At 42.8% G+C, this 72,089-nt stretch overlaps 1 protein-coding gene across 1 annotated transcript; it reads right to left on the reverse strand.

Annotated features, from left to right (window-relative positions):
- Nucleotides 1-16,380: 16,380 nt before the first annotated feature.
- Nucleotides 16,381-59,906, reverse strand: LOC125518825. Its single transcript, XM_048683693.1, has 3 exons — nucleotides 59,632-59,906; nucleotides 17,529-17,559; nucleotides 16,381-17,473 (listed from the first exon to the last, which is right to left on the reverse strand). The coding sequence occupies exons 1-3, from the start codon at nucleotides 59,904-59,906 to the stop codon at nucleotides 16,634-16,636; spliced, it is 1,146 nt and encodes a 381-aa protein (XP_048539650.1). The 3' UTR covers nucleotides 16,381-16,633.
- Nucleotides 59,907-72,089: the final 12,183 nt, after the last annotated feature.

The raw sequence follows: 72,089 nt of genomic DNA on the forward strand, positions 1-72,089 counted from the left end.
TGTTGGGAAAAGGATGAACAAAGCTCACGTAAAAAAGAGAGTGGAAGAACATAGATTCCCGACGACCGAGAAGGAGCAAGGAACCTCGCGGTGGAGCATCTGCACTCATAATATTTTATACTCCCTCAGTTCCAAAATAGATGAATCAAATTTGTACTAACTTTAGAACGGAGGGTCATCTATTTTGGAACGGAGAGAGTATTATTCAGGGATACAAAATCAACCAAATCTCTCGTCTAGCTGGTTCACGCGTTTTCCCCTATTTTTTGCCGCCTGCCCACCTATAGAACCGCCTCGCGATGGCCAATTCCTCTCCAATCACCTAGGGAGGCAGTTGAACCGAACAAGTCTAACTTGTTTATAGTGGGTACATTGACGTGGCATTGAAAGGGTGTGATAGCTGACTCTGGCAAAATAATTGACTACCACGTTGGCATACATGAGCATGGGGCCCACTTGTCAGCGTGCTGGACGAAGGAAGGAATGCAAGGCAAAATGGAGCGCGGAAGGGTGCGAATCGATTGGCTCACGTGTGATGACCACTGGAGCAATCCACCTATATTGTAGTACTACGTTAATAAGTTCGTGCAAACACGGCCGATTATACTGTGAGTAGGTGACCGTGTGCTTGGCTCTTTGCCTCTTCTAGAAGTCAAACAATGATGATGGTACTACAGTATAGATACTTCTAGCAATTTGACACCGAATGAATTGCTGCACATCCACCACCTATATTAGGCGCACTATCGTAAAGCAAAAGCTTCTCCTCGTCCGGTGAGACACCGCGCGTGCGTGAGCGAGGGAGAGGTCGTAGTAGTAGACTAGCCACAGTGGGAGTAACTTCAGCATTAACATCGAGTCCAACTCAGCAAATTTGCTTATGTGGCAGTGAGTTAATGAGGAGAGAGGTAGTTTGTGTAACTTAGCTAGTTACTGTAACATCACATGTACCAATGCAATATGAGTCTATAACCTAATAAATGCAGCTTTGCTTATGTTACTACCCACTATGAAGGTAGTAACATAATCTAGGAATATGTGTATGTTACTAGTGTATGTTACTCTCCATGTGGCTAGTCGTAGTAAGCAAAGCTTCTCCTCATTTGCGAGTTCATGGGACACATCAAAAGTAGCGTGTTAGTCTCCAAAAAGGGATGACCATGTCCATGGCTACCATCCCGTGCTCCATCATTCAGTGCGTGCACGATTCACGATCCATTGAGAAAATAATGTTGCGTACGTGCCATCGAATAGAATAACTTAATTTATAAAAAACACGCCACCGCCCCATGATCGAACTTTGATTCGTCCACGCATGGTTCCCATGAACAACTACTACACTCGCCAAATCATCTGGTGAGCTGCCTCTTCATACAGAAATGAGCTCACCGTGTACCCGCGCGTGAGTATTAGGGAAAGAGGCAAAGAGTACCTGCGTCGGTGCCTGCACCTCTTCTCTTCGTGCTCATATTCCTTTTTTCCGAGTGATTCGTGCACGTACTACACCCACGTTCGTGACCGTTGGTGAGTCTCTCCTACTATACTTAACTCCATTTTCTTGCATGACACGTGGACCTGGATGCTGGATGTCCCACATGTCGGCAAAACTTAGAAGAACGCTTTCCGACGATCGAGAAGGAGCAAGAAACCTCGCGATGGAGCGTCTGGACTCTTTAATATTTTTATTCGGCGATATAAAATCTACCCAATCTTCTCCACAGTAGACCGGAAGAGTGCGAAACACGACAGCCCGGTGTAGTTACATCATACATGGCCAACCCATGCTATCACCATATTTCTTGGCCTTCGTGCGACACCTAGCTCTAGTAATCCATGATATGTCTCCAACATATCTATAATTTTTGATTGTTCCATGCTATTATATTATCTATCTTGGATGTTTTATATGCATTTATATGCTATTTTATATGATTTTTGGGACTAACCTATTAACCTAGAGCCCAGTGCCAATTTCTGTTTTTTCTTGTTTTTGAGTTTCATAGAAAAGGAATATCAAACGGAGTCCAATTGACCTGAAAATTTACGGAGAATATTTTTGGAAAATACAAAAAATACAGGAACAAAAAGATATCAAAGAAGAGTCTCGAGGCCACCACAACGGTGGAGGGCGCCCCCTAGGGCGCACCCCCGTCCTTGTCGTCGCCTCGTAGGCCCCCTTGACTTGTCCCCGATGCCAACACTTCCTATAAATCCCAAAACCTCAAGAACAGAGCCGAGATCGGGAGTTCCGCCGCCGCAAGCCTCTATAGCCACGAAAAACCAACCGGGAGCCCGTTCCGGCACCCTACCGGAGGGGGAAACCATCACCGGTGGCCATCTTCATCATCCGGACGCTCTCCATGATGAGGAGGCAGTAGTTCACCCTCAGGGATGAGGGTATGTACCAGTAGCTATGTGTTTGATCTCTCTCTCTCTCTCTCTCTCTCTCTCTCGTATTCTTGATTTGGCACGATCTTGATGTACCACGAGCTTTGTTACTATAGTTGAATCATATGTTGTTTCTCCCCCTCTACCTTCTTGTGATGAATTGAGTTTTACCTTTGAGGTTTTACCATTATCGGATTGAATACTATTATGGATTTGAGAACACTTGATGTATGCCTTGCATGGGATACCCGTGGTGATAATGGGGTATTCTATTGATTCACTTGATATATGTTTTGGCACTCAACTCACAGATTATCGAAGTGACATTGGGGTAATTTATGCATAGGGGCTGATGCACGTTTTCGTCCTTGTTTCTCCAGTAGAAATCTCGGGGCACTCTTTAAGGTTCTTTGTGTTGGATTAAATATTATGAATCTGAAGTTGTTTGATGCATATCGTATAATTGACCCACGAATACTTGTGGTGACATTGGAGTATCTAGGTGACATTAGGGTTGATTGATGTGTGTCATATGGTGTTATTTTTCTACGTACTCTAGGGCTGTTTGCGACACTTATAGGAATAGCCCAATAGATTGATCGGAAAGAATAACTTTGAGGTGGTTTCGTACCCTACAAGCAATTTTGTCTTATGTTCTCCGTGATAGGAACTTTAGAGTGACTTTTGTCGCATGTTGAGGGATTGCCATATGATCTAATTGTGTTATCATTGTTGAGAGAACTTGCACTAGTGAAAGTATGAACCCTCGGCCTTGTTTTCAAGCATTGCAATGCCGTTTTCGCTCACTTTTGCCACTAGTTACCTTACTGTTTTTATATTTTCAGATTACAAAAACCTATATCTACTATCCATATTACACTTGTATCACCATCTCTTTGCCGAACTAGTGCACCTATACAATTTACCATTGTATTGGGTGTGTTGGGGACACAAGAGAATCTTTGTTATTCGGTTGCAGGGTTGTTTGAGAGGGACCATCTTCATCCTACGCCTCATATGGATCGATAAACCTTAGGTCATCCACTTGAGGGAAATTTGCTAGTGTCCTACAAAACTCTGCACTTGGAGGCCCGACAACGTCTACCAGGATAAAGTTGCATAGTAGACATCAAGCTCTTTTCTGGCGCTGTTGCCAGGGACGTTAGTGCTTGAAGGTATATCTTTAGATCTTGCAATCGAATCTTTTAGTTTCTTGTTTTATCACTAGTTTAGTCTATAAAAGAAAGCTACAAAAAATGGAATTGAGGTTGCCTCACATGGTTCATCTTTTTAATGTATTTCTTGAAAATGATGGTAAGGAAAATTGTGCTCAAGTGTTAGAAGAAGAAGTTCATAAAATGTTTGGCACTAAATCTTTGAATGATGAGCATGACTGCAATGTTGTTAGTATGAATTCTTTGAATATCCATGATGCTAATGATATGCAAAAACATAAGCTTGGGGATGCTATGTTTGATGAAGATGATATTTTTTGTCCCCCAAGTTTTGATGAGCAAATTTATTATGATCATAGCATGCCTCCTATTTATTATGATTATGTTGATGAAAGTGGGTTTGAAAGAGTGTCAAATTTAGGAAGTAATGATCCCACTATTTTGGAGGGTGTTGAATCTTTTCATAATATTGATAAAAGTGGATTTGGAGAGGTCATGACTTTATTTAGTGATGAATCCACTATTTCGGAAGAGGTTCCAATTGATTATGAGAACAAAGTTGCTATCTATGATGATTATTGTGATGGCATGTATGCTGTAAAGAATAATGATAACCATGAAACTTGTCATCATGATTTTAAATTTTTATTGGATTATGCCTCACACGATAGTTATTTTGTTGAGTTTGCTCCCGCTATTCCGAATGAGAAGAATTTTGCTTATGTGGACAGTAGTAAATTTTTTATGCTTATGAATCATGAAAAGAATGCTTTGTATGATGGTTATATTGTTGAATTCATTCATGATGCTACTGAAAATTATTAGGAGAGAGGAACATATGCTTCTACATATCTCAATAGTATAAAGTTTCCTCTCTACATGTTGAAAATCTTGAAGTTTTGCTTGCTTTACCCTCCTATGCAAGTTGATTCTTGTTCCCATAAGTTGTTTTCTCACAAAATCCCAATGCATAGGAAGTGGGTTAGACTTAAATGTGCTAGTCATATTCTTCATGATGCTCCCCTTATGTTTCAATTCTTATCTTTTTGTGAGCATCATTGTAATCATCATGCCTAGCCAAAAAGGCATTAAAGAAAAACGCTTATTGGGAGACAACCAAAAATTCAACCCTACTATTTTTATGTGTTCACATGTGTAGCGACCCAACCCGAATGGATCAAGTCTCTGTGCTTAAGTGTCATCCCTGGATCGGTATGCTAACACACACAGTACTCGAGGATTTATAACAGAGGTAAATCACATGTATAAGTAACGCAAGATACTATTACCTCAATCCAAAATAGCGGAAGTAACAAGGTTGTGGATTCCCATCAAGACCAACGGCAAAGTTGAGTGTAGAAATCGTAACCCTAACGTGTCACTTACTCGTCATAAGATTCCTGCAACATGAGACGTTGTAGCCACAAAGGGTCAGTACATTGAATGTACTGGCAAATTCACACCATAGAGAGAAATGATGAACAATGGCTACCACTACATGCATATTTGGCTGGTGGAAAAGCTCTATGGTTATAGGGTTTTGCATAAAGCCAATTTTTCCTACTGCAAAGGAATAAATTTTATTTAACTATCATGGTGGTTGTTAAACATTGAGAATGGTTGACAACATTCTCAAACCCAATTAAGCATCAAAATTAAAACCCAACAATATTAATTAAAGTAACATGATGAGATTCACATGATAATCCAAGTACTAGATACTCAAGATGTCCATAACCGGGGACACGGCTAATCATGATTAGTTTATACACTCTGCAGAGGTTTGCGCACTTTTCCCCACAAGACTCGATCTCTTCCCTTGGATTTCTCGCACTACATGGTGTTTGAGAAACGGATGACCGAGACATAGTCTTTCAGAAGCGTTTGCACCTTACAATGGATAGACCGTACCACCTACAACCCCTACATCTACTAGTCTACCACTTTAAGAGTTCACACGACTTAGTCAACTATGCTAGAGCCCATAATAGCTTGTGGCTGCACACGGAAGTTTCTAGCATGAATAATCTCATGATCCCTTTGAGCCTGGGTGGCGGTCCAAAAGAAAACAGGCAATCCTGGTCTACCCAGGTGCCTAGACAGGCAATCCTAGAATAACCAGGTGCCTCAATCCACCCAGATGTGTGTTTAAGTTGCCACCTTAAGTAAACCATTAATTAACAGTCTCACATCTGTCAAGAATACTCTCAAAACCCAATCCACGTCTACGAGCATAGCATGGCATCGTAAGCATAACGTAATAGTAACTCCCAAGGTTGGAATGCAGGGCAATAGGTTCCTACCTCATCAACTACTTCCCAATACCCACAATTTAATTAGATCCTAATCATGCAATGTTTGAGGTTGATCTAATGCAATAAAAACTGGGTATGAAAGAGGTATGATCAAGGTGTGAACTTGCCTGCAATGTTCATGAAGATGATTCGCACTCAAAACTCTTGATAGATCTACTCGTCTCACTCTGGTCAATCTATCGTAAGCAAACAATAGTAGCCACACATAAGCAATCACTCAAAAGATCAGAAAGAACGAAGAAGACAATTCGGAAACATCGAAACCAAGCAAATAACTCTTGCAACATAAAACAATTTCTAACAGTACCAAAATTATGTGAATTTGGCCTTATTAGAATGTTTAGGTCAAGAGCTTCAATTTGCAAAAAGAATCAACTCAAACGGAGCTACGAAACTCAAGTTATGAACAAATGAAGTTTGAATTCAAATCAGATCTAATTCAAATTTTAAACTTTTCAAAAACATGTTTGAGTTGGATTAATGGATAGAGGGGATCATAACGAAGATGTGAGCGTTGGTTTCGTTGGATTTGGACTAACGAGTAAAAAGTTACGGTGTTTTGAAGATCAGGGGCTATTCCGCAAATAAGTTATTCACAAACGGGTCCCTGGCCGAAAATAACTGAAAAAAACAAAAAGACTAAAAAGCGAACGTTCGCTCTAGAAGCTTATAAGACAAAAACCGTTCGCTGCAAACACTAAACAATGAACGTTCACTACTTAAAGAAAACGGTTGGAGAGAAAAAAACAACAACGCGATCTAATCCTATCCGTTGACCCTAGATCTAACGGGCGAGGGAGGAGGTGGTGGTGGCGTGGGAAAGGGGCAAAGCGAGGCGGCGGCGGAGTCCTGGCGGCGTACGGCGCCGGTGATGGCGTGCGGCTGTGGGAGTCCCTCCCGAGCTCGGGGACGACGAGGAGGTGGGCTGGGCCGCGGCCTGGCCTGGGAGCTGGGCCGGCCCAGTCGGCGAAGAGGGTTTTTTTAATAAACATTTTTTCAGAGAACTAAAATAATAAAACAAAATAACTAAAAAATATTATATAGGCATATAATATATCAAAATTTTCAGAAAAAGATTCTCTACGACATGAACATTTTTATAACTTCAAATAAAATACACACAAATTCAGATAAATCAAAGAGTGCTACTGGTCTATTAAAATCCAACAAAAATCATTTTTAAAATACCAAAATGATTTCAAATTAATTTTTCTCCAATTTTCTATTGTAGGGAATCATGTTACCCTAATTTCCATATATTTTATTTTTGGAGAAAAATAATTTGATTAAAACTCAAATAACTCCAAATTGAAAATAAATTCAAAAGAACTTTGAATTTAATTCTTTGAAACTCCCAACTCATATTTCATATAATTTGAAGAAGTCATTTTATCTTCTCTCGTGAAAATCATTGAGTTGCATAAAGTTTCTGAATTGGAAATATTTTCCAAATGAAATTCAAATGTTTTCAACACCCCATGTTATTTAAACAAATGGAAGAAGTTATGTCATCTTCTCTTCAGGGTTTTTGTGATGAAAAGAATTTGAATTCTCGGGGATCAAAAGAAAAAAGGTGAAAGTTTGGGAAAGTCCTTTTATTCCCTCTTATTTAACTTTCAAAAAGTTTTGAATTTCACTCACTTTCAGACAATCAATCAAACAATCAATCAAATCTATCTATTTATTATAACATTCCAAAATTTAGAATTTTGGGATGTTACAACATGATTAAGATACTGTAGTAATCATGTTTTATAGCTTTTGTTTCAACAAAGTGCCAAGTAGAGCCTTTGGGATAGTATGGATAATAGTTGACTTGATTCTGTGTAAAAACAGAAACTTTTGCTCCCAGTCCAGGACTTTTGTAAATTCACCGGAACGTGCTTTTGATCTGAAGTTTTTTACACACGATTGATATACAAATGTCCTAGGTTGTCCTAATTATTCAAAAAAAATTGGAGTTACAGAAGTATGGAAAGTTTCCAGATTACTACGGTCTGTTCTGTTTTTGGCAGATTCTTTTTTTATCATGTTGTTTGCTTATTTTGATGAATCTATGCGTAGTATCGGAGGGTATGAACCCTGGGGTAGTTGGAATACAGTAGAGATAACACCAAAATAAAATTAGATGAGTTCATAATAGTACCTAAGTGGTGATTTGCTTTGTTATACTAACGGAGCTTATGAGTTTTCTGTTGAGTTTTGTGTTGTGAAGTTTTCAAGTTTTGGGTGAAGTTTCAATGGACTATGGAATAAGGAGTGGCAAGAGCCTAAGCTTGGGGATGCCCAAGGAACCCCAAGGTAATATTCAAGGAGAACCAAGCATCTAAGCTTGGGGATGCCCCGGATGGCATCCCCTGTTTCATCTTCGTTCATCGGTAACCTTACTTGGAGCTATATTTTGATTCACGACATGATATGTGTTTTGCTTGGAGCGTCATTATTTTATTTTTCTTGCTGTTTGAATGAAGTACTTAATATCTGAAATTTTATTTATGTTAGAGAGTCTTCACATAGTCACATAATTATTCGACTACTCATTGATCTTCACTTATAGCTTTTGGAGTAGTTTGTCAGTTGCTCTAGTGCTTCACTTATATCTTTTTAGAGCATGACAGTAGTTTTATTTTGAAGAAATTGATGAACTCTCATGCTTCACTTATATTATTTCGAGAGTCTCTAAACAGCATGGTAATTTGCTTTGGTGATAAATTTAGTCCTAATATGATAGACATCCAAGAGGGGTATAATAAAAACTTTCATATTAAGTGCATTGAATACTATGAGAAGTTTGATTCCTTATGATTGTTTTGAGATATAAAGATGGTGACATTAGAGTCATGCTAGTGAGTAATTGTGGATTGTAGAAATTCTTGTGTTAAAATTTGTGATTCCCGAAGCATGCATGTATGGTGAACCGTTATGTGATGAAAACGGAGCATGATTTATTTATTGATTGTCTTCCTTATGAGTGGCGGTCGGGACGAGCGATGGTCTTTTCCTAACAATCTATCCCCCCTAGGAGCATGCTTGTAGTACTTTGTTTCGATAGCTAATAAACTTTTGCAATAAGTATGTGATTTCTTTATGACTAATGTTGAGTCCATGGATTATACACACTCTCACACTTCAACCATTGCTAGCCTCTCTAGTACCACGCAACTTTCACCGGTACCATACACCTACCATATACCTTCCTCAAAATAGCCACCATACCTACCTATTATGGCATTTCCATAGCCATCCCGAGATATATTGCCATGCAACTTCCACCGTTCTGTTTATTATGACACGCTTCATCATTGTCATATTCCTTTGCATGATCATGTAGTTGACATCGTATTTGTGGCAAAGCTACCATACATAATTTTTATACATGTCACTCTTGAGTCATTGCACATCCCGGTACACCGCCGGAGGCATTCATATAGAGTCATATATTTGTTCTAGTATTGAGTTGTAATCCTTGAGTTGTAAGTAAATAAAAGTGTGATGATCATCATTGTTAGAGCATTGTCCGAGTAAGGAAAGGATGATGGAGACTATGATTTCCCCCACAAGTCGCGATGAGACTCCGGACGAAAAATAAAAAAAAAGAAAAAGAAAAAAGAGGCAAAAAAAGAGAGCCCAAAAAACAAACAAAAAAGTGAGAGAAAAAGAGAGAAGGGACAATGTTACTATCCTTTTACTACACTTGTGCTTCAAAGTAGCACCATGGTCTTCATGATAGGGAGTCTCCTATTTTGTCACTTTCACATACTAGTGGGAATTTTTCACTATAAAACTTGGCTTGTATATCCCAATTATGGGATTCCTCAAATTGCCCTAGGACTTTGCGAGCAAGCGAGTTGGATGCATAGCCACTCAGTTTCCCTTTGATCTTTCATAAACTTATAGCTCTAGTGCATCTGTTGCATGGCAATCCCTACTCATTCACATTGATATCTATCGATGGGCATCTCCATAGCCCGTTGATATGCCTAGTTGATGGGAGACTATCTCCTTCTTTTTAATCCACAACCACCATATTCTATTGCACCTATAGTGCTATATCCATGGCTCATGCTCATGTATTGCGTGAAAGTTGAAAATGTTTGAGAACATCAACAGTATAAAACAATTGCTTGGCTTGCCATCGGGGTTGTGCATGATTTTAATATTTTATGTGATGAATATGGAGCATAGCCAGATTATATGACTTTGTAGGGATAAGCTTTCTTTGGCCATGTTATTTTGAGAAGACATAATTTCCTTGTTAGTATGCTTGTAGTATTATCATTTTTATGTCAATATTAAACTTTTGTTTTGAATCTTATGGATATGAATATTCTTGCCACAATAGAGAAGATTACATGGATGAATTTGTTAGGTAGCATTCCACATCAAAAATTCTATTTTTATCATTTACCTACTCAAGGACGAGCAGGAATTAAGCTTGGGGATGCTTGATACGTCTCCAACGTATCTATAATTTTTGATTGATCCATGCTATTATATTATCTATCTTGGATGTTTTATATGCTATTTTATATGATTTTTGGGACTAACCTGTTAACCTAGAGCCCAGTGCCAGTTTCTGTTTTCTTCTTCTCATTTTTGTGTTTTATAGAAAAGGAATATCAAACGAAGTCCAATTGACCTAAAAATTTACGGATAATATTTTTGGAAAACATAAAAAATACTGGAATGAAAAGATATCGGAGAAGAGTCCCGAGGCCACCACAAGGGTGTAGGGCGCCCCCTAGGCCCCCCCCGTACTTGTCGTCGCCTCGTGGGCCCCCTTGACTTGTCCCCGATGCCAACACTTCCTATAAATCCCAAAATCTCCAGAATAGAACCGAGATCGGGAGTTCCGCCACTGCAAGCCTCTGTAGCCACGAAAAACCAATCGGGAGCCCGTTCCAGCACCCTGCCGGAGGGGAAAACCATCACTGGTGGCCATCTTCATCATCCCGGCGTTCTCCATGATGAGGAGGGAGTAGTTCACCCTCGGGGATGAGGGTATGTACCAGTAGCCATGTGTTTGATCTGTCTCTCTCTCTCGTATTCTTGATTTGGCACGATCTTGATGTACCACGAGCTTTGTTACTATAGCTGAATAATATGGTGTTTCTCCCCCTCTACCTTCTTGTGATGAATTGAGTTTTACCTTTGAGGTTTTACTATTATCGGATTGAATACTATTATGGATTTGAGAACACTTGATGTATGTCTTGCGTGGGATACCCGTGGTGACAATGGGGTATTCTATTGATTCACTTGATGTATGTTTTGGCACTCAACTCATGGATTCCCCGGGGTTGATGCATGTTTTCGTCCTTGTTTCTCCGGTAGAAATCTCATGGCACTCTTTGAGGTTCTTTGTGTTGGATTGAATATTATGAATCTGAAGTTGTTTGATGCATATCATATAATTGACCCACGGATACTTGTGGTGACATTGGAGTATCTAGGTGACATTAGGTTTGATTGATGTGTGTCTTATGGTGTTATTTTACTACGAACTCTAGGGCTGTTTGTGACATTATAGGAATAGCCCAATGTATTGATCGAAAAGAATAACTTTGAGGTGGTTTCGTACCCGACAAGAAATTTCGTCTTATGTTCTCCGCAATAGGAACTTTGGAGTGACTTTTGTCGCATGTTGAGGGGTTGCCATATGATCTAATTATGTTATCATTGTTGAGAGAACTTGCACTAGTGAAAGTATGAACCCTAGGCCTTGTTTTCAAGCATTGCAATGCCGTTTTCGCTCACTTTTGCCACTAGTTACCTTGCTGTTCTTATTTTTTCAGATTACAAAAACCTATATATACTATCCATATTACACCTATATCACCATCTCTTCACCGAAGTAGTGCACCTATACAATTTACCATTGTATTGGGTGTGTTGGGGACACAAGAGACTCTTTGTTATTTGGTTGCAGGGTTGTTTGAGAGAGACCATCTTCATCTTACGCCTGCCACAGATTGATAAACCTTAGGTCATCCACTTGACGTAAATTTGCTACTGTCCTACAAAACTCTGTACTTGGAGGCCCAACAACATCTACCAAGATAAAGTTGCGTAGTAGACATCAATCCACCAGCCTGTATCGCTTCTCGCTCCTCGTCTCTCTCAATGTGCAGCGGGCTGGCGATTTTGCCGTAATTGAGGGCTATTTGAGCCCCAACTAGCTCAAACTAACTCTAAACCATGGATCCAAACATGGCCAAAGTTAGTGTCAGAAAACGCATTAAGCCCTATATACATGGATAGATAGAGTACATGATACTAGCAAACACTCACCATTAGTAGTAGTACATTGGTTGGTTTCGATTTTTGATTCAGTTGCTGTGTTGCTACCATCCAAAATTCGCGTGTGGTTGTTTCTAGAATAAAAAAGAGGGTAGTACTTACTATGGGAAAGGTGAAGTGATGGTTGCTTCGCCCGAGCAACTTATTACTCTAGGAATATTGGAGTACCAGCAGATTCAACAAAGAGAGAAATGATGGTTGCTTCGTCCGAGCAACTTACGGTGGCGAAGGTGGGGCTCTGTGATTTGACTGCTCACTAGTCATTATTACTGCAGCACAATGACCGGGGTGAATCTTTCCCTGCAGTTGTGATCCTAATGAAGGATGTCCCACATGTCGGTGAAACAAAGTTGAATTGTTTCTGGCATTGCTGTCAATCCTTCAGGATTTGTTTATATGTTCGCATAATTTTCCAGCATAATGAAATTGTACTGTGATGCTATCAAGGTTTCAACTTTGGTTCCTGCAGGAAAAAAAGGATTCAACTTAGGATTCATGTGTCATCTTGCCTCAAGATTGTCTTGTTACAACATTCCATCAAATACAAATGAAACTACCATGGCTGCTAATGCATCTCAATGTGTCACAGATCAGCGCCATTATTCACATCACAACTAAAGACAAAGTAGTGAAAAGGTGTACAAATAAAGAAAAATATATAATTGATCAATGCTGTTCGTAGGCATGGCTCCATTTCCTAGGCACAGTGTTCATTGGTTGGCAGCTAGTTTCACCCAGCTCTGTAGCCAAAAAAGAGGTGTATGGAGGACATCACAATCCGATCATTTTGTGCAGCTCCACTAAAATCGAGTTGATCATCCCTTGCAAAGATATTCAGTCAGTGTGACTACAATAATAGTGGAACTAGATGATGAAACATAACACACACAAATAGAAGCCGACCACCTCTATGATCTCTCTTAGGACTAACTACTTGTTGGAGAAGATTAGGCACAGAGTTGGATGAGGAGGATAGCAAAACTAATCTCCCTTTCTGCAGTCCGACAGAAATGTAAAAACGTTGCCCGTGTGACATTTTGATGGAACTGCACAAAACACTCTTAAGAAAAAAGTGATTTGTGCAGTTCACCAAAAGGTCGCAATAGCAACGAGGTGAAATGGATAGCCCTGTTTGCAAAAGGAGGTAGAAAGGAAACAATTACTGCCCAATAACACGAGTTGAAGACACATACGCCGACAAAAAAGAAGCATATTCCATGTAATAAGGGAAAGATAGCCGGACGGTGGTTTATCAAAAACGGTTTGAGGACGAGATTGCAAGATGGAAAGTAGGCCGGCCGAGATAAATTTTAAGCAAACAACTAAAGAAGATCCACATGCAGGATTTTCCACATGCAACAACGTGGGAAGATGGGCAGTGGAGCAAGGCCGGAGGAAGCTGTACCTGAGGGTTGTCGGGATGTAACTAGGAGGGCGCCCGGTCGGGATCTTCCCATACCGCGGTAGCGAGCAAGCGGCGAAGGCCCTACCGCGCCGGAGCTTGGTCAGAGAGAATGGTGGGTACCGCAGATCGGGACGTGCTGCCTCTTCGCTGTCGAATAGAGAAATGATGCACATCCTCCCTTTTCGTCAGCAGACGGGATGCGGCCAGATCAGTGACCAACGGTGAGAGAGAGAGGCCACCGTCGCCTTGTGTGAGATAGTGTGACGAGAGACAAACCCCAGCAGGCAGGCTCCATTGTATATAGTGGAGCAGATTTTTCTTTTGCCCCGATGACAATCGTTTTATATTCTGTACGTGCCATTGAGGAATATAACTTCATTTAATACTAACGCGTCAAGTCGAACTTTGTTCCGTCTACGCGTGGTACATGACCCTCCTTCGAGTAAACAACCACTACACGCGTCAAATTATCACGTGGGCTGCCTTTTCGTACAGAAACGAACTCCACTGTGTACCCACACGAGTGTGGCCGGGAACAAGATGTGAGTACGTGTGTCGTGCGTGCACCTATTCTTTAGGTGCAGGTACGTATGTGGGTGGGTGTGAGAGAGATGGTTTGTGCGAAACAGAGGTAATGCCTCGATGATATCTCAAACAAAAAAAATGTAACATATGCAATGTGTGTGAAACAGAGTCATGGATATATCATATATAGAGGGAGCGATCCACGAGAAGAGAGTGGAGGGATCATTGGCGTGAGATATCGATAGAATCGAAAACAGGGATGAAGTGTGTGGGTGTGCGATCGATGAAGAGTGCCATCGAATTTGTGTTTGCCCACGTCAAAGATATAGGGTGGCTGGCCTACTGGAATGTGAGAGGGCAGAGGTGCAATTATCTCTGTGGCATGGATACCTACCTACAACATTCGACTATCGGTGTGTGTGTGGGGGGGGAGGGGGCAGAGACCTAACTATAGAGAGGTAGATTGACTAGTATATCTATGGAGAAGGAGAGAGACCTACCTATGTATTGAGGGAGATCGATCGGCATCCATGCATATGTCTAGCAGAGGAATAAGGTTGGGAGAAAGATAAAGGTAGAGTGTCGGAGGGTTGGTGGTGGAGTTGCTTCTCACAAATGGTGGGAGAGGCCTACTAGACAAAAGGAGGGTACGAGTGCAATATCAATAAGAGAGGGGATGTCTGCCTGTCTATGCACGTGTGTGTGAGAATGGGTCAGGAGGTATGTGATACGTCTCCAATGTATCCATAATTTATGAAGTATTCATGCTAATATATTATCATTCTTGGATGTTTTACAATCATTTTATAGCAACTTTATATCATTTTTTGGGACTAACCTATTGACCCAGTGCCTAGTGCCAGTTGCTATTTTTGCTTGTTTTTTACATCGCAGGAAATAAATATCAAACGGAGCCCAAACACCGCGAAACTTTTTGTGGATTTTTTATGGACCAGAAGACATCCAGTGGGCTAGAGCAGCACCTGGGGGGTGCCCCGAGGGGGAACAACCCACCACGGCGCGCCTGGGGGCCCAGGCGCGCACAGGTGGGTTATGCCCACCTCAGCAGTTGAACCTTCTGGTCTTGCCCTATTTCTCACATACCTCTTTAAAGTATACAACCTCCTTTCAACTGGGTACATCCACCCATATTGTACGGGACCTCGGAGTAATGCCTCTTCGGGTAAATGTATGGCAAGGTGCACCATCACATCAAAGAAAGCAGGAGGGAAAATTTTCTCAAGCTTGCACAAAATTACATGGATTTCTTTCTTCATTTCAGCCAACACATCCCTGTTAAGAGTTTTGCTGCACAGTTCCATGAAAAACTTGCCCAACTCAGCTATTGCTTCATATATATCACTATCCAGAAATCCTCTCATGCCAGCAGGTAAGATTCTTTGCAAAAGAATGTGACAATCATGTGTTTTTAGGCCTTGGACCTTGGTTCCATCAGCACTTGTACATCTGGATATGTTGGAAGCAAACCCATCTGGAAACTTTAACTCCCGTAAAAATTGAAAAAATGCAACCACTTGTTCTTTAGACAAGGTATACCGGGCCCGAGGCATCTCATATGAGTTTCCATCCTTCCTCAAATGCAACTCCTCTTTAATTTTCAAATCTTGGAGATCAAGCCTAGCATTAAGTGTGTCCTTCGTCTTCCCCTCCATGTTGAGAATTGTCCCAATGAGGTTTTCACAAATGTTTTTCTCGATATGCATGACATCAAGATTATGTCTCAGCTTCAATTTATCCCAATAATCCAAATCCCACAAACAAACCCTCCGACTCCAAATTGGCACATGAGCCTTCGTGCTGCCCAAGTCAGAACGCTTTCTTTTCGTGCTTTCTTCTTGTCGCCCAGGTCTAACCTTCTCCAATTCTTCTTGTAGCTCTTCCTTTGAGAATTTAACTGGCTCATCATTGCGTTCATGAAGACCAACAAATTCATTGTTTCTTCGCAAACGATGTCCCTTTGGAAGGAAACGATAATGCCCAATATACCCAATTTTGTGCCTTAGGCCCTAGGAAAGAGGGTGTTTGTCACAATGAATACATGCAGCATAGCCTCTTGTGGTACGCCATGAAAGAGTGCTCAGAGCTGGGTAATCATGAATGCACCATAGAATTGCAGCATGAAGATCAAACATTTTTCCTTCACGAGCATCATATGTACGCACACCCTTCCAAAGCTCAAGTAAATCTTCTACAAGTGGTTGTAGGAAGACATCAAAGTGCTTGCCAGGTGATTTAGGACCTGGAATTAACAGAGCCATCATGAAATTTGACTGATCCATGCATGCCCAAGGTGGAAGGTTGTATGGCACAACAAATACAGGGCACATACTATAGGTTGTGTTAAAGTTTCCAAAAGGATTGAACCCATCAGTGGCAATGCCAAGCCTCATGTTTTTGGCATCTTCTGCAAATTTTGGATATTTTTCATCAAAATCTTGCCACGCATCACCGTTAGCTGGATGGCTCATTCCCTTCTCACTGGCTTGCCTCTTTAGCTTGTGCCACTATGCTTCTTCTGATGCTTTTTTGGAAAGAAACATCCTCTTCAGCCTAGGCACCAATGGAAAATGCCTTAGAACTTTCTGTGGCATCTTCTTTCTAGCAGGGTCTTTCCACCTTGACATGCCACAAACTGGGCAGTTTTCATGCTTGGCATATTGCTTTCTGAACAAAACACAATTATTGATGCACACATGTATAGACTCATGCCCAAGGCCTAATTCCTTTAGAAGATTCTTTACTTCTTCATAAGATTTTGGGAGTGTATTGGGTTGAGGGAATGCTTTAGCCAGTAGCTTCAAAATGTCAGTAAATGCACTATTTGTGATCCTATGGCATGACTTCAAATGAAGAAGATTCACCACAAATGAGAACCTTGAAAACTTGGTACAACCATGATAAAGGTGCCGCTTTGCCTCTTTCCCCACGTTCTTCAGAAAGGACTCAGTCTCAGAAGGATTTGCATCATTGTTACCGTCTTCATTTTCAGTTTCCTTCTGATCTTGTTCTACTGCTGTGCATAGGTCACCAAACATCTCTTCAAATCGGTCAGCACCATTGTTACCATCCTCGGAGTCATGCACATCAACAGGATGCTCAATAACATCTGCATTGAAGTCTTCTCCATGATATATCCAGCGAGTATATGTACTTTCCATGCCATGCGTCAATATGTGCTTGTTCACAACAGCTTGATGCCAGTATTTGCGATTAAGGCATTCTCTACATGGGCATAGTATTTCTTCATCCTCGCTGAATTTTGCTTGAATTAAGTTCATAAACTCTTTGACACCATTGACGTACTCTCGAGAGAACAGTGTGCCACGAATCCAAGATCTATCCATCTGCATTATAGAAAAAAGACCAACTTAATAAAAGGTAAATAATCAATGAGGAAACATGTTTACTAGCAGTTCCCAGGAAACATGCTCTGCAAAACATCAATTCACAGTAAGATACATGACCTACAAAAACAACTTGCACAGAGGAGGACAAGCAAGTTCACTTATTGTTACATAATGTACAAAATCACAACACAAATGTATAGCAAAATTTACATGTTTATGAGTCTAGTACCAGGTGCATCACTTGCATAAAGTTATATAAAAGCGCATACTCCAGTAGGCAGCAGCTCGGAAGAACATGGACTGATGCAAAAATGTCAAGCCACTATGGAGGGAGATGCAATTGGAGCAAAATAAGAATTCAGCTTCTGGATGAGCAGGGGCCGAAGGAGCTAGTTACCAAAATTCTAGCGCTACCTGATGAAAAGAAAATTAAGTGCATCACGATGCTTTGGGTGTGGTGTGACATGAGAAATAAAAGGAACGCAGGCGAGCCGCTGAGAAATACCACAACTGTAATCAAGCGAGTCAAGAGTGTAGTATAGGATATTATGTTGGTTGAGGAAAAGAAGGATACTACTACGCTGCTACAGGACAGATGGATTCCTCTAGGATATGATGTACTGAAGGTTAATATTGATTTGGCAATAAATAGGATCCTATTCAAGGAGATTAAATATTTTGCTTGTTTAAAATTTAATTTCTTTCGCATTTCATATTGCCCGAGGGTATGTAATAAAGTCGCAGATGCTCTTGTGATGTATGGTGCAGTGTCAGGTTAATGGAATGAATATGGCTAAAAAAGAACAAACTGTAGGTGTATTTCTGAGGCATACTCCAGTAGGTGTATTTCTGAAACTTCACAATCTCTCCATCTTACATGTAGATACAACTAACTGACTGGTAGTATTATTATGAGCTACGACACAGTCGCTCCATCTTACATGTAGATTAGTTCAAACCGATAAACTTTAATACGAATTGGCTAGTCTGTACTAACACACAATATTGGTGATCTGTGAGAAACTGAGAACATGGTGACTGCAAAGTACTTTTCCTATTGTACAGTCTATCAACACCACTGGAATCAGCAAGAGGAATTTGTTTTTGAACGGCACCACTTGAATTTGCACTACCCAAAAAGACATTCGGCTCAATAAATCAACTAGTACAATGGAATAACAATACCAAGGAGTAAACCATCTTATTTCTCTTTGTACGCTCAAGCGTTCAGAAACAGATCAAATTCATATTTTAATCTGAGACGTACCTAACTTGGCCGATGTTGAGGCAGGGCAACGAGGAGTGACCGTTGCAGAAAGGGCGACCGGTGGCTGACTCCTACGTAGAGACAATTGGTGGGCGGCAGTTGGCGATTGGCTCGTCAGCGCTGGCGGCGACTTGGACAGGATCTGGAAGATGGCGCCCACACTCCCAACTCGCCGGATCTAAGAACCCTCGCCCGGGCAGTCGGCGGCGGCACTGGCGACACCGACAGCCGAGGGGGCAGTCGGCGGTGGTGCTGGCGACACCGAGGGCCGAGGGGATTGAGCGGTGGTTTTCTTTTCGTTCTTCTGGTCTCAGGCTAATCGAGGAATATACACGAACTGTTTTTTAATCCTCTTGTATTATCCAACTGACATGTGGGCGACACAAGGCGATGGACGCCACGTCAGCGTAAGTGGTAATCCATGACGGTCTGACTTATATATATATATAAAATAAAAACTAAGCCCGATCAGGCCCAATTGTTCAATCCCTGACGATTTGCGTGATAGTTTCGGTAGGGCCGTCATTACTGGGATGCCCAACGCGGGCCCGTCCACGGCTCACTGATCGGTGACAGTTTCCGTGACGGCAAAGTGAGGACCGTCATAGACTGTGACAGATTACAGGACCGTCACCCAGAAACCATCACAGATAAGCAGGTTTCTTGTAGTGTATGTGCTTTAATGATTGCTCTATGAGGGCTCAGTTGGATAAGCATATTTTGCAAGCTATGAAAGGAAATTGTTTCCATGTTTGTGGTATCATGTTGCTCCATGATGTGTAGGTGGGGTGCAATTTCTGAAAATGCACAACAGTTCAATACAGGGCAGACTACAAAGGGATGGTACTTGCTACTTCACATTAATCAGATATTATGTGTTAATGAATAACAACAGGACATGGAACATGCTGAATTGGGATGTCAGGGGCATTAATGCTTCAAATAAATGGTTAGCAATCAGGCAAAAAATTGAAGGAAGTGCAGCTGGCATTGTTTGTTTTCAGGAAACTAAAAGAGAGACCTTTGATCTGGCATATATTCATAAATTCTGTCCACAAAGATTTAGCAAGTTTGAATTTCTCCCCTCAATTGGGGCTTCTGGAGGTATACTGACGGCATGGAATGGAACTCTTTTCAATGGGGAAATGATATTTCAGAATAAATATTCTCTATCAGTCTAGTTCACTTGTAACACCACCAACCACTCTTGGATTCTCACAAATATTTATGGACCTTGTAATCCTGAGAAAAAAATAGAGGTCCATAGATTGGTTTAGTTCTATTCAAATGCCTAATGAGATAGAATGGATAATCATGGGGGACTTTAACTTTATCACCTAAGGACAGAAATAAACCTAGAGGAGATGTCAATCAAATCCTTCTTCTTAATGAGGCAATTAGCAATTTGGGTTTGGTGGAGCTACCCCTAAAAGGTAGGCAATACAGTCGGAGCAATATGCAGGAAAACCCACTTCTGGAGAAACTTGATTGGTTTTTTACTTCTGCTGCTTGGATGACATCTTTTCCTGACACAACCGCTCTTCCTTTGGCAAAACCAATCTCTGACCACCTCTCGTGCATTATCAAAATTGGAACAAAAATTCCAAGGTCACAAGTTTTCAGGTTTGAAAACTATTGGTTGAAACATAGCTCTTTCAAAGACATTGTGCAGGCAGCCTGGAACATACCTGTGGGGTTCACAGACCCTACTAAGAAGGTTAATGCTAAATTTAAAAATTTAAGGAGAGCACTGAAATTGTGGGCCAAGAGTCTCTCTTGTCTTAAGAAGAAGATTGCAGAGTTGAATACTTGTATTTACCTTTGGGATACGATTGAGGAATATAGGAATCTCACAATGTTTGAAGCAAACTGCAGGTCACTATTAAAAGAATTTTTGTTGGTGGTACTAAATAATCAGAAGATTTATTGGAAACAAAGAGGGAAAATTAAAGGTGTCATGTTTGGTGATGAGAATACCAAGTTCTTCCACACTAAAGCTTCCATCAATCATAGACACAACAAGATTGCAATGTTGCTAAATAAAGATCAGGTGGAAATTACTGACCAGGAAGGAAAGTCTGCTATTTTGTGGGAGGCTTTTAAGCATAGACTAGGGCAATCAAATGGCCACACAATGCATTTTGAATTGCATGAGCTCTATGAGCACATAGTTGATCCCTAGATATTCCAAGACTTTGAGCAACCTTTTACACAAGAGGAAATTGATGAAGTAGTGAAAAATCTCCCAAATGACAAATCTCCATGCCCAGATGATTTTAATAATGAATTTATCAAAGCTTGTTGGGGGATTATTAAAGGAGATATTACTGAACTCATCTTGGCTTTCCATGCTGGTAATGTTAATCTTGAGAGCATTAATACATCTTTCATAACCTTGGTGCCCAAAAAGGAAGTGCCTCTCACTCCAAATGATTTTAGACCAATCTCACAACTTAATGGAGTACTTAAAATCATCAGCAAGTTATTAGCAAACAGACTTCAAAGTGTGATCCTTCAGATGGTCCATATTAACCAATATGGTTTTCTCAAAAATAGAATGATCCATGATTTTCTTGGTTGGGCCTATGAATATATCCATCAGTGTCACAGATCAAGAGAGGAGATGTTGGTGACACAATTGAACATCAGGCAATAATTGATATACTCAGGGCAAAATGATTTGGGGAAAAATGGATCTCCTGGACTACTAACATATTCACTTCTGCCTCATATGCAGTTATGCTCAATGGTGTCCCTGGGAAAAAATCTACTGCAAAAGAGGAGTAAGACAGGGTGACCCTTACTCACCTTTGATTTTTGTACTGGCTACTAATCTACTTCAATCCATTCTTAACAGAGCCATGAGACTGGGGATTGTGACCCCTCCATTGCAAGTAAATTCATGCCCTGATTTCCCAATAATCTAATATGCAGATGACACTTTGGTCCTTAGGAAAGCAAATGCCATGCAGCTCATTTGTCTCAAATCCCTGTTAAACACTTGCTTCAGCAATAGGGTTAAAAGCGAATTGTGGGAAATCTAGCATGGTACCCATTAACATTGCAGAGGACATAATTAGTATTTTCACAAACACTTTGCAATGTACCAGAGGTCAATTCCCTTTCACCTACTTGGGGCTGCCTCTAGAAATTTACAAGCCAACTGTGGAGCAATGTTTGCCACTGGTCCAAAGAATTGCTAAAAGACTGGCTGAGATTTCTACCTTCATGACTCAAGCAGGAAGATTACTTCTGGTAAAATCAGTACTGGCATCCCTCCCAATTTTGTTCATGTGTTGTCTGGATGTACCCATCACCATTAAGCAACAAATAATCAAATATTTGAGACACTGCTTGTGGAGAAGTCCTGATTTAGAAGACCATAGGCCAGCTCTCGTAGCATGGCAGGTAGTTTGCAGACCAAAAAGCCGGAGGACTGGGTGTTATGGATATCTTCACACAAAACAAGACCCTGCTTATGAAAAACCATCACAAATTTTTTAACAGACATGATATACCCCGGGTAAACTTTATTTGGGAGACTTACTACAATAATGGGCAATTACCAGGGGATAATAGAGTTGAATCTTTTTGGTGGAAATCAAATCTAGCACTCATTGACCAGTACAAAGCTATTCCTAGATGCAATGTAGGAGATGGAAAAAGTGCTCTCTTCTGGGATGATTGTTGGCATGATTTTGTTCTGAAACACAAGTTTGATCACCTGCATTCTTTTTCTAGAGATACAACTATAAATGTCAATCAAGTTATCCACACTGAATACCTACAAGATCTTTTTCATCTACCATTCACACCTCAAGCTTATGAGGAATTTCTGGAAATGGAGAATATTTGCATCACACTGAGAAATTCAGAACACTTAGAGCCGAGGGATACATGGAGTTATATATGGGGTAATGAATTCTACTCTTCAATTAAAGCATACAAGGTGTTAATTGGCTACAAGCAAACACCCCCCATTTCAGTTGGATTTGGAAGAGCTCATGTCAACCAAAACATAAGGTGTTCGTCTGGATGTTACTACATGGCAGAGTCAACACAAGAAACCTACTGAGAAGGAAGAATTTTGAGCTGGAAGAATATAACTATGCTGTTAGAAACTGCCAATAGGAGGAAACACCACATCATCTTTTCCGGAGTTGCCCCTTTGCAGCACAATGCTGGGATTTTGTATGCTCCAATAGAACACACAACTTGTCAGTCTTGGAAGCCTTACAAGATCTCAAAGATAAACTTAACAAACCATTCTTCATGGAGATCATTATACTAGGGTCTTGGGCCATCTGGATATCCAGAAATAATAAAATCTTTGAGCACATTAATCCCCCATTTCAGGGTTGAAAATTCATTTACTTGGAAGAGTTGAAGCTCCTAAGATACATGATGAAGAAAAAGTATGCTCAACAGTTCTCAGCTTGGCTAGAGTCTATCTTGTAATCTAGTTTTTTAGGACTAGGTTAGGGTAGCATAGCTTTATCTTTTTCCTTCTTTCTTTCCTTTCTTCCCCTATTTTTTGTTTTTTTTGTTTTCTTTTCTCTTTTCCTCTTTTTGGGCTTACCTCAAGCCCTGTGTGACAGACCGTTATGCCTTTTGTTTTAATTAATAAAAGTTGCGGTGGGGTTTTTACCCTACTGTTTATCGTAAAAAAACCACGAGATGGACAATGGTGGTGTAGGCACAAATTCTTGGTGTTCGGTTCGTGGTATGAAACTTTCGTGGTAATGGTAGAACTCAAACTGCTGGAGTTTTTTGAATTCAGGGGATGTCAGCCAAGCATCCACCATGTAGGGCATGGACATCACGTAGCATGACGAGATGCAGAGGCGTTGAACAGGGCCCTACTGGTGAGAGGAGACAATGGCTTTGAGGAGATCAAATTCAGGAAGGACAGATATCTGACGACAGTCGAGATTGAGGGGCGCGGTGCACCATAGAGGGCGCCACCGAGTTGCGAGGACTTGTGTGCGGCACAAATACTTGGTGGGGAGAAGCGAGATGATCTCCCAAGAATGTCGTCCGGGAGATCGCTGATGCGGTCCACCGGAGATTCTATGGGTTCCTCAGATCCGGGTGGGGGTGGGCTCGCCACTTCTCCCCGCGCTGCCATGTGCGGGATCTACAACTGGCGTCGTCGCTGGCGGGAGCCTCATCTTCTTGGCACTGGGTCCAGCCGACTCCATTTTCCTTGCGGGCATCGCGCCGAGCTCACGGGTTTGAGCAAAGTAGCCAGAGATGAGCCTAGTGGAAGTGCGGGTGTGGAAGAAGGAGGGCTGGGGTTTTCTGTAGGAGTGGAAAAAGAGGAGTAGGCGTTTTCTGTACGAGTGAGGAAGAAGGTGAGCGGGGGTTTTCTGTATGAGTGAGGAAGATGGGGAGCAGGGGGAATTGGGGGCAACGGAAGCGACAGATTCCAGTGAGCTGTAGTATAAGTGGAAGCGAGGAGGAAGGAGGGTTTTTCTGGGATCGCCCCCTCTTCAAGAAATATGGGCTTCTCCTCACAAAAAACAAAAACAAATGGGCTTTAATATGGATAGGCTTTTGTATCGGCCCAGTCGGCTGCCCGTGTTTCGTACTAGAGGTCCTTAACACTAGAGGCAGCCCATTAGAGACACTCTCCATCTCTCCAGCTTATTGCCCATTCAAAAGAAAATAAGAGACGCCTCCAGCTTAATTATGACTCCTCATTGGTCAACGTACCAATAAGCTTATTTCATCTTGCATTGGTCATTCTACCTACTAAAATTGAGTAGCTAAGAATGTAGGAATACCTGGAGCACCGTAAGGTCAGCTGACAGCAGGTTCCACTAAAATTGAGGTTTGTGCTTCCGTTTGCACAAATAGACACCATATGGAGATAGACAACCCTATTTGCACAAATATGTAACAGGGTTATTTAAAAGTGTCATTTTTTGCAGTGGCATATGATTAACAGCAGCATCTCATATGTTATCAATGGCATTATAGTGACAATATGAAAAAGTGCCATTATCTAAGAAGTGCCATCACATCAAATCAGCACTGGCACTAGATTAACGAGGGCTTACATTAACATGCATAACAATTGCATTATGACGATGTGATAACAAGGGCATGGGCGGTTCAAGGGGTTTTAATGGGGATTAATAGGGATTGTGGGGGATTAAATTGTGTACAAGCCAAATTCCCCTCCATTCCTCTCCAAAACCCTTCGGAGGAGGTTGAACTGAACAAGGCCTAAGACTAACCATAGTTGGAGTAACTTAATTCCACAACCCTCTCTTTCATCATTTAATTCTATGCCACTTCATCAAATTTGCCTAGTTGGCATGCATGATACTACATATGATACTCCCATTACAACCATCCCGGTAGAATTAATATACCTAATCTAAATGGTCACCGCCCGATCTCTTTGTCCTCCTTCGGCATCCGGCTGAAGAAGAATCGTGCAAGACACCGGCTGTTTTCACCGGCGTCGCCTCAACGATGGCCTTCATGGGATACAATCGCCGACAGCCTCCCGTGTTCTACTTCTCCTTGATGATGGCAACGGACGAGGACGTGCTGGCCGTTACCTTATCGACATCCGCGTAGCCGCATCATCTTGTCGACATCTGCAACGACTTCTTTCTCTGCCTACATGGCGCGGCTACACGCGCGTCAAGGGCGGATGGTGCAGTCGTAGGCACTGGAGGCACTGTATGATGCGGCGGTGTCGAGGGCAGCGACAACGCCCGTGCCGCCATGCTCACTGACAAGCCGGCGTGGAGCAAGTCGGCACTCTTCCTCGAGCTGTATTGGAGCAGCCAGCTGCGGAACCACGCACTGGCTTAGTGTGGCAACTGCCTCCGATGGGCTAGGCGAGGTAGGTGGAGAAGGGTGCTGCCTCGCTCGTAACTGTTGGGCTCGGTGGGCCACCCAGACGACTTTTATGTCGCAGAACTACTCTTCTTGCTCATCGGATGTCGCCGAAAGAGTGGAGAAAATGGTGGAAGGAGGAGCTTGGCCGGCGTCCTGCTCCTGAACGGATATGTGTGGCCAGAATAGGTTTCTCGCATTCCACGTGGGTTTCTCTATCTCTACTCTTATAAAAAACAAAGTTGGTGATGATGGTGTGCCTGCCATCCTGCAATATAGGCCGTCCGATTTATATCTGACGGATAGGAAGGAAACTATGGCAATTTTGCAAAAAGATTCCCACACCCCTCTCCACATTTTCAAATAAGTCATTCCCTCATTCATCCTTTTCTCCCACAAGATAAACTACTCATACAAATGCATCTTGATGTTCCATGCAACGCATGGGCATCTTGCTAGTAAATGTAGGTTTTTGAATGCGACGAGGAGGCGGGTACAGCTGGGAATGCAGTGGGCAGCGCCCTCGGCCAGCATGCCGCTTCAAATGGCGGACGCAGTGAGAGGTCGCGTCCGCCCTTACCCCCTTGACCGTGTACGTCCAGCTTTGAGGACAACATTATCCTTGACGGTCTACGTCACCTTGTGTTCAGATCTGAGATGCCATGTGTACCAGATGAATGACTCCAAGTTCGACCACCGTGATGCTAGGTGCGACCGAGGAACACTGTTGGAGAGACCCCCTCATAATTTTCCTACATTGGTTGTTTGATTCATAGGATAGAATGCTATAGGATTTTTTCCTATGTAATCATGTGTTAATTGGCAATCTAGCATCCACTCCAACTTTTTTTCACTTCCTTTGTTTTTCCTGTGTCAAACACTCTGTTTTTTTGAGGGGAACACTGTGTTAATGCTATGGGATTCAAGTGGACATGCCACTCCAATCATTTATTTTTCCTATTCCTAAGTTTTAAGTTCCTACGAAGAGAGTACTTGCTCTAAATGATGTGCCGCTGCAAGAGCCGCCTATATTAATTAACCATGCTCTAAAAAGGTGGACCATATTTGGCTATAGTATACGGCTAGTAACAGTGGGAGTAACTTAGGTAGTAACATAACACAGTCCAAGGCAAATTTGCTTATGTGGCATGGAGTTACTGAGAAGAGAGATTCTTCTGGTAACATAATATGTTACCGCAACATAACACACCCCGAGGTAAAATGAGTCTATATCTCAATTAGTGAAGGCTTGCATGTTACCATCCATATGTTACTACCCATTATGAAGGTAGTAACATAGCCTAGTAACATATGCATGTTACTAGTCTAAGTTACTCTCCACTATGACCAGCCTACTACTGGTTAATAGGTGACCTTGCACTTGGCTCTTGTCCTCTTCTGGAAGTCGAACAATAATGATGGTGCTACAGTAGTACTTCTAGCAATCTGACACCAAATGAACTGCTTCACATCCACCACTTGTAAGCAAAAGTTTCTCCTCGTGCTGCGAGCCACCACGCATGCGTTGGCGAGGGAGAAGGAGTAGTAAGAAAGCTTCTCGTCGTTCTGCGAGTTGACAGGACACATCAAGATTTAGTACTCTCTCCAAAAAGGGCCGACCATGTCCATGGCTACCATCCCGTGCTCCGTCATTGAGTACATGCACTATTCACGTGCCATCGAGGAGAAAATATATTGTGTTGTACTAGGTGCCATCGAAGTGCACGACTCACTTACACACTGCTTATCTCCATTTTCTTGCATGACATGTGCACCTTGATGCTAGATGTCCCCGCGTGTTGGGAAAAGGATGAAAAAAGCTCACGTAAAAAAGAGAGTGGAAGAACATAGATTCCCGACGACCGAGAAGGAGCAAGGAACCTCGCGGTGGAGCATTTGCACTCATAATATTTTATACTCCCTTAGTTCCAAAATAGATGAATCAACTTTGTACTAACTTTAGAACGGAGGGTCATCTATTTTGGAACGGAGAGATTATTGTTCAGCGATACAAAATCAACCAAATCTCTTGTCTAGCTGGTTCGCGCGTTTTCCCCTATTTTTTGCCGCCTGCCCACCTATAGAACCGCCTCGCGACGGCCAATTCCTCTCCAAACACCTAGGGAGGCAGTTGAACCGAACAAGTCTAACTTGTTTTTAGTGGGTACATTGACGTGGCATTGAAAGGGTGTGATAGCTGACTCTGGCAAAATAATTGACTACCACGTTGGCATACATGAGCATGGGGCCCACTTGTCAGCATGCTGGACGAAGGAAGGAATGCAAGGCAAAATGGAGCGCGGAAGGGTGCGAATCGATTGGCTCACGTGTGATGACCACTGGAGCAATCCACCTAGATTGTAGTACTACGTTAATAAGTTCGTGCAAACACGGCTAATTATACTGTGAGTAGGTGACTGTGTGCTTGGCTCTTCGCCTCTTCCAAAAGTCAAACAATGATGATGGTACTACAGTATAAATACTTCTAGCAATCTGACACCGAATGAATTGCTGCACGTCCACCACCTGTATTAAGCGCACTATCGTAAAGCGAAAGCTTCTCCTCGTCCTGCGAGACACCGCGCGCGCGTGAGCGAGGGAGAGGCCGTAGTAGTAGACTAGCCATAGTGGGAGTAACTTCAGCATTAACATCGAGTCCAACTCAGCAAATTTGCTTATGTGGCAGTGAGTTAATGAGGAGAGAGGTAGTTTGTGTAACTTAGCTAGTTACTGTAACATCACATGTACCAATGCAATATGAGTCTATAACCTAATAAATGCAGCTTTGCTTATGTTACCACCCACTATGAAGGTAGTAACATAATCTAGGAATATGTGTATGTTACTAGTGTATGTTACTCTCCACTGTGGCTAGTCATAGTAAGCAAAGCTTCTCCTCATTTGCGAGTTGATGGGACACATCAAAAGTAGTGTGTTAGTCTCCAAAAAGGGATGACCATGTCCATGGCTACCATCCCGTGCTCCATCATTCAGTGCATGCACGATTCACGTTCCATTGAGAAAATAATGTTGCGTACGTGCCATTGAATAGAATAACTTAATTTATAAAAAACGCGCCACCGCCCCATGATCGAACTTTGATTCGTCCACGCATGGTTCCCATGAACAACTACTACACTCGCCAAATCATCTGGTGAGCTGCCTCTTCGTACAGAAATGAGCTCACCGTGTACCCGTGCATGAGTAGTAGGGAAAGAGGCAAAGAGTACCTGCGTCGGTGCCTGCACCTCTTCTCTTCGTGCTCATATTCCTTTTTTCCGAGTGATTCGTGCACGTACTACACCCACGTTCGTGACCATTGGTGAGTCTCTCCTACTATACTTAACTCCATTTTCTTGCATGACACGTGGACCTGGATGCTGGATGTCCCACATGTCGGCAAAACTTAGAAGAACGCTTTCCGACGATCGAGAAGGAGCAAGAAACCTCGCGGTGGAGCGTCTGGACTCTTTAATATTTTTATTCGGTGATATAAAATCTACCCAATCTTCTCCACAGTAGACCGGAAGAGTGCGAAACACGACAGCCCAGTGTAGTTACATCATACATGGCCAACCCACGCTATCACCATATTTCTTGGCCTCCGTGCGACACCTAGCTCTAGTAATCCATGATATGTCTCCAACATATCTATAATTTTTGATTGTTCCATGCTATTATATTATCTATCTTGGATGTTTTATATGCATTTATATGCTATTTTATATGATTTTTGGGACTAACCTATTAACCTAGAGCCCAGTGCCAATTTCTGTTTTTTTTCTTGTTTTTGAGTTTCATAGAAAAGGAATATCAAACAGAGTCCAACTGACCTGAAAATTTACGGAGAATATTTTTGGAAAATACAAAAATACAGGAACGAAAAGATATCGAAGAAGAGTCTCGAGGCCACCACAAGGGTGGAGGGCGCCCCCTAGGGCACGCCCCCCGTCCTTGTCGTCGCCTCGTAGGCCCCCTTGACTTGTCCCCGACGCCAACACTTCCTATAAATCCCAAAACCTCTAGAACAGAGCCGAGATCGGGAGTTCCGCCGCCGCAAGCCTCTATAGCCACGAAAAACCAACCGGGAGCCCATTCCGACACCCTACCGGAGGGGGAAACCATCATAGGTGGCCATCTTCATCATCCCGACGCTCTCCATGATGAGGAGGAAGTAGTTCACCCTCAGGGATGAGGGTATGTACAAGTAGCTATGTGTTTGATCTCTCTCTCTCTCTCTCTCTCTCCTATTCTTGATTTGGCACGATCTTGATGTACCACGAGCTTTGTTACTATAGTTGAATCATATGGTGTTTCTCCCCCTCTACCTTCTTGTGATGAATTGAGTTTTACCTTTGAGGTTTTACCATTATCGGATTGAATACTATTATGGATTTGGGAACACTTGATGTATGCCTTGCATGGGATACCCGTGGTGATAATGGGGTATTCTATTGATTCACTTGATGTATGTTTTGGCACCCAACTCATGGATTACCGAAGTGACATTGGGGTAATTTATGCATAGGAACTGATGCACGTTTTCGTCCTTGTTTCTCCGGTAGAAATCTCGGGGCACTCTTTAAGGTTCTTTGTGTTGGATTAAATATTATGAATCTGAAGTTGTTTGATGCATATCGTATAATTGACCCACAAATACTTGTGGTGACATTGGAGTATCTAGGTGACATTAGGGTTGATTTATGTGTGTCATATGGTGTTATTTTACTACGTACTCTAGGGCTGTTTGCGACACTTATAGGAATAGCCCAATGAATTGATCGGAAAGAATAACTTTGAGGTGGTTTCGTACCCTACAAGCAATTTCGTCTTATGTTCTCCGTGATAGGAACTTTAGAGTGACTTTTGTCGCATGTTGAGGGATTGCCATATGATCTAATTATGTTATCATTGTTGAGAGAACTTGCACTAGTGAAAGTATGAACCCTAGGCCTTGTTTTCAAGCATTGCAATGCCGTTTTCGCTCACTTTTGCCACTAGTTACCTTACTGTTTTTATATTTTCAGATTACAAAAACCTATATCTACTATCCATATTACACTTGTATCACCATCTCTTCGCCGAACTAGTGCACCTATACAATTTACCATTGTATTGGGTGTGTTGGGGACACAAGAGAATCTTTTTTATTCGGTTGCAGGGTTGTTTGAGAGGGACCATCTTCATCCTACGCCTCCCATGGATCGATAAACCTTAGGTCATCCACTTGAGGGAAATTTGCTACTGTCCTACAAAACTCTGCACTTGGAGGCCCGGCAACGTCTACCAGGATAAAGTTGCATAGTAGACATCAAGCTCTTTTCTGGCGCCGTTGCCAGGTACGTTAGTGCTTGAAGGTATATCTTTAGATCTTGCAATCGAATCTTTTAGTTTCTTGTTTTATCACTAGTTTAGTCTATAAAAGAAAGCTACAAAAAATGGAATTGAGGTTGCCTCACATGGTTCATCTTTTTAATGTCTTTCTTGAAAATGATGGTAAGGAAAATTGTGCTCAAGTGTTAGAAGAAGAAGTTTATAAAATGTTTGGCACTAAATCTTTGAATGATGAGCATGACTGCAATGTTGTTAGTATGAATTCTTTGAATATCCATGATGCTAATGATATGCAAAACCATAAGCTTGGGGATGCTATGTTTGATGAAGACGATATTTTTTGTCCCCCAAGTTTTGATGAGCAAATTTATTATGATCATAGCATGCCTCCTATTTATTATGATTATGTTGATGAAAGTGGGTTTGAAAGAGTGTCAACTTTAGGAAGTAAGGATCCCACTATTTTGGAGGGTGTTGAATCTTTTCATAATATTGATAAAAGTGGATTTGGAGAGGTCATGACTTTATTTAGTGATGAATCCACTATTTCGGAAGAGGTTCCAATTGATTATGAGAACAAAGTTGCTATCTATGATGATTATTGTGATGGCATGTATGCTGTAAAGAATAATGATAACCATGAAACTTGTCATCATGATTTTAATTTTTCATTGGATTATGCCTCACACGATAGTTATTTTGTTGAGTTTTCTCCCGCTATTCTGAATGAGAAGAATTTTGCTTATGTGGACAGTAGTAAATTTTTTATGCTTATGAATCATGAAAAGAATGCTTTGTGTGATGGTTATATTGTTGAATTCATTCATGATGCTACTGAAAATTATTAGGAGAGAGGAACATATGCTTCTACATATCTCAATAGTATAAAGTTTCCTCTCTACATGTTGAAAATCTTGAAGTTTTGCTCGCTTTACCCTCCTATGCAAGTTGATTCTTGTTCCCATAAGTTGTTTGCTCACAAAATCCCAATGCATAGGAAGTGGGTTAGACTTAAATGTGCTAATCATATTCTTCATGATGCTCCCCTTATGTTTCAATTCTTATCTTTTTGTGAGCATCATTGTAATCGTCATGCCTAGCCAAAAAGGCATTAAAGAAAAACGCTTATTGGGAGACAACCAAAAATTTACCCCTACTACTTTTATGTGTTCACATGATTAAGATACTGTAGTAATCATGTTTTATAGCTTTTGTTTCAATAAAGTGCCAAGTAGAGCCTTTGGGATAGTATGGATAATAGTTGACTTGATTCTGTGCAAAAACAGAAACTTTAGCTCCCAGTCCAGGACTTTTGTAAATTCACCGGAACGTGCTTTTGATCTGAAGTTTTTTACAAACGATTGATATACAAATGTCCTAGGTTGTCCTAATTATTCAAAAAAATTGTAGTTACAGAAGTATGGAAAGTTTCCAGATTACTACGGTCTGTTCTGTTTTTGACAGATTCTTTTTTTATCATGTTGTTTGCTTATTTTGATGAATCTATGGGTAGTATCAGAGGGTATGAACCCTGGGGTAGTTGGAATACAGTAGAGATAACACCAAAATAAAATTAGATGAGTTCATAATAGTACCTAAGTGGTGATTTGCTTTGTTATACTAACGGAGCTTACGAGTTTTCTGTTGAGCTTTGTGTTGTGAAGTTTTCAAGTTTTGGGTGAAGTTTCAATGGACTATGGAATAAGGAGTGGCAAGAGCCTAAGCTTGGGGATGCCCAAGGCACCCCAAGGTAATATTCAAGGAGAACCAAGCATCTAAGCTTGGGGATGCCCCGGATGGCATCCTCTCTTTCGTCTTCGTTCATCGGTAACCTTACTTGGAGCTATATTTTTATTCACCACATGATATGTGTTTTGCTTGGAGCGTCTTTATTTTATTTTTCTTGCTGTTTGAATGATGTACTTAATATCTGAAATTTTATTTATGTTAGAGAGTCTTCACATAGTCACATAATTATTCGACTACTCATTGATCTTCACTTATAGCTTTTGGAGTAGTTTGTCAGTTGCTCTAGTGCTTCACTTATATCTTTTTAGAGCATGACAGTAGTTTTATTTTGAAGAAATTGATGAACTCTCATGCTTCACTTATATTATTTCGAGAGTCTCTAAACAGCATGGTAATTTGCTTTGGTGATAAATTTAGTCCTAATATGATAGACATCCAAGAGGGGTATAATAAAAACTTTCATATTAAGTGCATTGAATACTATGAGAAGTTTGATTCCTTATGATTGTTTTGAGATATAAAGATGGTGACATTGGAGTCATGCTAGTGAGTAATTGTGGATTGTAGAAATACTTGTGTTAAAATTTGTGATTCCCGCAGCATGCACGTATGGTGAACCGTTATGTGATGAAATCAGAGCATGATTTATTTATTGATTGTCTTCCTTATGAGTGGCGGTTGGGATGAGAGATGGTCTTTTCCTAACAATCTATCCCCCTAGGAGCATGCTTGTAGTACTTTGTTTCGATAGCTAATAAACTTTTGCAATAAGTATGTGAGTTCTTTATGACTAATGTTGAGTCCAAGAATTATACACACTCTGACACTTCCACCATTGCTAGCCTCTCTAGTACCGCGCAACTTTCACCGGTACCATACACCTACCATATACCTTCCTCAAAATAGCCACCATACCTACTTATTATGGCATTTCCATAGCCATCCCGAGATATATTGCCATGCAACTTCCACCGTTTCGTTTATTATGACATGCTTCATCATTGTCATATTCCTTTGTATGATCATGTAGTTGACATCGTATTTGTGGAAAAGCTGCCATACATAATTTTTATACATGTCACTCTTGAGTCATTGCACATCCCGGTACACCGCCGGAGGCATTCATATAGTGTCATATATTTGTTCTAGTATCGAGTTGTAATCCTTGATTGTAAGTAAATAAAAGTGTGATGATCATCATTGTTAGAGCATTGTCTGAGTAAGGAAAGGATGATGGAGACTATTATTTCCCCCACAAGTCGCGATGAGACTCCGACGAAGAAAAGAGGCAAAAAAAGAGAGCCCAAAAAAAACAAAAAAGTGAGAGAAAAAGAGAGAAGGGGCAATGTTACTATCCTTTTACTACACTTGTGCTTCAAAGTAGCACCATGGTCTTCATGATAGGGAGTCTCCTATTTTGTCACTTTCACATACTAGTGGGAATTTTTCATTATATAACTTGGCTTGTATATCCCAATGATGGGATTCCTCAAATTGCCCTAGGACTTTGTGAGCAAGCGAGTTGGATGCATAGCCACTCAGTTTCCCTTTGAGCTTTCATAAACTTATATCTCTAGTGCATCTGTTGCATGGCAATCCCTACTCACTCACATTGATATCTATCATGGGCATCTCCATAGCCCGTTGATATGCCTAGTTGATGGGAGACTATCTCCTTCTTTTTTCTCCACAACCACCATATTCTATTCCACCTATAGTGCTATATCCATGGCTCATGCTCATGTATTGCGTGAAAGTTGAAAAAGTTTGAGAACATCAAAAGTATAAAACAATTGCTTGGCTTGTCATCGGGGTTGTGCATGATTTGAATATTTTATGTGATGAAGATGGAGCATAGTCAGACTATATGACTTTGTAGGGATAAGCTTTCTTTGGCCATTTTATTTTGAGAAGACATAATTGCCTTGTTAGTATGCTTGTAGTATTATCGTTTTTATGTCAATATTAAACTTTTGTTTTGAATCTTATGGATATGAATATTCTTGCCATAATAGATAAGATTACATGGATGAATTTGTTAGGTAGCATTCCACATCAAAAATTCTGTTTTTATCATTTACCTACTCAAGGACGAGCAGGAATTAAGCTTGAGGATGCTTGATACGTCTCCAACGTATCTATAATTTTTGATTGATCCATGCTATTATATTATCTATCTTGAATGTTTTATATGCTATTTTATATGATTTTTAGGACTAACCTGTTAACCTAGAGCCCAGTGCCAGTTTCTGTTTTTTCTTCTCATTTTTGTGTTTTACAGAAAAGGAATATCAAACGAAGTCCAATTGACCAAAACATTTACGGAGAATATTTTTGGAAAACATAAAAAATACTGGAATGAAAAGATATCGGAGAAGAGTCCCGAGGCCACCACAAGGGTGGAGGGCGCCCCCTAGGGCCCCCCCGTACTTGTCGTCGCCTCGTGGGTCCCCTTGACTTGTCCCCGATGCCAACACTTCCTATAAATCCCAAAATCTCCAAAATAGAACCGAGATCGGGAGTTCCGCCACCGCAAGCCTCTGTAGCCACGAAAAACAAATCGGGAGCCCGTTCCGGCACCCTGCCGGAGGGGAAAACCATCACTGGTGGCCATCTTCATCATCCCGGCGTTCTCCATGATGAGGAGGGAGTAGTTCACCCTCGGGGATGAGGGTATGTACCAGTAGCTATGTGTTTGATCTCTCTCTCCCTCTCTCGTATTCATGATTTGGCACGATCTTGATGTACCACGAGCTTTGTTACTATAGTTGAATAATATCGTGTTTCTCCCCCTCTACCTTCTTGTGATGAATTGAGTTTTACCTTTGAGGTTTTACTATTATCGGATTGAATACTATTATGGATTTGAGAACACTTGATGTATGTCTTGCGTGGGATACCCGTGGTGATAATGGGGTATTCTATTGATTCACTTGATGTATGTTTTGGCACTCAACTCATGGATTCCCCGGGGTTGATGCATGTTTTCGTCCTTGTTTCTCCGGTAGAAATCTCATGGCACTCTTTGAGGTTCTTTGTGTTGGATTGAATATTATGAATCTGAAGTTGTTTGATGCATATCATATAATTGACCCACGGATACTTGTGGTGACATTGGAGTATCTAGGTGACATTAGGTTTGATTGATGTGTGTCTTATGGTGTTATTTTACTATGAACTCTAGGGCTGTTTGTGACACTTATAGGAATAGCCCAATGTATTGATCGAAAATAATAACTTTGAGGTGGTTTCGTACCCGACAAGAAATTTCGTCTTATGTTCTCCGCAATAGGAACTTTGGAGTGACTTTTGTCGCATGTTGAGGGGTTGCCATATGATCTAATTATGTTATCATTGTTGAGAGAACTTGCACTAGTGAAAGTATGAACCCTAGGCCTTGTTTTCAAGCATTGCAATGCCGTTTTCGCTCACTTTTGCCACTAGTTACCTTGCTGTTCTTATTTTTTCAGATTACAAAAACCTATATATACTATCCATATTACACCTATATCACCATCTCTTCACCGAAGTAGTGCACCTATACAATTTACCATTGTATTGGGTGTGTTGGGGACACAAGAGACTCTTTGTTATTTGGTTGCAGGGTTGTTTGAGAGAGACCATCTTCATCTTACGCCTGCCACAGATTGATAAACCTTAGGTCATCCACTTGACGTAAATTTGCTACTGTCCTACAAAACTCTGTACTTGGAGGCCCAACAACATCTACCAAGATAAAGTTGCGTAGTAGACATCAATCCACCAGCCTGTATCGCTTCTCGCTCCTCGTCTCTCTCAATGTGCAGCGGGCTGGCGATTTTGCCGTAATTGAGGGCTATTTGAGCCCCAACTAGCTCAAACTAACTCTAAACCATGGATCCAAACATGGCCAAAGTTAGTGTCAGAAAACGCATTAAGCCCTATATACATGGATAGATAGAGTACATGATACTAGCAAACACTCACCATTAGTAGTAGTACATTGGTTGGTTTCGATTTTTGATTCAGTTGCTGTGTTGCTACCATCCAAAATTCACGTGTGGTTGGTTCTAGCATAAAAAATAGGGTAGTACTTACTATGGGAAAGGTGAAGTGATGGTTGCTTCGCCCGAGCAACTTATTACTCTAGGAATATTGGAGTACCAGCAGATTCAACAAAGAGAGAAATGATGGTTGCTTCGTCCGAGCAACTTACGGTGGCGAAGGTGGGGCTCTGTGATTTGACTGCTCACTAGTCATTATTACTGCAGCACAATGACCGGGGTGAATCTTTCCCTGCAGTTGTGATCCTAATGAAGGATGTCCCACATGTCGGTGAAACAAAGTTGAATTGTTTCTGGCATTGCTGTCAATCCTTCAGGATTTGTTTATATGTTCGCATAATTTTCCAGCATAATGAAATTGTACTGTGATGCTATCAAGGTTTCAACTTTGGTTCCTGCAGGAAAAAAAGGATTCAACTTAGGATTCATGTGTCATCTTGCCTCAAGATTGTCTTGTTACAACATTCCATCAAATACAAATGAAAACCATGGCTGCTAATGCATCTCAATGGTTCGTAGATCAGCGCCAATATTCACATGACAACTGAAGACAAAGTTGTGAGAAGGTATACAAATAAAGAAAAATATATAATTGATCGATGCTGTTCGTAGGCATGGCTCCATTTCCTGGGCACAGTTTTCATTGGTTGGCAGCTAGTTTCACCTAGCTCTGTAGCGAAAAAAGAGGTGTATGGAGGACATCACAACCCGATCATTTTGTGCGGCTCCACTAAAATCAAGCTCATCATCCCTATTTGCAAAGATATTCAGTCAGTGCGATTACAATAATAGTGGAACTAGATGATGAAACATAACACACACACAAATAGAAGCCGGTCACCTCTGCGATCTCTCTTTAGGACTAGCTACTTGTTGGAGAAGATTAAGCACGGAGTTGGATGAGGGGATAGCAAAACCAATCTCCCTTTCTGCAGTCCCACAGAAATGTAAAAACATTGCCCGTGTGACGTTTTGGTGGAACTGCACAAAACACTCTTAAGAAAAAAGTGATTTGTGTAGTTCACCAAAATGCCGGCAATAGCAACGAGGTGAAATGGATAGCCCTGTTTGCAAAAGGAGGTAGAAAGGAAACAATTACTGCCCAATAACACGAGTTGAAGACACATACGCCGACAAAAAAGAAGCATATTCCATGTAATAAGGGAAAGATAGCCGGACGGTGGTTTATCAAAAACGGTTTGAGGACGAGATTGCAAGATGGAAAGTAGGCCGGCCGAGATAAATTTTAAGCAAACAACTAAAGAAGATCCACATGCAGGATTTTCCACATGCAACAATGTGGGAAGATGGGCAGTGGAACAAGGCCGGAGGAAGCTGTACCTGAGGGTTGTCGGGATGTAACTAGGAGGGCGCCCGGTCGGGATCTTCCCATACCACGGTAGCAAGCAAGCGGCGAAGGCTCTACCACGCCGGAGCTTGGTCAAAGAGAATGGTGGGTACCGCATATCGGGACGTGCTGCCTCTTCGCCGTCGAATAGAGAAATGATGCACATCCTCCCTTTTCATCAGCGGACGGGATGCGGCCAGATCAGTGACCAACGGTGAGAGAGAGAGGCCACCGTCGCCTTGTGTGAGATAGTGTGACGAGAGACAAACCCCGGCAGGCATGCTCCATTGTATATAGTGGAGCGGATTTTTCTTTTTCCCCGATGACAATCGTTTTATATTCTATATGTGCCATTGAGGAATATTACTTTATTTAATACTAACGCGTCAAGTCGAACTTTGTTCCGTCTACGCGTGGTACATGACCCTCCTTCGAGTAAACAGCCGCTACACACGTCAAATTATCACGTGGGCTGCCTTTTCGTACAGAAACGAACTCCACCGTGTACCCACATGGGTGTGGCCGGGAACAAGATGTGAGTACGTGTGTCGTGCGTGCACCTATTCTTTAGGTGCAGGTACGTATGTGGGTGGGTGTGAGAGAGATGGTTTGTGCGAAACAGAGGTAATGCCTCGATGATATCTCAAACAAAAAAATGTAACATATGCAATGTGTGTGAAACAGAGTCATGGATATATCATATATAGAGGGAGCGATCCACGAGAAGAGAGTGGAGGGATCATTGGCGTGAGATATCGATAGAATCGAAAACAGGGATGAAGTGTGTGGGTGTGCGGTCGATAAAGAGTGCCATCAAATTTGTGTTTGCCCACATCAAAGATACAGGGTGACTGGCCTACTGGAATGTGAGAGGGCAGAGGTGCAATTATCTCTGTGGCATGGATACCTACCTACAACATTCGACTATCGGTGTGTGTGTGTGGGGGGGGGAGGGGGCAGAGACCTAACTATAGAGAGGTAGATTGACTAGTATATCTATGGAGAAGGAGAGAGACCTACCTATGTATTGAGGGAGATCGATCGTCATCCATGCATATGTCTAGCAGAGGAATAAGGTTGGGAGAAAGACAAAGGTAGAGTGTCAGAGGGTTGGTGGTGGAGTTGCTTCTCACAAATGGTGGGATAGGCCTACTAGACAAACGGAGGGTACGAGTGCAATATCAATAAGAGAGGGGATGTCTGCCTGTCTATGCACGTGTGTGTGAGAATGGGTCAGGAGGTATGTGATACGTCTCCAATGTATCTATAATTTATGAAGTATTCATGCTAATATATTATCATTCTTGGATGTTTTACAATCATTTTATAGCAACTTTATATCATTTTTTGGGACTAACCTATTGACCCAGTGCCCAGTGCCAGTTGCTATTTTGCTTGTTTTTTACATCATAGGAAATCAATATCAAACGGAGCCCAAACACTGCGAAAATTTTTGTGGATTTTTTATGGACCAGAAGACATCCAGTGGGCTAGAGCAGCACCTGGGGGGGGGTGCCCCAAGGGGGGCACAACCCACCACGGCGCGCCTGGGGGCCCAGGCGCGCATAGGTGGGTTATGCCCACCTCGGTAGCCTCCCGCACCCCCTCTTTGCCCTATAAATCACCAAATATTCCAAAAACCCTCGGGGTTAGCCTAGATCAGAAGTTCCGCCACCGCAAGTCTCTATAGCCATGAAAAACCAATCTAGACCCCGTTTCGGCACCCTACCGAAGGGGGAAATCATCACCGGTGGCCACCTTCATCATCTCGACGGCCACCACGATGAGGAGGGAGTAGTCCACCCTCGGGGCTGAGGGTTTGTACCAGTAGTTATGTGTTTAATCTCTCTCTCTCTCTCGTGTTCTTGAGATGGCACGATCTTGATGTATCGCGGGCTTTGTTAATATAGTCGGATCATATGGTGTTTTCCCCTCTCTATCTTGTTGTGATGAATTGAGTTTTTCCCTTTGAGATTTTGTTTTATCGGATTGAATACTTTTATGGATTTGAGAACACTTTATGTATGTCTTGCATATGAATACTCGTGGTGACAATGGGGTATTGTATTGATTCACTTGATATATGTTTTGGCACTCAACTCTCGGATTCCCGAGGTGACATTGGGGTAATCTACGCATAGGGGTTGATGCATGTTCTTGTCTTTGTTTCTCCGGTAGAAATCTTGGGGCACTCTTTGAGATTCTTTGTGTTGGACTGAGTATTATGAATCTGAAATTATTTGGTGTTATTTTAGTACAAACTCTTGGATAGATCAATCGGAAAGAATAACTCCGAGGTGGTTTTGTACCCTACAAACGATTTCTTCGTATGTTCTCTGCTAGATAGGAACTTTGGAGTGATTCTTCATTGCACGTTGAGGGATGGTTATATGCTCCAATTATATTATCATTGTTGAGGGACACTAGGCCTCATTTTCAAGCATTGCAATACCGTTTTTGTGCCTGTTTACTATTTTCTACCTTGCTGTTTTTATTTATTCAGATTATAAAAATATATTTCAACCATCCATATTACACTTTTATCACCATCTCTTCGCCGAACTAGTGCACCTATACAATTTGCCATTGTATTAGGTGTGTTGGGGACACAAGAGATTTCTTGTATTTGGTTGCAGGGTTGTTTGAGAGAGACCATCTTCATACTACGCCCCCCACGGGTTGATAAACCTTAGGTCATCTACTTGAGGGAAAATTGCTACTGTCCTACAAAACTCTGTGCTTGGAGGCCCAACACGAGTCTACAAGAATAAAGTTGCATAGTAGACATCAAGCTCTTTTCTGGCGCCGTTGCCGGGCAGGTGAGTGCATGAAGGTATATCTTTAGATCTTGCAATTGAATCTTTTAATTTCTTGTTTTATCACTAGTTTGGTTTATAAAATAAAACTACAAAAATGGAATTAAGGTTGCATCATATTATTTCAAATTTGTTATAATGATTGCATGCCTCCTATTTATGATGATTATAATGATGAAAGTGGATTCGGAGAGGTCATGACTTTATTTAGTGACGAATCCATTATTTTGGAAGAGGTTTCAATTGATTATGATGAGAACAAAGTTGCTATTTATGATGATTATGGTGATGACATGTATGCTATAAATAATTATGATAACCATGAAACTTGTCATCATGATTTTAATTTTCAATCACATGATAGTTATTTGATGAGTTTGCTCCCACTACTATTCATGAGAATAAATTTGCTTATGTGGAGAGTAATAAAATTTCTATACTTATGCATCATGAAAAGAGTGCTTTATGTGATAGTTATATTGATGGATCTATTCATGATGCTACTGAAAATTATTATGAGAGAGGAACTTGTGAATCATGATGCTCTTGTTATGTTTCAATCCTTATCTTTTATGCGAGCATCATTGAATTCATCATGCCTAGCTAAAAGGCATTAAAGAAAAGCACTTGTTGAGAGATAACCCAACACTTTTACCTACTGTTTTTATGTGTTCACATGATTAGGCTACTGTAGTAATCATGTTTTATAGCTTTTGTTTCAATAAAGTGCCAAGTAAGACCTTTGGGATGGTCTATGGTGATAGTTGATTTGATCTTGCTAAAAAGCAGAAACTTATGCGCTCAGGAAAATAATTCTATTTTTTAACAAAAGCGTGATAAAATACTGATTCATTTTGCAGAAGATTAATAGACAATTGCCCAGGTTTTCCTAATTTTCAGAATTTTTGGAGTAACATAAGTATGGTTGGAGTACATATTACTACAAACTGTTCTATTTTTGACAGATTCTGTTTTCAATGCATAATTTGCTTGTTTTCTAGTTTCTATGGCTTATATTGCTCAATATAAATTGTGGAAATGATATGATACAGTAGGCATTGTGTGAATCTTGTCTTTGATAGTACCAAAGAGAAATGGTTTTCTCTTTATCATACTAACCTATCTCACAAAGTTCCATTAAGTTTTGTGTGATTGAAGTTTTCAAGTTTTGGGTGAGACATCGATATGAGGAAAATAAGGAGTGACAAGACCCTAAGATTGGGGATGCCCAAGGCACCCCAAGTTAATATTCAAGGAAGATCCAAGCAACTAAGCTTGGGGATGCCCCGGAAGGCATCCCCTCTTTCGTCTCCAACATTATCGGTAACCTAACTATATTTTCATTCGTCACATGATATGTGTTTTGCTTGGAGAGTCATTTTATTTTGTTAGGATTTGCTTGCTGTTATTTAGAATAATATTTTGCATCTTTCTTTTCAATAAAAATGCCAAGGATAGCCGTTACCATGCTTACTTTGCAAGTCTATATGTTGCTGTTTCAAAAAGAGAGTTTACCGCTGTTGTAAAAATTCCCTAGAAATTTCAGAATGTGATAAAATGCTGAATCTTTCTGCAAAGTAAGCTCTGATAATTTTTCTATAGTGTGGTAAATTTTCATAATTTTTGAAGTTAAAGAAGTATTGATACTCTTGCATTCTTTATAGGATGTACTGTTTTGGCAGATTGCTGTTATGTTTGCATTGTTTGCATATGTTTGCTTGTTTAATGATTCTATTTGAGGATAGGAGTATTAAATATGCAGAGGCATTTAGTATGCAATGTTGAATAATAATTTTAGTGATTTTCTACCATAGAGAATGATAAAGTTTTTGCATTGGTTTATACTAACTTATCTCACGAGTTCTTGTTGAGTTTTGTGTGGATGAAGTTTTTAAGATTTAGGGAAACCGTGATATAAAAGGAATTAAGGAGACACAAAAATTCAAGCTTGGGGATTCCCAAAGCACCCCTAGATAATATTTCAAGAAGTCTCAAGCATCTAAGCTTGGGGATGCCCTGGTAGACATCCCACCTTTCTTCTTCAACAATTATCGGTTAGTATCGGTTGAGCCTAAGTTTTTGCTTCATCACATGAGTTGTGCTATTCTTGGAATGCCATTTTTCGTTGTTTTGCTTGCTATTTTAATAAAATACTTAGATCTGAAAGTTTTTAAATAAGAGAGAGTCCTCAAATAGCTTCCCATTTACATAACTACTAGCTTGATCTTCACTTATATCTTTTTGGAGTAGCTTGTCATTTACACTTGTGCTTCACTTATATCCTATGAGTAAATTGTTGAATGAATTGAATATCACGAGGTTGAAATTATATCATGCCTAGTGGTAGCTTCACATTGAGTTTAGAAAGTGAAATCTTTTGAAGCATGACAATCACAATATTGGTCATACAAGTAATTCATGAATAATTTGTATAAGGAAGAGAACTTTCACATGCAAATACACTATCTTCGATTTTTTTTGTGATTTTGAGCCCCCATCAAAATATTATATGCCAATTTTTTTGATGCTGGACAAGGAAGACAACGTAATGGTTTATGTTTGTTCATATTCACATAGAAGTTATATTGTCATAGATCCTTCAACATGTGGTGCTTGCCCCCCATCCTTGCTAGCCAAAAATTCCACACAAAGTAGAGATACTACTTGTGCATCCAAAAACCCTTAAACCCAAATCTTATTTTCAATGATTGAGCAAGATCCATCAAGTAAGTTGTCATCGGTGCAATAAGGCAATAAAAATTGCTTCTAAAAGTGTTAGATCATTTAGTGTAAGAGAAAATTGTGCGTTGTACGAACTTGTGATGGCAAAGAATAAAAGCGACAAACTGCATAATAATGGTTTCTATCGTAAGGGGTAATATAACGTGACGCTCTTTTGCACTAAGGGGTTGAGCATACAAATAAATAAGCGCATGGCAACCTCCGCTTCCCTTTCTGAAGGGCCTATCTTTTACTTTTATGTATTTACTTTCATGCAAGAGTCAAAGTTTTTCTCTCTATTCTTTTTATTTTTCTCTTTTGGCAAGCATCATGTGGTGAGGAAAGATCTAGGCACATATATCCAGTTGGATATGGGTAGCATGAGTTATTATTGTTGACATCACCCTTGAGGTGAATACGTTGGGAGGCAAAATTATAAGCCCCTATCTTTCTATGTGTTCGGTTGAAACATTTTGCTGATGAGTATGCGGTGATTGTTAGCAATCATGGAATACTATATGATCGTTGAGTATGTGGAGCTCTTACTTAGACTCTGTTGAATAAGTTGAATTGCAAATTGCTTGGTGACTGAGAACATTGGTTGTTGAGTTTCAAGAGAATTCATTGTTTGAACCTTAACATGTGAATTGGTTGCTACTTTAACATGAGAAGTTTTATAAGAAAGAATTGCTGTTATGATGCTAGGAAAAGTGATTGATATTATCATTGATCAAACTTGGCGCACTTTGCTAGCATTCGCACTTCATAATTTATTTCTTTTATCATTTACCTACTCGAGGAAGAGTTGGAATTAAGTTTGGGGATGCTGATACGTCTCCAACGTATCTATAATTTATGAAGTATTGATGCTAATATATTATCATTCTTGGATGTTTTACAATCATTTTACAACAACTTTATATCATTTTTGGGACTAACCTATTGATCCAGTGCCCAGTGCCAGTTGCTGTTTTTGCTTGTTTTTCACATCGCATGAAATCAATATCAAACGGAGTCCAAACACCGCGAAACTTTTTGTGGATTTTTTATGGACCTGAAGACATCCAGTGGGCCAGAGCAGCACCTGGGGGTGCCCCAAGGGGGCGCAACCCACCATGGCACACCTGGGGGCCCAGGCATGCCCAGGTGGGTTGTACCCACCTCGATGTCCTCTCGCACCCCCTCTTTACCCTATAAATCACCAAATATTCCAAAAACCCTCGGGGTTAACCTAGATCAGAAGTTCCTCCGCCGCAAGTCTCTGTAGCCACAAAAAACCAATCTAGACCCCGTTCCGGCACCCTGCCGGGGGGGGGGGAATCATCACTGATGGCCATCTTCATCATCCCGGCAGCCACCATGATGAGGAGTCAGTAGTCCACCCTCGGGGCTGAGGGTTTGTACCAGTAGCTATGTGATTAATCTCTCTCTCTCTCTCTCTCTCGTGCTCTTGAGATCGCACGATCTTGATGTATCACGAGCTTTGTTAATATAGTCGGATCATATGGTGTTTTCCGCTCTCTATCTTGTTGTGATGAATTGAGTTTTTCCCTTTGAGATTTCGTTCTATCGGATTGAATACTTGCATGGATTTGAGAACACTTTATGTATGTCTTGCATATGAATACTCGTGGTGACAATAGGGTATTGTATTGATTTACTTGATATATGTTTTGGCACTCAACTCGTGGATTCCCGAGGTGACATTGGTGTAATCTACGCATAGGGGTTGATGCACATTCTTGTCTTTGTTTCTCTAGTAGAAATCTTTGGGCACTCTTTGATGTTCTTTGTGTTGGATTGAGTATTATGAATCTGAAATTATTTGGTGTTATTTTAGTACGAACTCTTGGATAGATCGATCGGAAAGAATAGCTTCGAGGTGGTTTTGTAACCTACAAACAATTTCTTCGTATGTTCTCCGCTAGATAGGAACTTTGGAGCGATTCTTCGTTGCACGTTGAGGGATGGTTATATGATCCAATTATATTAGCATTGTTGAGAGATTCCACTAGCGAAAGTACAGGCCCTAGGCATCATTTTCAAGCATTGCAATACCGTTTTTGTGCCCCTTTACTATTTTATACCATGCTGTTTTTATTTATTCAGATTATAAAAATATATTTCTACCGTCCATATTACACTTTTATCACCATCTCTTCACCGAACTAGTGCACCTATACAATTTGCCATTGTGTTAGGTGTGTTGGGGACACAAGAGATTTCTTGTATTTGGTTGCAGGGTTGTTTGAGAGAGTCCATCTTCATCCTATGCCTCCCACGGATTGATAAACCATAGGTCATCCACTTGAGGGAAAATTGCTACTGTCCTACAAAACTCTGTGCTTGGAGGCCCAACACGAGTCTACAAGAATAAAGTTGCGTAGTAGACCTCAGTATGCAAGGATGATGAGGGGGACGATATGGTTGTGGTAAGCAGACATAACTACATAGGAAGATCAATCGCCGTGTGTGTGAGGAAGGGAGAGACATAACTAGTGAGGTAAGTCGATCGGTGCGTGGGGAAAACGAATTATAGTCGACCAAGCTATATGTAGGAAGATCGGTATGTATACATGCATGCATGTGTTAGAAGCAAATAAGGTCCGGAGAGACAGACAGGGGGATAGGGGTGCGGCTAGGAGGTGGTGCGAGAGGCCTACTATGTCGAGGGGTGACGGTGTCCTGGACTAGGGGTACTCACCACGGCGTCTCCTGATCTGTTAGATTGGGCCGAGGACTCCCATGGCCGTATACTCATGGGCTAGTTCGGACAGCTGCCGCACACAAGGAAGATTCCACAAGACTTGGCGATCAAGACAAGGACTCCTACCCACCGGCATATTCGGCTAGGACTCTTGTTATCCTAGGCCTCTGGTGCATTATATAAACCGAGGCCAGGCTAGTCGATAGATCATATACATACAATCATACCATAGGCTAGCTTCTAGGGTTTTAGCCTCTACGATCTCATGGTAAATCAACTCTTGTAATACTCATATCATCAATATCAAGCAAGTAGGACGTAGGGTATTACCTCCATCAAGAGGGCCCGAACCTGGGTAAACATCGTGTCCCCTGCCTCCTATTACCATCGATCCTAGACGCACAGTTCGGGACCCCCTACCCGAGATTCGCCGGTTCTGACACCGACATTGGTGCTTTCATTGAGAGTTCTGCTGTGTGATCGGCAAAAGGATCGATGGCTCGTCTGCAGGTCATCTGCGATGCCGGGATCTTCATCGCCGGCTCGACTGGTCACCTTGGCTCGACCGAGGACCGTGCTCCATCTCCAATCGTCATGTTCGGACGAGGGCCTTCATCAACATCAACTCCGATCTCTATCAAGATCATGGAGGAATCATCCATGGAGCTCGGGGGCTCAACGTCAACATTGCCCTCAGGCGTCCGTGCTGTTTTTCCGAACAGCAAACTTGTATCCGCTGCCACCACCTCTTAGAGCATCGCTTTGACAATCCCTGGTGGAATTGTGCGGAATTGAGTCTACAACATCCATGCAAAATTTTGTCGAGTTCCGATGGAGGAATCTCCGACAATCTACGATATACCGGAGCCCTGTCAAATCTGGACGAGAATCCGGACGAGTTTAGGGCGTGGTCTCCAGAGCCCATCTCGGAGGTCCTTTGGAAGATCCAACCGTTCATCTACTGCAGAATTCCCATATCTACCACCCCTCCAAATTTCAGCTCGATCCGACGGTTCAAACTTTGGGAACCTTTCGATGAGTGTACCAATTTTCGGATCCGTTTTCTGCGCGAATACGGATCCGACCCGAATTCATGTTTCTTTATGAACGTGATATTGGACAACCTTTTTAGAGGAATTCTCTTCTAGGGTATTGTGCGTTGTTTTTAAACACGCACCCGTAAATTTTTAAGCCTCCCCTGAGGTCGCCTTCATCATCATGCTGGTGTCAAACCAGTCCGGCGATATTGCTCCAAGGCCGCCGACCTGCGCTAGACACGTCGTCACTTTGTTGAGCCGAGCTCAACTTCTTCGGATCATCATCTCGGCAAGGCAAACAAGAGTCCGACATCGTGAAGGATAAATCATCACCAACATCGCCGCCCCACGGATTGTACGGAGCGGGCATACCGGCATCGCCGCACGGTCACTTCATCAAGCCGGCATCGACCACGTCAAGCCCTGCATCGGCAGGGCCGCACTATTGCTTCTTCAAGCTGGTGTCCATCACGCCGACCTACTTCGACTCATCGGCTAACATCAAGGCTTCGACATCTCGGCTGGACCGGGGGCTTCGCCATCTCTTCATCAACCTACTTCGGAGACTTCGGCGTCACTAGCCGACCAGCTCCGTCACGTTAGCTGGACCGAGGGCTTTGCCTCGGCAAGCCAACCTTTGCCAGCATCGCCATACCGTTGCTTTATCGCCCATCAGGCAATGAGTGTGCGGATCGAGTCCCAATTTTGGGAATCACCTTTCTTCGGATTGCTACAACAAATAAACCAGGTGCTATTAATCCTAGTATTTTTGCTTGTTTGGGTTTATTTTTCCCAAGGAATTATTACTCTGGTTTGTCCATCATCTGTACACAGGTGTATCAAATGATGGCCGCATTAACTACGGTCGCGTGGTGGTTTGGTCAGTTTCCGTACATTGTCCGGCGAACGCCGCATCTGGAACTCGGACCGACATGTGAATTCAGGCTTTGCCACGCCTTTACCGCATCACGCCGACGCCCTGGATCGACATTGACTTCGGCGCAGGCCATATTTTTTTATTACTCACTTTGCATAAATTATTTATTATGCAATGATTTTTTTAATTATTATTATTACTATTATCTCTGGTTTGCACTATTTTTTGTGCACAGGAAAATGATCCGGGGTTCGGCGTCACTCTGCCGGTCTGCATTGACCGTGCTATGTCACCACTTCGGCGTGTCGAGCTCTCCGCTCCGCCACCTCGGGACCAGCTTGGGGGATGGAACCTTGTCCCGCATCAAGCTCGGACTGCATCATCAATGCCGAACACATTAACCAGCTAAGTCGCTTTCATGCTCAAAGTTTTAATTTTTAACTTGTGTTCGGTTCGACCAAGCATTATACTTTTTGGAAAAAAGTTGCTTGTAAAAAATTTCCTTGTCCAAACTTTTGTTTGTGACGCATAAATTCAAATACCCAATTCATTTGGGGGCTTCCTTCATGAAGCTTTTCCTCTTGCATATGATTATACTTGTACGACTTCGTTCTTTGTTCGTGTATTACGCCACAATATGCACCATATTGACTTAAGCGATTTGCAAGCTGGGTTGCCTCGCTCCTGTGTTTACCCCTACGTTCCCGATTATTCGGTTAGGGAGTAAAGGGAGCACCTCTGCGATTGTCACGATCGGGTCATCCGAGCCGGACCTCAGACTGGGTGAAGCCAAAAGCTAGCGCTCTTATAGTTTTCAATGATGGTCGGCACACAATGGAACTCATGAGTAAAAAAAATCTATTGCACAAGTCTCATAATAACAATGAGCACCGAAGAAAGGTATCGGTGGGGGGTACTATTTTCTTCGAAGATGCTTCTTACACTTCGCAGTAATATAGCATAAGTTCCCTGAGCGCCTTTTTTCTATTACAGCCTTATGGCCTGATTGCCTGGTTATTGGAAACACCTTCGATATTCTCGACAGATGGAGTACATAACACTTTTCGGTCCTTGACCGAAGAGGGAGAAGCCGATGGTCGGTTAAGATGCGTTTAAAGTTCGGTTGAATATAGATATGATATAAGTACTTCGGTACATGCAATATTCTTTTACCCAAGTCACTTGGGGGCTCTTAAATTTATATGAGCCATTTTATGATAAGTGTTCTTCTTAGTCATTGCAAAGTCTTATTATTATTATTGTTATTATTATTATTATTATTATTATTATTATTATTATCTATCACTCCTTTTTTTCGACACGAGCGTGTGGTCACTAGCCGGGGAGCCTAATTTCTCTCTCAAAGCCGCTAGAGTTTAGTTTGCCAAACTGGCCTAATGAGAAGTACTCCGCCCTCAGGATAGGAGGTTGAAGCCGTAGGCTGTCCCGCTTGAAGTCTTGAGATAGGATGTATCATGTTAAAGCATGACAGAAGCGCTTCTGTTGCTAAGGCCAATTTTTGGATTGGCACCTAACACTTGATCTTGTTCGGACGTCAAGTTTTTACTGACGTTTTTTGGTTTACCAAGCTTATGGCACTTTTAAAATATTTGTGTGTTTTCAGCACAAGTCTCGCAGTGCAACGCTGGACACCTTTAGAAATTCGGCAAAAACATTCTCGGATATTGCTATATATGCATCAGTTTCGAATTCTGTCTTCGGTCAATAGTTGGGTTGCCCGGCTCCTGCACTTGCCTCCTACGTTCCGCTTTGTTTGGCTAGGTATGCAAAGGGAGAACCACTGCAATTGTGCTTCCAGCTCACATGGTTAAGCACCTCAGTGGAGAAAGCCGAAAACTGACTGTCACAATAAGCGTAAACTGGTCAGCGATCTGATGACGGTGTTAAATGACGGGCCATTCATAACAATGGTCGAAGTGTTTACGGCTTGACCTTGACTGTCGCTGAACACTACCGGGGGCTATTAACTGGCCTCCCAAACTAAATCCTCGATATTTTGCTCTTACATTGGAGCTGAGGTTTCATGATCATGCTTAGCATGATAACCCAAAGAAAGGAACCGATAGCGGGACTATTTTCTTTGGAAGACATTCTTCTGTTAAACAGTAATATAACATATCTCTCTGCGTACCTTTGTTTATAAAACCGTACGGCCAGATTGCCTTGTTTGTATGTAAAGTAGGACAAACACTCCTCGGCTATTGGCCGAGGAGGTGGAAGCCGATGGTCGGTCAACAAAGTTTTGTACAATGCGGATCCGAGCATTAATGACGTGAAGTACTTGGATACATAGAGTCATTACACGTGATTTGTGATTTTACTATGGATATCAATCCTTAATTCGGCCACCCGTGCCCGCATTAAGGCTCGGGGGCTACTGGGCTTCGGGCTTATTATTTACAAATATTGAAGGGGCACATCGATCCCCTGATCTGGTGTTGCCACCCGACCAGTGTCTCGGGGGCTACTGCATTGCCTGTCCAATGCAGAAATTTTTAAGTGTAATATAGTTTCCTAGGAGATTTTGATCCTCAGGTTGGTCGGCTGCACCCAACCTGAGTCTCGAGGACTGAGCACGCCGCTTTTTGTGTCCCAAAGTATTCTGCCAAGCTAGGACTTGATACTCAGACCGATTTTGCAAATCAACCTGAGTCTCAGCGGCTACTGGGATCAGCGGTCTTATGTCATCCTTCATGTGCATCTCGGGTTTTAGACCGATACCCACCTTGAGGGCTACTGGCTATATATCTTGGCAGAGAATAAATTGCACCAATCAAAAATATTGACAAAAATAGGCCCACATTCGGGGTGGTGCACCACCTCGGAAGCAGTCCGACATAAATCTCGGGCGCTAGTGGCTGGCTCCATAGAGGGCATTTCCGGCATTAAGCTCGGCTAAACTCCTTCAAACTTCTTTGAACCAAGGTGATTTATGACACCTCGGATATAGTCCGGCGTTGGAGCTCGGATACATAGTCCAGCATTGGAGCTCGGATACAGTCCGGCATTGGAGCTCGGATACATAGTCCGGCGTTGGAGCTCGGATACATTCCGGCGTTAGAGCTGGGAAGCGGTCCGACATTGGTGCTCGGCTGCAAAAGATACCTCGAATGCAGTCCGGCGTTGGAGCTCGGATGCAAGAGGACGCTGCCGCCTGGGAACAACTTCAAACCCGAGGTGTGGCATAAAAATAACAAGGAATTGATAAAGGCCGGAAACTTAAAGGGGCTCCTCAGATACCCGACGTGTAAACTCGTCGAATGCATTTTGGTGATCCTCAAGATCGAAGATGAGAAGATTTGTTTAACCAATTTTCAAGACCGACGACCGAAGATGAAGAATGGTTCGGAAGAATCGAGGAGCGTCCCTAACTTGAAGACCGGTTCAGGGGGCTACTGACAGTGTCCTGGACTAGGGGTACTCACCACGTCGTCTCCCGATCTGTTAGATTGGGCCGAGGACCCCCATGGCCGTATACTCATGGGCCAGTTCGGACAGCTGCCGCACACAAGGAAGATTCCACAAGACTTGGCGATCAAGACAAGGACTCCTCCCCACCGGCGTATTCGGCTAGGGCTCTAGTTATCCTAGGCCTCTGGTGCATTATATAAACTGAGGCCAGGCTAGTCGATAGATCATATACATACAATCATACCATAGGCTAGCTTCTAGGGTTTTAGCCTCTACGATCTCGTGGTAAATCAACTCTTGTAATACTCATATCATCAATATCAATCAAGCAGGACGTAGGGTATTACCTCCATCAAGAGGGCCCGAACCTGGGTAAACATCGTGTTCCCTGCCTCCTGTTACCATCGATCCTAGACGCACAGTTCGGGACCCCCTACCCGAGATCCGCCGGTTCTGACACTGACAAGGGGGGAGGAGTGTGCGAGTATGAGATCGATGAAAAGAGGGGCGGGAGTGTGCACGTGCGTGGAACCGTGTTGGACATAGGGGGGCATGGATGGTGAGAAGAGAAGAGGGGAAGTGTGCGTTTGTGGTAGGCACACTTGGCTAGAGAGGTATCTTGACTGGTGTGTGCCGGAAAGAAGGAGCCAGGGGGCCTACACACACCGTGGGTGAATGACATAAAGAGAAATAATGAATGCACGCGATGGAGGGGACGCTGAGGGAGGGGAGAGGGGCGCGGGCGTGTGCATGCACGATAGAAAGATAGCGCTATCTAGCTACAAAGAGAAGAGGATCGTGAAGGTTTAAAAGACGAACACAGATCATAATTCATTATAAAAAAGTGGATTCGTATATTTGAAGAAGATATCATAATGTAGAACATTGATTGTAATTTGGGATAATGTGTGGCTTTTGCAGCTCAGGGCTAAATACTTGTCATAATGTAGGGGGCGGGGCACTATACTTTGTGTGATAAACACGGTGTACATATGTAACATGGTTTAGGTTATGAATATCTAGGTAGTACATCAAATGTACTATATTTGGAATCAACATCAAGTGTATTAAAAAATTTGAATTTGAGTTCATATAGTACACATAGTTCATATAGTTCTAATTGCAACGATAGTATAGACATTCGGAATGCACTAAAATGTTGGTATAAGTAGGTTACATGCATTATACAGCCAGCGAGAAAATTTAATTGGACATAACATGGATTCATAGCTTTGAATAGCATTTGTATATAGTAAAACGGGACAAGACTCTCTCTTTGTGTGGTGTGTATAGTTTTATTTTTTTTCATTTTTTCGTTGAGGGAAGTGCGAATTGATTCGGTACGTACAATATTACACGTTAGGCTTGTCCCTAAAATTCATCCCGCGCCTTGTTATATCCCAAAAATTCATATATGATGCTCCCAAAACTCGCGCCTTCACAACCCGCGCCTTGCTATCCTGAAATTACAACCCACACGGAAAATCCCTCCAACTGCGAAATCCCGACATGCGAAATCCCCCTTCTAACCCTGAGCCGAAAGGGCCGCTAGTTCAAATCGGTGGGGGTACTTTTGTAACACACCCTACATTTTGGCCAAGCGTGTCCCTAAATCATGGTTCCCCCTCCCATCGCCTCCTTTTCACCATTCAAAATCCCAGGCTGCCATAACCTCTCTGCTCCAGCCGCGAAGCCCCACCCTCCTCCGTCTTCCACCTCACCGCTACCCAGCCGGAACCTCTTCCCCAATGACATCGTCCACCACAACAGCTCGACGTCCCTCATCCACCTCCTCGGATGAGGATCCATCGTCCATCTCGTCGTCCCGCCGGTTCAGCCGCCGCGTCCTCCACCTCCAAGGAGCTGCTTCGATGACCGCCTTGTCTATCGCGGCTGCTCCATCCCCACAGCGCCACCTTAGCCTGCTCCACTAGAACCAAAACATCCTCGCTGACTCCTCGGACGAAGCGGAGGCCTACTCGGCTCCACTAAAGAGGTTGTACACGCATCGCATCACACCTTCTCCTTAACTCGACCTCTCGGTGTCGACGGTGCTCCATCCCGCACCCCCATGGCGCGGCTACCTCGAAGCCGGTGCCGCGGGTAACATCTCCACGACGGCTCTCCCCTAGTGCGAGGCCCCTTCGGGGGCGGCGTCCATACCAGCCGGATCTGCTGTTGCTGATGCTCCAGCTCTCGCTCGTTCGCTCGTGCTGCTGCTACTGCTCTGGCTCTCGCTCGCGCTGCTGCTGCTGCTCCGACTCTCGCTCGCTCACGCTACTGCTCTACTCCCCCTCGCTCTACTGTTCTGCTCTCCCCCTCGATTGTGCTGCAGCTCTGCTCTTCCTCTCGCTCGCGCTGCTGATGCTGGTACACGGGCTGCTGCAGCTACATGAGTTGCTACTCTGGCACTAGTTGCTGCTCCTCTAGGTGTTGTTGCTCTTGTTGCTATCTTCTACTATGTTCCCTGTTGACCCCCTATTGATTTAGATCACTGTTTCTCTACTACTAGTGCTCGAGCGGCCTAAACTACATGTGAAGTGCCTCTTTGCTACTAGTGCGTTCAGTTTCAACAGTAACATTCAGATTCCACAGTAAATTTCAGTTTCGACAGTTAAGTTCAGAGTCAACAGTTTTACGTCATCTGTTGTAGTCAGGTGTTTTTGGTGATGTAAATTTTACATCTATCACTTTTTGGTAGTGTATTTTACATAATCTATTGGAGTTGCTACTAGAATCCCACTTGAGATTAACGATGTTTGTCTTGTACTGCTCCAGCCTCGACATCTTACGGCTCACCGGAGCTGCTCCAACGACGGAACCATCCATCACAACAGAGCAGTGCCCTGGACGCCATCTACAGATTCCTCAGATCTTCCTCCACACCTCCGACAGCCACCTCTGCCTCAACTTCTTCAGCGACCAACCCAATGATGTTGAGGCTGACACGGCTACGGCAAAGAAGTTGTACACTTGTCGCATCACTTATTACTCTAAATTCATGTCGATCCATTAGGGTTATTTTGGTTCAAAGGAAAAACTTAAGGAAAAACATAACAATTGGAAATTTTCCTATGGCACTCTACTATTCAATTATTCATGCATTTTGTTGAAAGGAATGGAGCAAAACATCCACCTGGACCTACTTTTCAAAATCCTATGCATGAAAACAAGACCAAGTGCATTAGTGGCAGAATAACATTCTAACTGTACACTCTTTCATATGGTTTCACTTTAATTTGGCCATGTTTCTTTCCATTCCCCTGCTCTTCCAATTCCTATGAACCAAACACCCAAGTTGACAGAAATCCTGTGTTTACAAATGCTATGTTTCCCACATGTATTCCTATCCTATTCCGGTGTTTTTCATATCCCTGCATTTTTAGAATCCTGCAAGCCAAATGAGCCCTTACAGAATTAGTTCAGTTACAGGTAGGTGTCAAACAAAACTTTGTGTGGTTTGTCCTGCTCCTGCCGCGACATCATCCACCTCACCTGAGCTGCTCCATCGACAAAAGCAACCACCAAACCATACATCATGACTCCCGACCGTCTTTCACCGCCTCAGATCACTTTCCCCGCCGCCAGCACCCACCGCAACTGCATCACCATCATCGACTCAGCAAATGAACCTGAGGAGTACACGGGTCCTCAAGAGAGGTCACACTCTTTTGTTTCTGCTTATGTTATGCATCGCTTAATATTACCTTCTACTTTATCGTCCTGTTCACCTCTTAGACTCCAAGTCAGGTCCAAATTAATGTTCAAACTTGAGTTTTAAAATTACTTGTGAGGCACATATCGAGGCAGCTATGAATAGTATTTTTGTCTATTATCCGGTTCACCTATGGTATGCCTATGTTGTTCATCTTGGGTGGGAAACAAATAGTAAAGCAATCATCATGTGTCTTTTTTATTAAATTCAAGTTATCATCAGACTGCTATCATTATTTTTAGATCCATCCACTGGTTGTTACCATCACTCTAGATTTCTGCATGCTCTCCTTACATAATCTCACTGTATTGTTTCATATGCATGTCAGATATTGTAAACAGTCAAGCCGAACATGTAGAGAAAAAGAGAAGAGTTTTGCGCGGCAATACAATGTCATGCAGACATCGCTCCATGGTGGGTTCAATGGTAACCCCCCAGATTGTAATCCAGAGGAAGATATCTATTTTGTGGCGGATTCAGACGTAGCTGACCACTCCTATTTACCCCCAAGGTGTTTGCTCTAACTTGGCATGATGATGTTGGTCATATCATGCATATGTTGCCTTGTAGTGCCTACTTTCGAAATCATATATGTCATCTGCTTAGTTTATACATGTTCTGTAATGCCACCTGTTTAGTTTCTATATCATATATGGGAATTATGCAGTCTCATCTCCTTTAGCCAGCAATAATATATGTGAAATATGTAATGCCATCCTGTTTAACCAGGCTTCATATATTTGAATGATATCTTGCCCATCCTTTTCTTCATTACATTTCCATCTGTCGACAATGTTTGTACATTAAACTACTCTTCCTGTGAATCAGCCATTTGAGTGGGTAATGGAGAAATCTAGAGTGAAAATAAGGTCTTCAGAGCAGACAGTGCTACCTGTCGAAGCAGATCTCTTGTTGGGTGCCAATAACTCCTCAGAGATGGATTCAGAGACAGATGACCAGTCCTATTCCCCCATCGAGGTGTATGCTCTAACTTGGCATGGTTATACTGCTCATATCATGCATATGGTGTATTACATTGCATAATTTAGACATCATATACACAATATTCAACACCATGTTCTTAGTTCAGACATCATATATGCGAATGCCCTCTGCTTAGCATACAAATCACATATGTGAATTAAATCATGCGATCCTCATTACTTAGATAACATGTATGTGAATTATGTCATGCGAACTTGTTGACTAAAGACATCATATAATTATCTCATGCCATCCTGTTTAGTTAGTCATCATATCTTTGAATTATGTCATGCTGTGCTATCTAGTTTTGATAGACATCATATATGTGAAATTATGTCATGCTATCCTTTTTAGTTAAACAATATACATGTCAACTGTTTCATGCCCTCTTTTTTCCACACTATCTATTGCATCTGTCTCTCATACAATGTCTGTACATTCAACTATGTTTCCTGTTTATTATCCATTTGAATTGGAGCGGGTGATGTCAGTATCTAGCGGAGTAAAAACATAGTCTTGAAATAAAACAGTGCTACCTCTTGTTGGGGATAGCACCCCGGTTGTACAAGCACGAGAACCAACCCTACCACACATACCCTAGACTCTCGCAGATTGTACCCCTGCTACGATGGGCAGAGAACCAGCTTCACCCAATCTAACCGCAACCCCAGTAGATAGTAACCCAGTTCCTGTTGACACAACACCATCTCCACCACAGACCTCCCAAATAAGAGTAGTTAGTAAGGTAGCTCTAGTGCCCAAAGCTCCATTACTAAAATGGCAAACCCCAACTCCACCAGTTAGTACACCTATTCCCGTGAAGGAAGCACAACCAGCCATTCGTAGTTTAGTATCTGTCGCATTTGATGTTGTTAAATCCTTTGTGCGTATCTTCCCATCATGGAAATGTTATACTGAAGATGAAGGAAAATGTCAGTTGTAGGTGTTTGTCCAGGATTTATGTGTAAGTAATGTTATTCATGGCAATTACTTTGCTTTGTCCCATACATTCTACATCGATGATGGTTATAATACAACAAATTTTCCCATTTTTCTCTATAGAGAAGGACAGATTTGGAAACTCAGGCCGAGGTAACCTGTGCTAATACATGTGCTATCTTCAAGAATGCTTGGTGGCAGTATCATAATTACCTTAAGAAAACGTACTTCACTGGCAAAGAAACTCATCAAATTCCCTTACGTTCTCCCGAGACACATTTACTAGACAATGACTGGCAACGCCTTTGATGTAGGGTAGAACCCTAGTGGCCGATCTTTCACAAAATGGAGGGGATCCTATGAAGAACACGAGGGGAGACACGAGGGAAATCACGAGGGGAAATGAGACGAAACACTCAAATAGACACGAAACAATCACACATGTGCTAGATCCATGAACACAAAGAGATACACGATCGATGATCAACAAAGGACGATACAAACGGTAACTAGTTCATCACTGTGAGGAGGTCTTGAGGGGTCATCCCATGAAGGGGTCTTGAATCCAAGGTGGATCTTCTTCGTAGAGGCCGTGGTTTCTCTTGATGGAGTAGATCTGTATGGATGAGCAAAGCTCTATCTCAAATGAGCTAAACCTATGCTAACCCTCAAATGGTGGAGGTGGAGGAGTATATATAGTCTAGGGCCACGAAGGGGTAAGTGAGGGGCGAAGGGGTACATGGGCCTCGGGCCCGTTACACTATGCGTAGACAGGCGTCGGATGTCCAACAAGTACTAGACGTCTGCTGGCTCGCAATGGTCCGGTCGTCCGGTACTTGTCGGATGTCCGACGTTTTGGCTCGGGATAGGTGGCACCGGATTTCCGGTCGGCGTCGGTCATTCGGTTGCTGATGAGTATCAGACGTCCGACGTCTGGCGGTCGTCCAGCCACTGTAGACTTCAGTAGCGGCGGGTGTTCTGGAGGGTGGAAACTCCAGGTGTCAGACGTCTGGTATGGACCGGTCGTGTAACGCCCCGAGACCGATGTGCCAGGTGTCTTCCAGTTATTCGCTGTTGTTGCCATGTCATTCGCTTGCGTGTTGCATCTTGCCATTTCATCATGTGCATTGCATCATCATGTTTTCAAACCTGCATCCTTCCGGTTTCCCCCAGTTCCTTCTGTTGTCCGTTCTGAGCCCAGCCACACTTGCACGCGCCCGCGGCATGTCCGAAATAGTATTTTATAAGTGGCCGGAAAATGTTCTCGGATTGGGTTGAAAGTTGGCGTGTGGTCTTATTATAGTGTAGATAGACCGCCTGTCAAGTTTCATCACATTCGGAGTTCGTTTGATAGCCCAACCGTTAAACTATAGCGGCATTATAGCCGGTCTAACGTCGGACGTTTTCGGTCTCAGGAAACCGTGCCGGGCTGCATCTCTCCCCTCTTCTCTCAGACCAATCCGCTCTCCACATTCCTCCTAGGCCCAGCCAAACCCTCTTTGCTCACTGCATCGACCCCTCGCCTCGCTATCCGAAACTATCCCGGACCCGACCCGAGCAGTCGTGACCGATGGGTCCAGAACATCCCCAAACATCTACAAAATATCACCGTTTCCTTATTTGGGCTACCTAAGCTATTTTACCCGTCCATTCGATTATGATCAGAGGGACCTTATACCCCCTAAACCTATCCGACTTGCTATATATAGTGGCAACCCTAGACTAATCCCTAGATTTTAGCCCGTTTGTCCCATCAGTCCATCCGCGCCGCCACCTGATGCCCTCCTCCTCCTTGCATTCAGTGCCAAGCCAATCAGATCCACTTTCTCCTCCCCTCGATCCCACCAAGTTGCTGCGGAGGCCCCGAGCAGGAGCGCTCGACCCCGTCTCCTTGCGCTGCTGTTCGCCACGCCGGCGACCTTGCCCGGTGCTCAAGCACCACCGCGCCACCCTTTTTTCCTTTCCCTTCTTTCTCCTGCCTTCTTCTCGTTCTCCTCTGTTTCCCTCTCCTCGTAACTCTCTCTCTCCCTCGCCTTGGACAGGGGAACCGAAGGAAGCCGCCCCATCGCCTGGATCCGTTGCTCCGTCCGGCCTCCCTCGCCTCTCCTGCGTCACTGGTGGTCGCCTCCGCCCGCTGCCATCTTCTTCCCGAAGCGTCGTCCCCGGCCTCCTCGTCAGACCGGCTTCCCCGTCAAGTCCCTCGCGCGCGAGCTTGACTCCGAGCGCTCCTGAGCTGCTCTTCCTCCTGCTGGCCTCCTCTGCGTCGTCCAAGTCCCCGCGCCGTCACGGCCCTGCAACTCCATGCCCAAGCCCCATCGCGCCGCTGTTTACCTGTCGCTGCAGTTCTTCTTCAGAAATGAGCAGAGAGATCCAGCCCCGTTGACAGCCTGCTCATCCAGCGCCTCGCTGTGGATCTCCCGTACCAGATCGCCAAGGCCCAGCGCCGCCCCAGCTTCGTCCAGCCCAGCGCACGGCCCATGGCCCAGAAACGTAGTCGCGGGCCTCCTCTGCTTCCAGCTGGGCCGAAGCCCATGGTGAGCTGCCTCCCAGCACCTGCCACTATTGGGCCAGCCCGCCAGATTCAGCCCGTTCATGTTTTTTTCCATATCTACGATTTTCCATTTATCCTGAGACTGCAGATTTGCAGAAAACCCCTCTAACATCATGCATTTAATAACTTCACAACCGTGCATCGGATGTAAATATTTTATTTATTTAAAATGACTATAATTTCATATAGTTTCATAATATGCCACTTTCATCTAGGTTTGAAATGTTTAAATTGCTGTTTGTTTAAATTTGCCCCTATGCCATGCTAAAATGATTTAATTCATAACTTAATAACCGTAACTCCAAATTTAATAAACTTTATATGTAAATGGGGTAGAAAAATTCCTAGTTTAACTTGGTGACCTTACTTTGCATGTTTAACAACTCTAAAATTGTGTTTAGGGCAGAACAGTACCAAACCTTAAAACATGCACATGAGGAGTTTCCGGACTTGTTGTTTGTTGTTCCGGCCTCACTTAAACTTGCCTAGATAGGTAGTTTTTCATATGCTTAACCTCTTGCCATGCTAACAACATTTAATATTGTTGAGTACATAAATGAGATCGAAGTAAATAAGTTATGTGGTGTTTCTTCAATATGCAACGGAGTTGCATATTGTGCTCCACTTAATTTGTAGGATTGTTTTTGCACTTTGCCATGCCATGCTTCATTAAACCGGACATGCATCATACTTGATTGTGCATCATGTCATGTTTATGTGATGGTTGTTTTACTATGTTGTTTGCTTCTTTCCGGTGTTGCTTCTTCGGGTTGGTTCCATTAACGTCGCGTTTGTGAGGATTCGTTCGACTACGTCCGTTTGTCTTCTTCTTGGACCCGTTCTTCCTCCTTGCGGGGTCTCAGGAAAGATGTCCATACCCTCGAAATCACTTCTATCTTTGCTTGCTAGTTGCTCGCTCTATTGCTATGCCTATGCCGCGATACCTACCACTTGCTATGTCATGCCTCCCATATTTCCATGTCAAACCTCTAACCCACCTTGTCCTAGCAAACCGTTGTTTGGCTATGTTACCGCTTTGCTCAGCCCCTCTTATAGCGTTGTTAGTTGCAGGTGAAGATTGGAGTTTGTTCCTTGTTGGAACATGGATATTTGTTGGGATATAACAATATCTCTTATTTAATTAATGCATCTATATACTTGGTAAAGGGTGGAAGGCTCGGCCTTATGCCTGGTGTTTTGTTCCACTCTTGCCGCCCTAGTTTCCGTCATACCGGTGTTATGTTCCATGATTTTGCGTTCCTTACGCGGTTGAGTTATAATGGGAACCCCTTGACAGTTCGCCTTGAATAAAACTCCTACAGCAAGGCCCAACCTTGGTTTTACCATTTTCCACCTAGCCTTTTTTCCCTTGGGTTCTGCAGACTCAAGGGTCATCTTTATTTTAACCCCCCCGGGCCAGTGCTTCTCTAAGTGTTGGTCCAACCTGTGCGATGTCCGGCGCCCCCTGGGCAACCAGGGTTTATGCCAACCCGATGTCTTGCTCATCCGGTGTGCCCTGAGAATGAGATATGTGCATCTCCTATCGGGATTTGTCGACACATCTGGGTGGCTTTGCTGGTCTTGTTTTACCATTGTCGAAATGTCTTGTAACCGGGATTCCGAGTTTGATCGGGTCTTCCTGGGAGAAGGAATATCCTTCGTTGACCGTGAGAGCTTGTGATGGGCTAAGTTGGGACACCCCTGCAGGGTTTTGAACTTTTGAAAGCCGTGCCCGCTGTTATGGGCAGATGGGAATTTGTTAATGTCTGGTTGTAGAGAACTTGACACTTAACTTAATTAAAATGCATCAACCGCGTGTGTAGCCGTGATGGTCTCTTCTCGGCAGGTTCCGGGAAGTGAACACGGTGTTGGAGTTATGCTTGACGTAGGTTGTTCTAGGATCACTTCTTGATCAAAGATTCTCGACCGTGCCTTGCCTTCTCTTCTCGCTCTCATTTGCATAAGTTAGCCACCATATATGCTAGTGCTTGCTGCAGCTCCACCTCATACCTTTTGCCCTTCCTTTAAGCTTAAATAGTCTTGATCGCGAGGGTGTGAGATTGCTGAGTCGCCGTGACTCACAGATTACTTCCAAAACCAGCTTGCAGGTGCCGATGATATCGTGCAGGTGACGCAACCGAGCTCAGGAGGAGTTTGATGAAGATCGTGTTCGTTTTGTTGTTCCGTTTCCAGTTGATCAGTAGTGGAGCCTAGTTGGGGCGATCGGGGATCTGTAGCATCAAGGGTAGTCTTCTTTTACTTTGGTTCCGTAGTCGGACCATGCTTGTATCTGGGTGATGTAATGTTATATTCATGTATTGTGTGAAGTGGCGATAGTAAGCCAACCCTGTATCTCTTTCTTATTCAGTACATGGTATGTGTAAAGATTACCTCTCTTGCGACATTGCCTTCAATGCGGTTATGCCTCTAAGTCGTGCTCCGACACGTGGGAGATATAGCCGCATCGAGGGTGTTACAAGTTGGTATCAGAGCCTTCCCCGACTTAGGAGCCCCCTGCTTGATCGAATCGCTGGCGTTGTTGAGTCTAGAAAAATGTTTTGAGTCATTTAGGATTATATATATCGGAGAGTAGGATTCTTTTTACTCCTTGGTCCCTTCGTCGCTCTTGTGAGGCATCCTGACGTAGAGTTTTGACTCTTCTCTTCTCAAATTTCACTAATTTTTTTTGAGGATCACGCGGGTATCTTGGAATCGTTCCGATGGTTTTGTGACGAGAACATTGTTCTTGGTGCCTCCTGACATTTAGGGGTTGTGGCAGTGTCCCAGGGAGTTGAGCTCTGAGGTGTTGTCATCATAATTTTATCGTTGCAATTCTGGAATACCTGAGTTCGCCGACATCGAAAATCTCTTTTATGTAGTTGTTGGTGAGATAACCTCGACGCCACCCATTACTGGGGCGGGAGTTCGGGAGTATTGCCATAACTCGTATAACGGATGCTTTTTGAAGGTTGAGGTAAACGATTTTCGAAGGTTTCTTAGTTATGTGTTGAAGGATGGATACAGCTGGATGTAGGATTTGCTAGTTTTGGGTGAGATATTATGCTTCCCCTGTACCCCCAACACCTGATTGCATAACCGGAAAGTTTCGGGAGTTTATAAGTGGGAATTCAAGTAGCCCTTAGGATATCTTTCCGACAGATGCATGATATGAGATTGGGGTTCGATGTCTAGTGGTCCGCCTATCCACGGTTGGTTTTACAGTGGTCTTGTTGTGTCTTAAAGAGTCCTTGGCTATGCTGACTTGGGGATGCTTCGTATGTCATGTGCACTGCCATGTACATGATGGTGATGTACGATCGAGCCCGTGTAGGCCCCACCACGAAAACTTCAGACGAAATCTCTATCATATGTTTGTTCCGGCTTATTCTGCAAGCCAATCCTTTGTTTTTGTTTTTGAGTTGTGGTATTCGAGTTGCTTCGAAGTCAAATGTTGATTCCATACCTTTCCTAAGCGGTGTTCTCATGTTCCTATGTGAATACTAATCCTTCTTGATAATCGAGATTGTCATGTCAATCCTTTTTCAACCGGTGTGTTTCTCTTCAAGTGGATCCGATCTTTTCTACATCCGCAAGGTCAATTATCAGTTCTTCTCAACGGTGCTCATTTCATCCCTCCCAAGATGCCTTTGTTTTTCCCACCCTCCCACCCTTTTCCTTCAAGGACTCATATTTCTTAATCAAGTATCCATCTTATTAATGTGAAGTCTCTCCATTCTTTCTATCAATGTTCTTACCCGGTGGTTCTCATGAAGATGCTCTACAAGTTCATCATTTGTCATTCTTTTTCTTCTTCGGTGGATTGAATTCAAGCTTTCGGTGTTGATCATTCCTTTGCTTGTTTCAAATGCTTTCTCATGCCGGTGCACCTCTTAATCATCCACCTCCTTGCTATTCATTTGTTCCGGAGTGCTGAAGATATCTCAGAAGGCTCGTCTTGTCATTCAAGATCCGTTCAACCTATTTCTAGGTTATTATCTCTTTCAAGCCATTTAATTCAACCGATGCAATCTCTCTTTTCAAGCAATCATTCAACAGTGTTTCTTTTGAGGGGGCCCTAACCCACAGGTCTTTTCCTAGGATCTTACCTGACTCTTCTTATTCTCTCGGAGTTATTCTCAAATCTTCTAAAGTTTGACGTAAGAGTGAATTATCATCAGTCATATGTCTTTCTCCAAGATCTTTCAAATTCTTCTCATCATTGGTTCAACCTTTCTAATTGTCATTCCGGAGTGTCTCAACAATTATTGGTGGTGTTTCTCGTCGTCATTCTCTACATTTGAAGACCGACAAAGAGCTCTCCTCCATATCTTACCCGTTCCCTCAGATATTCATGGTTCTAGCTTGCTGCCATCCTCTCATAATTGTTTTCGATTGTGAGAATTCTTTTCACCCATACGGAGCAATTCAAGAGTCTTTTCAGTTTTGTTTCTTCAGGAGCCATCATCTCAGAATTATTCACTCCATCTTTTAGCTCTCGTAATCCAAATCTTACCGGTGTATCACTCAAGTATTCTCTAAGAAGTTCGAGATCTATTCGTCCTCATGTATCAATTCCCCTCAAGTATCGCCATTCGTTTTCCAATTCTTTCCGGTGATTTGTGTCCTTGCCACTTTCATTTTTCAATTCTTACGGTGGTTCTTCCAAGATTCTTCTTCCTTTGTTTATCATATCAAGGTATTCATTGTTTTCAATCCTACCGGTGGATCATTGAAGACGTCTTAAGTTTGCTCCATATATATCTTAATCCTTTTTCAACAAGAATAAGTAGTATGTCAAATCCGCTGCTTGTCATAAATTTAAATTGGTGAAGGATGAGCATAACATAATTCTTATTCTTGATTCACCCAAATGATTAATTCTTTATTCCAGAGGCTCATCAAATTCTCGGTTCCAATTGTTTCATCTTTCTTTTCCGGAGTTCCAAGTTTTTCCGCATTATCTCGCCTCGAAGATCCATCTAAATCATTGCAAGGCTTCAACCTTATTCTTTTCATCCTTCATTTCGCTTGTTCGTTCATTTCTTACCGGAGTTCTTCATGGAGGCTCTACATGATGGTTCATAAAGGATTTGTTCCCTTCTCCAAGTTTTCATCTAGATTCTTTTCTAAGGAGCTCAAGCATTCTTCATGTTGCAATCCGGAGTGCAATTCTTTCTACCGTATCTTTGGAGGTGGTATTATGTCATTCTTGATAATTTGAGTTCTTGTTTCATGATTCACATGTTGTTAAGAATGAGGTATTTAAATCCATCAACCTCTTCATTGGAGTTATCTTGTGTCATGTTTCACCTAAAGCCTTCCCTAAGGATTGTTGCTATTTATGGTGCTTATAAATGACCCAAGTTCTTCATTTATCCTTTTGGTGAAATAAGTTTCTCTTCTCCTTGTTCTTATCATTCCAATCTATCGTTTCTGTTAGTGGCAGAATTTCACCTCAGCTTTGAGATGTTCTCCATAAGTCCACTACAAGCTTACTCTTTTTGTTGTTGGTTTTCCAACAATTCCGTTCGACCCTTCTCTTCAAGATGCTTTTCAAGCTCATTTGTGGTAGAAGATGTCGTTTTCTTCTCAACTCTTTCCTTTCCAATGATCCAACTTCTATTCTTTTGTTTCGGAGGCATTGTGATGTTGCTCTCTTCGACCCATCATCTTGTTTTGTCAAGATCATATTCCTTCCTGTGCTTATCCGTTAACCGGAGTGTGATGTTCTCCTTTCAAGTTCTTTTCATCTTATCAAGTTTCATATCACTTTTCAACCGGAGTGCCGTCTGAAATCGTTCTTACCCTTTGTGCCATTCTTTCAATAGTTCCGGAGGCAGTGTGTTGTTGATTTCATCAAGTATCCTCTCATCTTGTCAAGTTCTTGTTAATTCTTTCCATTTGCACTCGGAGTGCTGTCCAAATTATATCATTCTTTTCCCTTCTCTATCTTGTTTCAATCGGAGTGTTATGTCTATCATTCCTCTTCTAATCGGAGTCTTCATCCAAGTGCTTTCGTTTTGCCAAGCTCATATTCTTTACCTTCCATTTCCAACCGGAGTGTTGTCGTAATTGATCCTTATCGTTCCTTGTGCATCTCGTTCTACCGGAGTGATTGCATGTACTTCTTATCCATTGCAATCCTTGTCTTTTGTCTTTCAACCTACAAGGTTCTCGTAATGTTCCTTGTTATTTTTTCTAATGGAGTGTTTTCAACTTCGATCATCTCCATTGTTTTCTTTTCTCAAAATGGTTTAACCTCTCAAGGTTCCTTGGTTTCACTCGTTTGTCAAAGAAGCAACTTAGTTTTACCTCTTCTCTTTCTCTTCCGTTTTTCCCTCCGGTGCCATTCTAGATCTCGGGACGAGATCCTCTCGTAGTGGTGGAGTGTTGTAACGCCCCGAGACCGATGTGGCAGGTGTCTTCCAGTTATTCGCTGTTGTTTCCATGTCATTCACTTGCGTGTTGCATCTTTCCATGTCATCATGTGCATTGCATCATCATGTTTTCAAACTTGCATCCGTTCGGTTTCCCCCAGTTCCTTCTGTTGTCCGTTCTGATCCCAGCCACACTTGCACGCGCCCGCGACATGTCCGAAATAGTATTTTATGAGTGGCTGGAAAATGTTCTCGGATTGGGTTGAAAGTTGGCGTGTGGTCTTATTATAGTGTAGATAGACTGCCTGTCAAGTTTCATCGCATTTGGAGTTCGTTTGATAGCCCATCCGTTAAACTATAGCGGCATATAGCCGGTCTAACGTCGGACGTTTTCGGTCTCCGGAAACCGTGCCAGGCTGCATCTCTCCCCTCTTCTCTCAGACCAATCCGCTCTCCACATTCCTCCTAGGCCCAGCCAACCCCTCTTTGCTTAGTGCATCGACCCCTCGCCTCGCTGTCCGAAACTGTCCCGGACCCGACCCGAGCAGTCGTGACCGATGGGTCCCGAACATCCCCAAACATCTACAAAATATCACCGTTTCCTTATTTGGGCTACCTAAGCTATTTTTCCCGTCCGTCCGATTACGATCGGCGGGACCTTATACCCCCTAAACCTATCTGGCTTGCTCTATATAGTGGCAACCCTAGACTAATCCCTAGATTTTAGCCCGTTTGTCCCATCAGTCCATCTGCGTCGCCACCTGATGCCCTCCTCCTCCTTGCATTCCGTGCCAAGCCAATCAGATCCACTTTCTCCTCCCCTCGATCCCACCAAGTTGCTGTCGAGGCCCCGAGCAGGAGCGCTCGACCCCGTCTCCCTGCACTGTTGTTCGCCACGCCGGCGACCTTGCCCGGTGCTCAAGCACCACCGCGCCGCCCTTTTTTCCTTTCCCTTCTTTCTCCTGCCTTCTTCTCGTTCTCCTCTACTTTCCTCTCCCCGTAATTCTCTCATTCCCTCGCCTTGGATAGGGGAACCGAAGGAAGCTGCCCCATCACCTGGATCCGTTGCTCCGTCCGGCCTCCCTCGCCTCTCCCGCGTCACCGGTGGTCGCCTCCGCCCGCTGCCATCTTCTTCCTGAAGCGTCATCCCCGGCCTCCTCGTCAGACCGGCTTCCCCATCAAGTCCCTCGCGCGCGAGCTCGACTCCGAGCGCTCCTGAGCTGCTCTTCCTCCCGCTGGCCTCCTCTGCGTCGTCCAAGTCCCCGCGCTGTCATGGCCCTGCAACTCCATGCCCAAGCCCCATCGCACCGCTGTTTACTTGTCGCTGTAGTTCTTCTTCAAAAACGAGCAGAGAGATCCAGCACCGTTGACTGCCTGCTCGCGCAGCGCCTCGCTGTGGATCTCCCGTACCAGATCGCCAAGGCCCAGCGCCGCCCCAGCTTCATCCAGCCCAGCGCACGGCCCGGGGCCCAGAAACGCAGTCACGGGCCTCCTTTGCTTCCAGCTGGGCGGAAGCCCATGGTGAGCTGCCTCGCAGCGCCTGCCACTGTTGGGCTAGCCTGCTAGATTCGGCCCGTTCATGTTTTTTTCTAGATCTACGATTTTCCATTTATCCTGAGACTGCAGATTTGCAGAAAAACCCTCTAACTTCATGCATTTAATAACTTCACAACCGTGCATCGGATGTAAATAATTTATATATGTAAAATGACTAGAATTTCATCTAGTTTCATAATATGCCACTTTCATCTAGGTTTGAAATGTTTAAATTGCTGTTTGTTTAAATTTGCCCCTATGCCATGCTAAAATGATTTAATTCATAACTTAATAACCGTAACTCCAAATTTAATAAACTTTATATGTAAATGGGGTAGAAAAATGCCTAGTTTAACTTGGTGACCTTACTTTGCATGTTTAACAACTCTAAAATTGGGTTTAGGGCAGAACAGTACCAAACCTTAAAACATGCACATGAGGAGTTTCCGGACTTGTTGTTTGTTGTTCCGGCCTCATTTAAACTTGCCTAGATAGGTAGTTTTTCATATGCTTCACCTATTGCCATGCTAACAAAATTTAATATTGTTGAGTACATAAACGAGATCGAACTAAATAAGTCATCTGGTGTTTTGTCAATATGCAACGGAGTTGCATATTGTGCTCCACTTAATTTGTAGGATTGTTTGTGCACTTTGCCATGCCATGCTTCATTAAACCGTACATGCATCATACTTGATTGTGCATCATGCCATGTTTATGTGATGGTTGTTTTACTATGTTGTTTGCTTCTTTCCGGTGTTGCTTCTTCGGGTTGGTTCCGTTAACGTCGCGTTTGTGAGGATTCGTTCGACTACGTCCGTTTGTCTTCTTCTTGGACCCGTTCTTCTTCCTTGCGGGATCTCAGGCAAGATGACCATACCCTCGAAATCACTTCTATCTTTGCTTTCTAGTTGCTCGCACTATTGCTATGCCTATGCCGCGATACCTACCACTTGCTATGTCATGCCTCCCATATTGCCATGTCAAACCTCTAACCCACCTTGTCCTAGCAAACCGTTGTTTGGCTATGTTACTGCTTTGCTCAGCCCCTCTTATAGCGTTGTTAGTTGCAGGTGAAGATTGGAGTTTGTTCCTTGTTGGAACATGGATATTTGTTGGGATATAACAATATCTCTTATTTAATTAATGCATCTATATACTTGGTAAAGGGTGGACGGCTCGGCCTTATGCCTGGTGTTTTGTTCCACTCTTACCGCCCTAGTTTCCGTCATAGCGGTGTTATGTTCCTTGATTTTGCGTTCCTTACGCGGTTGGGTTATAATGGGAACCCCTTGACAGTTCGCCTTGAATAAAACTCCTACAGCAAGGCCCAACCTTGGTTTTACCATTTGCCACCTAGCCTTTTTTCCCTTGGGTTCTGCAGACTCAAGGGTCATCTTTATTTTAACCCCCTTGGGCCAGTGCTTCTCTAAGTGTTGGTCCAACCTGAGCGATGTCCGGCGCCCCCCTGGGAAACCAGGGTTTATGCCAACCCGACGTCTTGCTCATCCGGTGTGCCCTGAGAACGAGATATGTGCGGCTCCTATCGGGATTTGTCAGCACATCTGGGTGGCTTTCCTGGTCTTGTTTTACCATTGGCTTGTAACCGGGATTCCGAGTTTGATTGGGTCTTCCTGGGAGAAGGAATATCCTTCGTTGACCGTGAGAGCTTGTGATGGGCTAAGTTGGGACACCCCTGCAGGGTTTTGAACTTTCTTAAGCCGTGCCCGCAGTTATGGGCAGATGGGAATTTGTTAATGTCTGGTTGTAGAGAACTTGACACTTAACTTAATTAAAATGCATCAACCGCGTGTGTAGCCGTGATGGTCTCTTCTCGGCGGGGTCCGGGAAGTGAACACGGTGTTGGAGTTATGCTTGACGTAGGTTGTTCTAGGATCACTTCTTGATCAAAGATTCTCGACCGCGCCTTGCCTTCTCTTCTCGCTCTCATTTGCATAAGTTAGCCACCATATATGCTAGTGCTTGCTGCAGCTCCACCTCATACCTTTTGCCCTTCCTTTAAGCTTAAATAGTCTTGATCGCGAGGGTGTGAGATTGTTGAGTCCCCATGACTCACAGATTACTTCCAAAACCAGCTTGCAGGTGCCGATGATATCGTGCAGGTGACGCAACCGAGCTCAGGAGGAGTTCGATGAAGATCGTGTTTGTTTTGTTGTTCCGTTTCCAGTTGATCAGTAGTGGAGCCTAGTTGGGTTGATCGGGGATCTGTAGCATCAGGGGTAGTCTTCTTTTATTTTGGTTCCATAGTCGGACCTTGCTTGTATCTGGGTGATGTAATGTTATATTCATGTATTGTGTGAAGTGGCGATTGTAAGCTAACCCTGTACCTCTTTCTTATTCAGTACATGGGATGTGTAAAGATTACCCCTCTTGTGACATTGCCTTCAATGCGGTTATGCTTCTAAGTCGTGCTCCGACACGTGGGAGATATAGCCGCATCGAGGGTGTTACAGGTCGTCCGCTGGCTGTCAGACGTCCGAGAGCTGTAGCTTGCAGCAAGCTCCTTCTCTTGCTCCGACTCCTCGCTGTCTTGTCCAATGCTCCTCGCTGTTCCATGGTCTTCCTCTTGGTCCCTGGTCATGCAGGGCACATATGTCTGAGGTAGTAGCCATGTCTCATGTGTGGAAAGTGATGGTTCGGAGAGGAGCGAGTTCACCTTGTGTTCAATGGCGTATAGTCGAGGTCTCATCGTATGTCCCCTTGGGGCATGGGGAGTAGTCTTAGTGTACATGGGGATTATCGTAGGATGCTCTGCATCATATCCCCCCTTGGGAAAGGTCCGACCTCGGATCGTGATCCTCATCACCATGGAAACGGTTGTTGTGGACGAACTTGTAGTTGGATGTAGATGAAGGTATTGCGCAATCCAAGTACTCCAAGGTGTCTTCGGATGGATAGACATGCAAAAAGAGCAAACACAAATGACACTCAGAAATACAATGGTTAGCGCACACAAAGTGTCCATAAAGTAAGTATGAGTCAGTTCGGCAAGATTTTGCGTGACAAAGTGCTCGAGGCTTAACAGGATGATATAGAATGATATGCAAAGCATTCTTGGGAGCAAAAGCATTTGTAGTATGCACAAAGTTGTTGGGAATGTGATTAATGCGACCATTTTGCAAAATGATGTCATAATGGGACACTTTATCAAAAGCATGAACATGGTAATTGGTGCTCAGTGTGATTATGTTGTCATGCAATTGATGGTGGGCAATATGATCATGATGTATGAAGATGCCATCAAGAAAGATCACAAATTTTTTGCTAAGGAAGTGCACAAGCTCATATATCATGAATGACATGGGAAAACAAGATGCAGTAGGGCAATCATAATGTGATTCAATCCATGCATAAGATGCAAATTTGTCATGTGTATGATATGTCCATCGAGCATGACATGTGTGAGAACAATCAACAAATATGGAGGTGTTTGTGTACTAATGCTCGATGTCATGGCATGAGTGGAGGTTCGAAGGTGCATCCAATAAGTCCAAGCGCTCCTCAATTTGAAGGTCCATAGAGCCAATCTCCAATGTCGCTCCTCCGTTCGCGAGATGTATCATGTAGACAACAAGGAGACAACAATGAAAGAGTGACCCATCCAATATGCGTATTTGAGGATGGCTCAAAGGGAAGGAGTTCACCTTTATGAGAATGTTGAAAATGTTGGTGTCATGCATCGTGTACGCCTTCATATGACCAAGTTGTCTCGTGATGGTACCACCTTGTGAATCCTTCAAAATGAAAGGACATGACGAACACTCATAAAAACAAATGAGGTTAGAGGAAGTGCAAAACCTATCATTTCGTGTGGTAAGATACCCAAAAAGTGTATGCATCATGCTCATCATAAGAAAGGACAAGGGGGATTTCATAGTATGGAGGCATATGATGCGAGAACAACCAAATACAATAGGCTCAATCAAGCAAGCATGCATCACAAGTAATATGTCCAAGTCTCCACGATCGATAAGCATAGCAAGTTTGCACTCAATACAAGGGGATATGAGAGATTCCACTAATGGAGACAAGAGACAATGATCAAGACAAATCAGGTGAGAGGCAAGATCATATATGTCATCAAGCCAAGAAAGCGAGTAAGAATGGAACACGGGTGATGCAACAAAGCAAGCAATCATAGTGATCAAGTCAAGCAAGCTAGTAGTGCGAAGATGCAACGTACTAGAAGAATCATGTCAAGAATGTCATGTGTGCAAATGGTGGTCATGAATAATGCATAAGACATATCACAAGCATGAAGGCAAGATATGAGCAAAATATCATCAATGTATTGGCGAGAGGCC

Source organism: Triticum urartu, chromosome 7 (genome assembly GCF_003073215.2).
Source record: "Triticum urartu cultivar G1812 chromosome 7, Tu2.1, whole genome shotgun sequence".
Classification (NCBI taxonomy): domain Eukaryota; kingdom Viridiplantae; phylum Streptophyta; class Magnoliopsida; order Poales; family Poaceae; genus Triticum; species Triticum urartu.

Excerpts from the sequence above, each read along its gene's own strand:
- LOC125518825 (XM_048683693.1), bottom strand. The coding sequence starts at position 59,906 with ATGGAAAAAAACATGAACGGGCTGAATCTGGCGGGCTGGCCCAATAGT. Across the intron at positions 17,560-59,631 it reads AAGAAGAACTGCAGCGACAG|AGCATGTTTCCTGGGAACTG; the intron begins GTAAACAGCGGC and ends GATGTTTTGCAG. Across the intron at positions 17,474-17,528 it reads TGGGAACTGCTAGTAAACAT|ATGGATAGATCTTGGATTCG; the intron begins GTTTCCTCATTG and ends TCTATAATGCAG.